General features: G+C 49.1%; 1 protein-coding gene across 2 annotated transcripts; it reads left to right on the top strand.

The window, feature by feature from the left end:
- The first annotated feature begins 12284 nt into the window (after positions 1-12284).
- dnpep (aspartyl aminopeptidase) lies at positions 12285-68502 on the top strand. Of its 2 annotated transcripts, XM_078404355.1 has the most exons (16): positions 24133-24155; positions 26071-26170; positions 27575-27665; positions 32605-32693; positions 34400-34513; positions 34639-34764; positions 35969-36093; positions 40666-40750; positions 47272-47379; positions 48899-48976; positions 50072-50155; positions 52688-52848; positions 53703-53742; positions 54836-54937; positions 61092-61259; positions 67334-68501. In XM_078404355.1, exons 3-16 carry the CDS (start codon positions 27605-27607, stop codon positions 67382-67384), a joined length of 1392 nt encoding a protein of 463 aa, XP_078260481.1. In that variant the 5' UTR covers positions 24133-24155; positions 26071-26170; positions 27575-27604; the 3' UTR covers positions 67385-68501. The 2 variants fall into 2 exon arrangements, with proteins under 2 accessions (XP_078260479.1, XP_078260481.1); XM_078404353.1 differs by lacking the exons at positions 24133-24155; positions 26071-26170 and adding an exon at positions 12285-12415 and having other exon boundaries at positions 67334-68502.
- The last annotated feature ends 3587 nt before the right edge of the window (positions 68503-72089 follow it).

The raw sequence follows: 72089 nt of genomic DNA, 5'->3' as shown, positions 1-72089 counted from the left end.
GGCCTGTTTCTATGCCGTGTCCGGAACAATACTCCAAATGTGGCCTCACCAGCGTCTTGTACATCCTCAACATTCCGTTGCTCCAAACAGCACGGAAACAGGCCCTTCGGCCCACCGGGCCCGCGCCGACCAGCGATCCCCGCACACTAACACTGTCCTATACCCACTAGGGACAATTTACAGTTACACCGAGCCAATTAACCTACAAACCTGCACGTCTTTGGAGTGCGGGAGGAAACCGGAGATCTCGGAGAAAACCCACGCAGGTCACGGGCAGAACGTGCAAACTCCGTACTGACAGCGCCCGTAGTTGGGATCGAACCCGGGTCTCCCGCGCTGTAGTCATAGTCATAAGCACTTTATTTGTCCCAGAAGGGCAATTCAACTCTACTGCTGCGCCACCGTGATTTGTTGCAAATGTGACAATAAATATCCGTTGAACCATTGGAGCCAGTGAGAGGTGTTGGAGCCAGTCTTCAACAAGATAGAAACATAGAAAATAGGTGCAGGAGGAGGCCATTCAGCCCTTCGAGCCAGCACCACCATTCATTGTGATCATGGCTGATCATCCACAATCAGTGACCCGTGCCTGCCTTCTCCCCATATCCCTTGATTCCAGAGAGAGGGATATGGGCAGACAGGGTTTAAGGGTGGAAGTCTGGTGCTGAGGGCTTGGACAGTTGGAGAGGGGAGGCTATAAATAGGGCAGGGTCATACATCCCCCCTCTCCTGTGACTTCCACATAGAGGACAACTCCACAGCATGCCGGAGATAGCTGGATACATGCCAGGGTAGATCTGCTGTTGTTAATGACCCCACGCTCATGTTCCACGCCCCGTTCTCTCCATAAATTATAAGTGGCATTTTGTGTAGGAAGAAAAACTGCAGATGCTGGTTTAAACACAAGGTAGACACAAAGTGCTGGAGTAACCCAGCGGGTCAGGCAGCATCTGTGGAGAACATGGATAGGTGACGTTTCACAGAGTGCTGGAGTAACCCAGCGGGTCGGGCAGCATCTGTGGAGAGAAGGAATGGGTGGCGTTTTGGATCATAGAAACATAGAAAATAGGTGCAGGAGGAGGCCATTTGGCCCTTCGAGCCAGCACCGCCATTCATTGTGATCACGTGCCTGCCTTCTCCCCATATCCCTTGATTCCACTAGCCCCTAGAGCTCTATCTAACTCTCTTTTAAATTCATCCTGTGAATTGGTCTCCACTGCCTTCTGTGGCAGAGAATTCCACAAATTCACAACTCTCTGGGTGAAAAAGTTCCTTCTCACCTCAGTTTTAAATGGCCTCCCCTTTATTATTAGACTGTGTGGCCCCTGGTTCTGGACTCGCCCAACATTGGGAACATTTTTCCTGCATCTAGCTTGTCCAGTCTTTTTATAATTTTATATGTTTCTATAAGAACCCCTCTCATCCTTCTAAACTCCAGTGAATACAAGCCTAGTCTTTTCAATCTTTCCTCATATGACATTCCCGCCATCCCAGGGATCAATCTCGTGAACCTACGCTGCACTGCCTCAATTACAAGGATGTCCTTCCTCAAATTAGGAGACCAAAACTGTACACAATACTCCAGATGTGGTCTTACAAGGGCCCTATACAGCTGCAGTAGAACTTCTTTACTCCTATACTGAAAACTTCTCGTTACGAAGGCCAACATGCCATTAGCTTTCGATGGCGAGATGCATAGATGCTGAGCTTCTGATGGACTTTCCATTTTAGGAATGGCTTTTCATCTTTACCCTCATCTTCCCATCTTGGCACGGTGCAGTTGTTTTGATAAGACTTCCAAACTTCTGATGCAAGCTTCTGGCACCTACACCGATGTCACCCTGTTCCGCGAAAGGGGGGGGGGGGGGGGGGAGGGAGATGATCTATCCAGTGTTTAGTTTGGCTTCATTTTGAGATAACAATCCAACTTTGTCCAACTTTTCTAAACGATGAATACTCTCCACACCAAGCCTAATTCTGCTTGTAGAATTCATGAACATCAACTCCCCTCCCCAACAGCTCCTCCATTTATGTCTCATCACTTTATAAATTTGCCTGCACCTTATCCACATCTTGGGTTGCCAACTATCTCATTCCCAAATACGGGACAAGGTGACGTCACCGCCCCGCGTGACCTCACCCAGCCACCGGCCACGTGCTCCCGCTCCACCAGTGGTGGCCGCCCGGGCCGGGAGGCGGGTTGCTATGCAACCTCCATTAGGCGGCGCCCGGGCTTCCGGGCCTACACTATCTGGGCCAACAGCAGCCCCCAGGCCTACACTGTCCGGGCCTACAGCGTCCGAGCCTACAGCGTCCAGGCCTACAGCTTCCGGGCCTACAGCGTCCGGGCCCACAGCGTCCGGGCCTACAGCGTCCAGGCCTACAGCGTCCGGGCCCACAGCGTCCGGGCCTACAGCACTCCCCTCGGCCTAATACGGGACAAGGGTGGTCCCGTACGGGACAAACCAATTTAGCCCAAAGTACGGGGTGTCCCGGCTAATACGGGACAGTTGGCAACCCGACCCACATCCCTCTTTACTGCTAGTTTTACGAGATACAGAGTGGACACGATCTAAATCAGTTTTAGTTTAGTTTAGAGGTACAGTGTGGAAACAGGCCCTTCAGCCCACTAGCAATCACCCCATATACTAACACTATCCTACACACACTGGGGACAATTTACAATCTTTGCCGAAACCAATTAACTTACAAACCTGCACGTCTTTGGAGTGCGGGAGGAAACCGGAGCTCCCGGAGAAAACCCACGAGGCCCACAGGGAGAACGTACAAACTCCGTACAGACAGCACCCGTGGTCAGGGTCGAACCCGGGTCTCTGGTGCTGTAAGGCAGCAACTCGACCCTAAATTCTGAATGCCCCTGGCTTTCATAACTTGATGGAATACAATCAGTTGGTGCTCGGAGCTGGAAATACATTTTTATTTCAGGTTCCTTGCACCTGTCCAGTTTAGCTTTCGGTGGCTTTCTCTGTGTGACTATTAGGATGTAGGGCGTCTGATATGGAGCAGCTGTACAGAAGGGTGTGGTGGGTATTTAGAGAGACTCAGTGAGTTGCGGATCGCATTACAAGCAGCTGATCGCACTGGTCTCTCCCTAACCGACAGCCATCTGCAGCATGCATCCCAGCTTTTAGTTGAGTTTAGTTTAGAGACACAGCGCGGAAACAGGCCATTCGGCCTGCGATCCCCGCACAATAACACCATCCCACACACACTAGGGACAATTTTTACATTTACACCAAGCCAATTAACCTACAAACCTGTACGTCTTTGAAGCGTGGGAGGAAACCGAAGATCTCGGAGAAAGCCCACGCAGGTCACGGGGAGAACGTGCAAACTCCGTACAGACGGCGCCCGTAGTCGGGATCGATCCTGGGTCTCCGGCGCTGCAAGCGCTGTAAGGCGGCAACTCTACCGCTGCGCCACCGCGATTGCCGTAATTATGGCTGGTAATGAGTCTTTATAAGGTCATAAGGGATAGGAGTAAAATTCGGTCATTCGGCCCATCAAGTCCACTCCGCCATTCAATCATTGGCTGATCTATCTCTCCCTCCTAACCCCATTCTCCTGCCTTCTCCCCATAACCCCTGACACCCGCGATAATCAAGAATCTATCTATCTCTGCCTTAAAAATGTCCACTGACTTGGCCTCCACTGCCGTCTGTGGTATTGAATTCCACAGATTTACAACCATCTGACTAAAGAAATCGCTCCTCATCTCCTTCCTAAAAGAACGTCCTTTAATTCTGAGGCTGTGACCTCTAGTCCTAGACTCTCCCACCTGTGGAAACATCCTCTCCACAATTCACTCTATCGAAGTCTTGCACTATTTTGTTTCAATGAGGATCCCCCCCCCCCACCTCATTTTTGTGTCTACCTTTGATTTAAACCAGCATCTGCAGTTCTTTCTGACCCATATTGTTTTTGTACCAGGTATTGGGGGTGACTGAGCTTGGATTAAAACACAAGGAAGTGTGTAGGAAGGAACTGCAGGAGCTGGTTTAAACCAAAGACGGGCACAAAATGCTGGAGTAACTCAGCGGGACAGGCAGCATCTCTGGAGAGAAGGAATGGGAGGCGTTTTGGGTCGAGACCCTTCTTCCGGGAGACCGTGTGTCAACGCCCTCTCGCCTGCCCTTCCCCTCACTGCATCCTTGTGACTGGAGAGACACGAATTTACTCATCTGATATTCATGCTCCATATAGTTCAGACGTCTCCAAAGCAAAGCATGGAAACAGAGCAGCTTCACCCCCTGGTGGACAAGCCGGGGGTTGCAAAGCCCAGCCCCAAAATGAAACTCAACCTCCACCTAGTCAAAGATGGAGACAAAGTGCTCGAGTAACTTTGGGCGGCACGGTGGCACAGCGGGTGTGTTTCTGCCTCACAGCGCCGGAGACCCGACTTTGATCCTGACCACGGGTGCTGTCTGTACGGAGTTTGTATGTTCTCCCCGTGACCTGCGTGGGTTTTCTCCGGGTGCTCCGGTTTCCTCCCGCACTCCAAAGACGAGGGGGTTTGTAGGTTAATTGGCTTCGGTATAAATGTAAATTGTCCCTAGTGTGTGTGGGATAGTGTTAGTGTGCGGGGATCGCTGGTCGGCAAGGACCCGGTGGGCCGAAGGGGCCGTATCCGCGCTGTATCTCTAAACTAAACATGTTTAAACTGTAATGTTGCATTCTTAATGTTTTAATGTTTTATGCTTCATTCTTAATTGTTTACTGCATGTTCGTGTTGTTACTTGCGAGTGGAGCACCAAGGCACATTCTTTGTATGTGGACATACTTTGCCAATAAACTTATTCATTAATCATTCATTAAACCAAACCATTTGGGCATGTACATGGATAGTGGAACTGGAAGACCAGACCGGACCAGTGGCTGTTGCCAGGACTAGAGGGTGTGAGCTACAGGGAGAGGTTGAGCAGGCTGGGTCTCTATTCCATGGAGCGCAGGAGGATGAGGGGAGATCTTATAGAGGTGTACAAAATCATGAGAGGAATAGATCGGGTAGATGCACAGAGTCTCTTGCCCAGAGTAGGGGAATCGAGGACCAGAGGACATAGGTTCAAGGTGAAGGGGAAAAGATTTAATAGGAATCGGAGGGGTAACTTTTCCACACAGAGGGTGATGGGTGTGTGGAACGAGCTGCCAGAGGAGGTAGTTGAGGCTGGGACTATCCCATCGTTTAAGAAACAGTTGGACAGGTACATGGATAGGACATGTTTTGGAGGGATATGGGCCAAACGCGGGCAGGTGGGACTAGTGTAGCCGGGACATTGTTGGGCGGTGTGGGCGAGTTGGGCCGAAGGGCCTGTTTCCACACTGTATCACTCTGTGACTCTTTGACCAGACAAGACGCAGACGTGACCAAGACCCAGACCCAGACCAGGTTCTGATGTGGAACTGCAACTCTGACCCACCCCCAGCCCATGTCCCACCCCCAAGCTAGATAGAGCTCTTAAGGATAGCGGAGTCAGGGGGTATGGGGAGAAAGCAGGAACGGGGTACTGATTGAGAATGATCAGCCATGATCACATTGGATGGCGGTGCTGGCTCGAAGGGCCGAATGGCCTCCTCCTGCACCTATTGTCTATTGTCTAAATGGATGATGGACAATGAGCCCAGGCTTCTTGCTGACTGACCGTCCCCACCCCTCTCCCAGTCACTAGCCCCTCACCATGGGTCTGCCCACCCCCTCCCCAGCTCCTTCCAGTCTGTCGCTGTGAATATTATTGTGATGTTTATTCACAAAATGCTGGAGTAACTCAGCAGGTCGGGCAGCATCTCGGGAGAGAAGGAATGGGTGACGTTTCGGGTCGAGACCCTTCTTCAGACTGATGTCAGGGGGGCGGTACAAAGGAAGGATATAGGTGGAGACAGGAAGACAGAGGGAGAACTGAGAAGGGGGAGGGGAAGAGAGGGACAGAGGAACTATCTAAAATTGGAGAAGTCGATGTTCATACCGCTGGGCTGCAAACTGCCCAAGCGAAATATGAGGTGCTGTTCCTCCAATTTCCGGTGGGCCTCACTATGGCACTGGAGGAGGCCCATGACAGAAAGGTCAGACTGGGAGTGGGAGGGGGAGTTGAAGTGCTCGGCCATCGGGTGATCAGGTTGGTTAAGGCGGACTGAGCGATGGTGTTGAGCGAAACGATCGTCGAGCCTGCGTTTGGTTTCGCCGATGTAAAGAAGTTGACATCCAGAGCAGCGGATACAATAGATGAGGTTGGAGGAGGTGCAGGTGAACCTCTGTCTCACCTGGAAAGACTGTTTGGGTCCTTGGATGGAGTTGAGGGGGGAGGTAAAGGGACAGGTGTTGCATCTCCTGTGGTTGCAGGGGAAAGTGCCCGGGGATGGGGTGGTTTGGGTAGGAAGGGACGAGTGGACCAGGGAGTTACGGAGGGAACGGTCTCTGCGGAACGCAGAAAGGGGAGGGGATGGGAAGATATGGCCAGTGGTGGGGTCCCGTTGTAGGTGACGGAAATGTTGGTGGATGATTTGTTGGATACGCTGGCTGGTGGGGTGGAAGGTGAGAACGAGGAGGATTCTGTCCTTGTAACGAGTGGGGGGAGGGGGAGCAAGAGCGGAGCTGCAGGATGTAGAAGAGACCCTAGTGAGAGCCTCATCTATAATGGAAGAGGGGAAGCCCCGTTTCCTGAAGAATGAGGACATCTCTGATGCCCTAGTGTGAAACACCTCATCCCGGGCGCAGATGCGGCGTAGACGGAGGAATTGGGAGTAGGGGATAGACTTTTTGCAGGGGACCGGGTGGGAAGAAGTGTAGTCCAGATAGCTGTGCGAGTCAGTGGGTTTATAGTAAATGTCCGTCACTAGTCTGTCTCCTGTGATGGAGATGGTGAGGTCCAGAAACGGGAGGGAGATGTCGGAGATAGTCCAGGTATATTTAAGGGCAGGATGGAAATTGGAAGTGAAGTGTATGAAGTCAGTGAGTGTAGATCAATCGAAGGTATTTATTCACAAAATGCTGGAGTAACTCAGCGGGCCAGGCAGCATCTCGGGAGAGAAGGAATGGGTGACGTTTCGGGTCGAGACCCTTCTTCAGACCCTAGGCGGATTGATCCATGCCTGACTTTCGTATTGCTGGCCTGATCTATGCTCCATGCCTGGTTTTGGTAGTGTTACCAGTATTATGCTGCTGATTAAAAAAATCGTTTCATTTTGTAACAATGAGGTGTGAACATGCAGAGGTTTTCTCACTTGCTCTCTGCATTGTATTTGTAATAAAAAAGCTTATATAGAAGTTAAACGATTTGTGGAAATCTACACTTCTTACATTGAGTTCTGCAATGGGTACAAGTGTACCCCCTGACATCAGTCTGAAGAAAGGTCTTGACCCGAAACGTCACCCATTCCTACTCTCCTGAGATGCTGCCTGACCTATCATATCATATCATATCATATATATACAGCCGGAAACAGGCCTTTTCGGCCCTCCAAGTCCGTGCCGCCCAGTGATCCCCGTACATTAACACTATCCTACACCCACTAGGGACAATTTTTTACATCTACCCAGCCAATTAACATACATACCTGTACGTCTTTGGAGTGTGGGAGGAAACCGAAGATCTCGGAGAAAACCCACGCAGGTCACGGGGAGAACGTACAAACTCCTTACAGTGCAGCACCCGTAGTCAGGATCGAACCTGAGTCTCCGGCGCTGCATTCGCTGTAAAGCAGCAACTCTACCGCTGCGCTACCGTGCTACCTGCTGAGTTACTCCAGCATTTTGTGAATAAATACCTTCGATTTGTACCAGCATCTGCAGTTATTTTCTTACACTTTATTGTCATTGTACAGGGGTACAACGAGATTGGGAATGCGCCTCCCATACGATCCAATAATTTAATTAGCTGATCATTCTCAATCAGTACCCCGTTCCTGCCTTCTCCCCATACCCCCCTGACTCCGCTATCCTTAAGAGCTCTATCTAGCTCTCTCTTGAATGCATTCAGAGAATCGGCCTCCACTGCCTTCTGAGAAGGCAGAGAATTCCACCCGTTCCTTCTCTCCCCCCGAGACGATGCTGCCTGACCTGACCGCTGCTGAGTTGCCCCAGCATTATGTGAATAAACACCTTCGAGTTGTACCGGGGCATCTGCAATTATTTTCTTGCACTTTATTGTGATGTTTGGTGTGCTGCGGTGAGGTGGGAGGACTGGTTGATCCTCCAGTGCAGCAGGTGGCCCTGCGCAGGACAAATGGAGATGTCTTTGTGCACAGTTATCTTGGCTGTACACAGTGTGTGTGTGTGTGTGTGTGTGGTGGCAGCCATTTTAGTCCCCCTTGCCGCCAGCATTGCCATACTGCAGTAAAGACGTCTGTTGTACCTTGGAGACTCTCAAAGTTTCATACAGGCGGAGAACAAGAAGACGCAAGTGGTGTCGGGAACGGGACTGTGTCCAAAAGACCCAGATAAGAGCCTATTTTTCGATATATATATATATATATATATATATTTTTTTAAAACATGTCTCTGCAATTCGATCGTTTCGATCCCGAGAGGGAAAGGTGGGCATCGTATTTAATGCGTGCCGAGTTTTATTTCCAAAGCATGGGGATCAGGACCGACCCGAGGAAGAAGGCTGTCTTGTGTTCATCGATGTCTCCGGAAACCTTTGCGCTGCTCCAAAATCTACTTACACGGGAAGTGACTGAGGTATCGTACGCTGAAATCACCACTGCTTTGCAGGTGCACTACGAGGAAAGTCGGAATTTCCTCTCGGCTCGCCTGGACTTCTACCGGACGGTTCAACGGGAAGGGCAATCTGTCACCGACTTTCTTGCCGAGCTGCGCACCAAAGCGCAGGCGTGTGATTTTAAAGCTCAATGCTGCGAGAAGTGCCAAGACAACGCGTTGCGGGATAGACTGGTGGCGGGCTGCAGGCAGGCATCCGTCCAGCAGGCCGTTCTCAAGGAATCGGACGCCTCTTTGAAGAACGTGCTGCAGTGCGCTAAGATGGCCGAGCTGCTAGGTAAAGAGCTGCACGAAACGGCCGGCGGTACAGCGTCGGAGCCCGCTCAAGAGGTGCGTACAGTTAGTCAGACTCATCCGCAACGCGTGCTTAGGGTTCGTCAGGCTCGTCCGCAACGCGTGCTGGAGAAGAAGGGGCAGCGGCGGAGAGGCCGACCCCCTGGGACGCGAGGGCCGAGACCCTGCTACTGGTGCGACTCGATCGCTCATCATTACCGTGAGTGCCCGCATACCGAGTCCGTTCGCTACGCTTGTAACCGAAAAGGTCATGTCCAGGCAGCGTGCCAATCCGTAGGGAAGCGGAGAAAGGGCAAGAAAGCGCAAAACACGGTCGACCAAATCGCGGAGACCATTTCCATTGAAGTGTCCACGATCACCGACAAGCCGACGATTTCGCTGCGGGTCTCGGACGTCGATGTACAGTTCCAGGTGGACACTGGCGCGGCTGTGTCGCTGGTGGGTCAGGACATCTGGGAGAGGATCGGATCGCCGAAACTGAAACCGGCCAACATCCGCCTTTTCGGATCCGGACGACAGGCCATTCCCACGAAAGGCAAATGCACTGTCGCCGTTTCCTGCAACGGTGTGACACAGATGTTGCCGCTGGTCGTCGTTGGCAAGGAAGGCACATCCCTGTGTGCCATCGACTGGATCCGAGCTTTCAGGCTTGACATGAACGCCTTGATATACGATGGATCAACCGTGTCATTGTCGTCCACCGCAGACCGCAACTTGGCCGGCATGTGCGAGACCAACATGCAGAAGGTTCTGGACCAGTTTCCGGCCGTTTTCGCACCTGAACTCAGGCATTGCACAAAGACGAAGGCGCGGCTCAAACTCAAAGACCCTACGTTCTTCAAACCAAGACCAGTTCCGTTCAGTCGGATGGACGCCGCCGACAAGGAACTCTGCCGTCAGTCTGCAAAGGAGCACTCGGGTTATACGGCCGCCGAAACAACGGCAGCAACACCAGCAAGCAGGCAGCGACCACCTCTGGGAGCGGGTATGGCTTCAGGAGGTCTATACGAGGTGAAGAAGATTGTCGACAAAAGGAAAAATAGAAAGGGGAAGTTGGAGTACCTTATACGATGGAAAGGCTATGGAAGTAATGAAGACACTTGGGAGCCAGAGCATCACCTTCTTCACTGTGAAGAATTTATTGATGAGTTCAATGGACTCAACACTTCCAAAGAAAAGCAAACTAATAATACTGTTCAGAAGCAAAAGTGGGGTTCAATGGCTAGAGATGGAAAGCATGCTCTGGGGGATAACAAGAAAATCGTAGTTATGAAAACAGTGCATTACAAGACCAAGCAGTCGGACACTTTAGTGGTGAATCTTGTGGACACTGGAGTGCCTGATTTTCCTCTCCCCTGTCTTGACGAAGTTCCATCAGATGAACTCTCCACCGATCTGCCTGTGGTCCGTCGATCGACACGTTGCAGTCGTGATATTCCCCCAAGGCGATTCATTCAGGAATAGAGACGTTCAAACTGGAAAGGGGGAGTGTGATGTTTGTTGTACTGTATGGGGTGGGAGGACCCATTGCTCCTCCTGTGCAGCAGGTGGCGCTGCGAAGGACAAAGGGAGATGTTTTGTACATAGTTATCTTGGCTGTACACAGTATGGAGGTTGCAGTCAAATTGTGTTGTTGCAGCCATTTTAGTTGTCTTGCTGCCAGCATTGAGTTACTGTAATAAAGACTTCTGTTGTACCTTGAAGACTCGCAAAGTTTCATACAGGCATAGAACAAGAACACAAAAATTATCTTCACAAATCTGTTATTGCTGCTGCAAATAAGAATTTGTTCTCTGATCACAAGAAAACATGATTGACTCACGATTCTTGCACTGCAATCTTGCACTTTTCCCACTGCTTTAGACCTCATTGTTTAGTTTAGAGATGCAGCGCGGATACGCCGGGTCCGCGCTGACCGGCGATCCCCGCACATTAACACTATCCTACACCCTTGACGGACAATTTTTACATTCACCAAGCTAATTAACCTACAAACCTGTACGTCTCTGGAGTGTGGGAGGAAACCGAAGATCTCGGAGAAAACCCACGCAGGTCACTGAATGTACAAACTCCGTACAGACAGCACCCGTAGTTGGGATGGAACCCGGGTCTCCGGCGCCGCATTCACTGTAAGGCAGCAACTCTACCGCTGCGCCACCGTGCCGCCCAACATTGTGGAGTGGCACGGTGGCACAGCGGTAGATAACTTTGTGATGTTATATTTATCATTACTCTAAGGTATACTGCTTACTTTGTGAGCTTCATGTTGGGGGGGGGGGGGGGGGGGGGAGTCCAGAACCAGGGGTCACAGTTTAAGAATAAGAGGTAGTAGGACATTTAGGACTGAGATGATGAAAAACCTTTTCACCAAAGAGTTGTGAATTTGTGGAATTCTCTGCCACAGAAGGCAGTGGAGGCCAATCCATTGGATGTTTTCAAGAGAGAGTTAGATTTAGCTCTTAGGGCTAAAGGAATCAAGGGATATGGGGGAAAAGCAGGAACGGGGTACTGATTTTAGATGATCAGCCATGACTCACAATGGCACACAAACCATAACAGCACATGCATAAACACAAGAACCTGCAAAGCAGTCTTTAGAGTATGGGAGGAAAGCGAAGATCTCGGATTGGAAACCCACACGGAGGTTGTAAGTCCATATATATCAAGCTCAGCTCAGCTCAGCTCAGCTCAGCTCCAGCTCCAGCTCCAGCTCAGCTCAGCTCAGCTCAGCTCAGCTCCAGCTCAGCTCCAGCTCCAGCTCCAGCTCAGCTCAGCTCAGCTCAGCTCAGCTCAGCTCCAGCTCCAGCTCCAGCTCAGCTCCAGCTCAGCTCAGCTCCAGCTCAGCTCCAGCTCAGCTCAGCTCAGCTCCAGCTCAGCTCCAGCTCCAGCTCCAGCTCAGCTCCAGCTCAGCTCAGCTCAGCTCAGCTCATTCCTTCTCTCCCGAGATGCTGCCTGGCCTGCTGAGTTACTCCAGCATTTCGTGAATAAATCAGCTCAGCTCAGCGCCCGCGGTCGGGATCGAACCCGCGTCTCTATGGCCAAGAGGCTGCGAGGCGGCGCATTTACCCGCTGCGCCACCGTTGACGGACGGGGGGAGGGGCGGAGCGCGGGACGGGGGGAGGGGCGGAGCGCGGGACGGGGGGGAGTTGTCCCCGACAGCCGAGACTCGCCCCTCCCCCTCTCTCTCTCTCTCTCTCTCTCTTCAACCAATGTCCCGCCTACCGATGGCTGATTGGTCGATAGACAGATGACTGACCGTCCCCTGGGCCAATAGGGCGCTGCCTGCCCACGTGCGGGCAGCACGCGGGGAGACTGACCCCGCCGCCGGTCAACGGTCAACAGCACCCGCCGCCCGCCATCGCGCCCGCCCGTCAGCCCGTCATGCAGGTGGGTGTTGTCGCGCCTCATGTCCCCCCCCCCCGTTACCGGGCGACGGGAGACCGAGGGGGCTAGCAGGGAAGGCGCTAGGCCGGGTGGTTCCTCTCCCCCCCCCCCCCCCAGGGTTGCACCCTCAGAGGGCTAGCAGGGAGACGCTGGGCCGATTGGCCACTAGGTTCCTCTCCCCCCCCCCCCCCCCACCCCCTCCGGGAGGCACCACTTCAGGGCTAGCAGGGAAGGCGCTGGGCCGAGTGCTTCCTCTGCCCCCCCCCCCCCAACCAGGGTTGCACCCTCAGGGCTGAGGGCTAGCAGGGAGACGCTGGGCCGATTGGCCACTGGGTTCCTCTCCCCCCCCCCCCCCCCACCCCCTCCGGGAGGCACCACTTCAGGGCTAGCAGGGAAGGCGCTGGGCCGAGTGCTTCCTCTGCCCCCCCCCAACCAGGGTTGCACCCTCAGGGCTGAGGGCTAGCAGGGAAGGTGCTGGGCCGAGTGGTTCCTCTGACTCCCCCCCAGGGTTGCACCCTCAGGGCTAGCAGGGAGACGCTGGGCCGAGTGGTTCCTCTGCTCCCCCCCAGGGTTGCACTCTCAGGGCTGAGGGCTAGCAGTGAGACGCTGGGCCGATTGGCCACTGGGTTCCTTTCCCCCTCCCCCCCCCCCTCCGGGATGCTCCACTTCAGGGTTAGCAGGGAAGGCGCTGGGCCGAGTGGCCCACGAGGTTCCTCTCTCTCCCCCCCAGCCTGGCCCAGGGTTGCACCCTCAGGGCTGAGAGGGCTAGCAGGGACGTTGGGCCGAGTGGCCACAGGGATCCTCTCTTCCCACCCCACCCCCGGATGCTCCATTTCAGGGCTAGCAGGGAAGGCGCTGGGCTAAGTGGTTCCTCTGTTCACCCCGCCAGGGTTGCACCCGCAGAGGGCTAGCAGGGAGACGCTGGGTCGATTGGCCACGGGGATCCCCCCCCTGGGTTGCTCCACTTCAGTGCTAGCAGGGAAGGCGCTGGGCCGATTGGCCACGGGGATCCTCTACCTCCCCCCGGGATGCTCCACTTCAGGGCTAACAGGGAAGGCGCTGGGCCGAGTGGCCACAGGGATCCACTTCCCCCCTGCTCCACCAGGGTTAGCAGAGAGAGAGAGGTGCTTTTAAATAGCATTTAAAAGACATTTGTACAAGTACTTGTATAGCCAGGACCGGTTTAGAGGGATAGACACAAAGTGTGCTGGAGTAACTCAGCAGGTCAGGCAGCATCTCTGGAGAACATGGATAGGTGATGTTTGGGGACAGGACCCTTCTTCAGACTGAACGATAGTGAGGGGGTCACCGTGGGCAAATTGGGGTGAAGGAAGGGCCTGTTTCCACGCTGTATGGCTATCACGGAACGGAGGGATATGGATCAAGGGCAGGCAGATTAGTTTATCTCTGTTTAGATTGTATCTGAAGAAGCGACCTGACCCGAAACATCACCTATCCATGTTCTCCAGAGAAACTGCCTGAGTTATTCCAGCACTTTGTGTCATTTTATCGAAACGTATAAGATTATTCGATCTTATCGAGGGGTAGAGATGCTGCCTCACAGCGCCAGAGACCCGGGTTCGATTCTGACTCGGGTGCTTGTCTGTATGATCTCATCGAAATGTAAGATCTTATCGAAACGTATAAGATTATTAAGGGGTTGGACATGTTAGAGGCAGGAAACATGTTCCCAATGTTGGGGGAGTCCAGAACAAGGGGCCACAGTTTAAGAATAAGGGGTAGGCCATTTAGAACTGAGATGAGGAATAACATTTTCAGTCAGAGTTGTGAATCTGTGGAATTCTCTGCCTCAGAAGGCAGTGGAGGCCAATTCTCTGAATGCATTAAAGAGAGAGCTAGATAGAGCTCTTAAGGATAGCGGAGTCAGGGGGTATGGAGAGAAGGCAGGAACAGGGTACTGATTGAGAATGATCAGCCATGATCACATTGAATAGCGGTGCTGGCTCGAAGGGCCGAATGGCCTCCTGCACCTATTGTCTATTTTATTTTATCTTGGCATCATGTACGGCATAGACATTCATTGTGGGCTGAAGGGCGTCTTCCTACTCTGTGATGTTCTATATTAAACTAGGGTGTAGCCTGGATCTACAGGTGAGGGGGGTGGGTTTATAGCCAGACGGTTGGACACAGGCCAGAGATGAAAAAAGACAAAAGGTCTTTTGATAAGGATTGAAGAGTCCCTTAACACCAGAGAGAGCCCACATGCAAACTGCCCAGAGGTGCAAGGACTAAAGGTGTGAGTTAAAAGGATTCATGAGTTGTGAATTGTGAAGTCAGAGGAAGGAATGTAGATGGAAGGAGTGGGACAGGGGAAAAATAAGTGTGAGTCTGTAAAAGTGGAGAATTCAATAACATATAACATATAACATATAACAACTACAGCATGGAAACAGGCCTGTCCGGCCCTACCAGTCCACGCCGACCATTCTCCCTGACCTAGTCTCATCTACCTGCACTCAGACCATAACCCTCCAATCCCCTCCTATCCATATACCTATCCAATTTACTCTTAAATAATAAAATCGAGCCAGCCTCCACCACTTCCACCGGAAGCCCATTCCATACAGCCACAACCCTCTGAGTAAAGAAGTTCCCCCTCATGTTACCCCTAAACCTTTGTCCCTCAATTCTGAAGCTATGTCCCCTTGTTGGAATCTTCCCCACTCTCAAAGGGAAAAGCCTACCCACGTCAACTCTGTCCGTCCCTCTCAAAATTTAAAAAACCTCTATCAAGTCCCCCCTCAACCTTCTACGCTCCAAAGAATAAAGACCCAACCTGTTCAACCTCTCTCTGTAGCCTAAGTGCTGAAACCCAGGCAACATTCTAGTAAATCTCCTCTGTACCCTCTCCATTTTGTCGACATCCTTCCTATAATTTGGCGACCAGAACTGCACACCATACTCCAGATTCGGCCTCACCAATGCCCTGTACAATTTCAACATTACATCCCAACTTCTATACTCGATGCTCTGATTTATAAAGGCAAGCATACCAAACGCCTTCTTCACCACCCTATCCACATGAGATTCCACCTTCAGGGAACAATGCACAGTTATTCCCAGATCCCTCTGTTCCACTGCATTCCTCAATTCCCTACCATTTACCCTGTACGTCCTATTTTGATTTGTCCTACCAAAATGCAGCACCTCACACTTATCAGCATTAAACTCCATCTGCCATCTTTCAGCCCACCCTTCTGGTTCTGGTTGATTACTGCGCAAACACCTCATAAGTGGTTATCTCGCACAGGTCGGAGTGAGTAGAGTAGTGATTAAATTTTGAAGTTGACCTTTTTGACCAAGTTGAGGAGATCTAGTTGCTCAATCGCCTTTTTAAATGATTTAACATCGGGAGCAGCACGTGTGTTGGGTGGTAACATATTCCATTGCCATATCGGTAAAGGGAATATTGGTAGCAAAGTTTATTGAAATTTAGCGAGTTGATGATGTAGGGACCGGTATTTTGTCTTGTTTCATGGCAGTTGGTGCTCTGAGATGACGGAGGATTTGATGGCATGATGTTGTGAATCTCCTTGTAAATTGCAATAAGTCTTAGCCTAATTCTGGCGGAGCTCTTGGGTATCCCATCCGAGAGAGGTCAACATATTATTCACGTTTGATTTGCGCTTGTAGTCATTACATACAAAGCAGGCTGTTCAGCGTTGTACTTTTTCCAGGGTGATCTTGTTGCTGTTGTTGAAAGGATCCCATACAGCTCCACTATACTCCAATTTGGGCCTGACCAAGGACTTGTCGGCCTTCTCTTTGACGGATGTACTACATGCGTGAAAATTTCTTTTAAGAAGGCTGAGATAGGCAACTGCAGTTCCTTCCTACACTCGATGTTCGTACCGTCTCATTTTCACCCAACAAACAGCTTACAATGGCCTGTTTCCTTTATCATCGTTACTTTGTGGCATATCTTTCATTCATTGTTCTTTATCTCTCCATATCAAAGTCTATATCTCTTGTTTCCCTTATCCCTAACCAGTCTGAAGAAGGGTCTCGACCCGAAAGTCACCCATTCCTTCTCTCCAGAGGTGCTACCTGTCCCGCTGAGTTATTCCAGCTTTTTGTATCTGTCTTCCGTTGAGTTGTAAGCTACCCAAGCGAAATACGAGGTGCTGTTCATCCTGTTTGCCCATGGCCTCACTCTGGCAATGGTGGAGTCTTCAATCTTTATCTCAATGGTTGAGAGATTGGGACTATGCCCTAGATTAGGACAGGTCTGTTCAAGAGTCCAAACAGCAGGGAATAAGATTTTGCATTATCAACTAAAGAAAATACTAAATTTGCTGATGCTGAAAATCTGAAGCAAAAACAAATTGCTGGAACACTCAGCAGGTCAATGGTTCAATGGTTCTTTATTACCATGTGCACCAAGGTACAATTACATTTAATTTTTGCATATAGATCAGTAAAATTATTGCCATACATACGTACAATTAACCTACAAACTTGTACGTCGTCGGAGTGTGGGAGGAAACCGGAGCATCCGGAGAAAATCCACGCGATCATAGGGGGAATGTACAAACTCAGTACAGACAGCACCCAAGGTCAGTGTAAGAAAATAACTGCAGATGCTGGTACAAATCGAAGGTATTTATTCACAAAATGCTGGAGTAACTCAACAGGTCAGGCAGGCAGCATCTCAGGAGAGAAGGAATGGGTGACGTTTCGGGTCGAGACCCTTCTTCAGACGTCACCCATTCCTTCTCTCCTGAGATGCTGCCTAACCTGCTGAGTTACTCCAGCATTTTGTGAATAAGTACCCAAGGTCAGGATCGAACTCGGTTCTCTGGTGCTGTAATGCAGCAACTCAATCGCTGGGCCACCGCGCTGCCACTCTTCATTCTCTCTCTCTCTCTTGTTTCTCTCTCTTGTCCTATGTCCTGATGCCGAAAAATGAAATTCTCACTTGCAGCAGCATAACAGGCTTACTGCTAAAGCAAGACAGGAATACAACACGTGCTGGTTGTTGCATTACCGCTCAGCTGGGTGTTCTATCCCTCTCCTCAAGTCAAGTAAAGTTTATTTGTCACATACATATACAAGATGTGCAGTGAAATGAAAGGTCACCCACAGTCCAGCAATAGAGCAATAAAAATAATCAATTTCACACACAAACACAAACAAACAAAAAAGAAACATCCATCACAGTGAGTCTCCTCCAGTCACCTCACTGTGATGGAAGGCCAGAATGTCTTTTCTCTTTCCCTGCTGTCTTCTCCCGCGGTCAGGCTGTTGAAGTTGCAGCGTTCCAGGCCGCGCCGGATGGTGAAAGGTCCGCAGCGGGCCGACCCAGCCCCGCAATTCGGGGTGGACGAAGACGCTCCCACTGCACGTCGGGGCGGTGGGGGCTCCCGACATTGAAGCCCCCGCCGGGCGGAGAAAATCTCGTGGCCTATTACAGGATGCGCCGGACAGTGAAAGGTCCGCGGCGGGCTGACCCAAGCCCCGCGACGCATCACTAACCATGATTTGGCCAACAACAACATCTGTTGTTTAGTTTAGTTTATTGTCACGTGTGCCGAGGTACAGTGAAAAGCTTTTGTTGCGTGCTATCCAGTCAGCAGAAAGACAATACATGATTACAATCGAGCCATCTATACTATACTATAGATACATGATAAGGGAATAATGTTCAGTACAAGATAATCCAAGGGTCTCTAATGAGGTAGATAGTTTGTCAGTACCGCTCTCTAGTTGTGGTAGGATGGTCCAGTTGCCTGATAACTGCTGGGAAGAAACTCCCTGAATCTGGAGGTGTGCGTTTTCACACTTCTGTACCTTTTGCCCGATGGGAGAGGGGAGAAGAGGGTACGACACATCCTTGATTATAATGGTGGCCTTGCCAAGGCAGCGTCAATGGAAGAGAGGTTGGCTTGTGTGATGGTCTCTCTATCTCTTGATTCTACCTATGGCCATATGTTCTGAAGTGGAACAATGTGCTGGCCAAAGCACAGCAGACTTGTAGCAGGCAAAAGCTGCAAAAGCAAGGCATGAGTGCAAACCACGCACTGGTTGTTGCATTACCTCTCAGCCAGTTGTCCTATCCCTCTCCTGCACGCTGATTTATCACCACCCGTCATTTGGCCAACAACAACATCTATGGAGTAATGCCAAGGCAGTTGGCCAACTATCTCGGCTCCAGATTCAGGTTGGCCAACTATCTCAGCTTCAGATTCAGGTTGGCCAGCTATCTCGGCTTCAGATCAAGTCAAGTCAAGTCAAATTTATTTGTCACATACACATACACGATGTGCAGTGAAATGAAAGTGGCAATGCCTGCGGGTTGTGCACAAAAAGAATTACAGTTACAGCATATAAATAAAGTTAATAAGTTACTATTAGTGTCGACAAAAATTTAGTCTCTGGGGTTATAAAAGTTGACAGTCCTGATGGCCTGTGGGAAGAAGCTCCGTCTCATCCTCTCCGTTTTCACAGCGTGACAGCGGAGGCGTTTGCCTGATCGTAGCATCTGGAACAGTCCGTTACTGGGGTGGCAGGGGTCCCTCATGATCTTGCTTGCTCTGGATCTGCACCTCCTGATGTATAGGTCCTGCAGGGGGACGAGTGTAGTTCCCATGGTGCGTTCTGCCGAACGCACTACTCTCTGCAGGGCCATCCTGTCCTGGGCAGAGCTGTTCCCAAACCAGACTGTAATGTTGTCGGACAGGATGCTCTCTACAGCCCCAGAGTAGAAGCAATGAAGGATCCTCAGAGACACTCTGTATTTCCTCAGTTGTCTAAGGTGGTAAAGGCGCTGCTTAGCCTTACCCACCAGTGCGGCAATGTGCGTTGCCCACGTCAGATCCTCTGCGATGCAGACTCCCAAGTATTTAAAACTGCTCACCCTATCCACAATAGACCCATTTATCTCCAGTGGCGTGTACGTCCTTGGATGTTTAGCCCTTCTGAAGTCCACAATCAGCTCCTTTGTTTTAGTGACATTCAAGAGGAGGCTATTGTCCTGACACCAGAGTGCCAGATCAGCCACCTCCTCCCGGTAGGCCTTCTCATCGTTGTTGGAGATCCGGCCCACCACCACAGTGTCATCAGCAAACTTGATGATGGAGTTTGAGCTGAACCTGGCCCCACAGTCATGTGTGTACAGGGAGTACAGTAGGGGGCTAAGGACGCAGCCCTGGGGGGATCCTATAACCATATAACCATATAACAACTACAGCACGGAAACAGGCCCGTTCGGCCCTACCAGTCCACGCCGAACACTCTCCCTGACCTAGTCTCATCTACCTGCACTCAGACCATAACCCCCTAATCCTCTCTTATCCATATACCTATCCAATTTACTCTTAAATAATAAAATCGAGCCTGCCTCCACCACTTCCACCGGAAGCCCATTCCATACAGCCACCACCCTCTGAGTAAAGAAGTTACCCCTCATGTTACCCCTAAACTTTTGTCCTTCAATTCTGAAGCTATGTCCCCTTGTTGGAATCTTCCCCACTCTCAAAGGGAAAAGCCTACCCACGTCAACTCTGTCCGTCCCTCTCAAAATTTAAAAAACCTCGATAGTCCCCCCTCAACCTTCTATGCTCCAAAGAATAAAGACCCAACCTGCTCAACCTCTCTCTGTAGCTTAAGTGCTGAAACACAGGCAACATTCTAGTAAATCTCCTCTGTATCCTCTCCATTTTGTCGACATCCTTCCTATAATTTGGCAACCAGAACTGCACACCATACTCCAGATTCGGCCTCACCAATGCCCTATACAATTTTAACATTACATCCCAACTTCTATACTCGATTTACTAATCCAATTTGCCACACCATCATCCAGATCATTAATGTAAATGATAAACAACAGTGGACCCAACACAGATCCTTGGGGTACTCCACTAGACACTGGCCTCCAACCTGACATACAATTGTCAACCATTACCCTCTGGTATCTCCCATTCAGCCATTGTTGAATCCATCTTGCAACCTCACTATTAATACCCAACGATTTAACCTTCTTAATCAACCTTCCATGTGGAACCTTGTCAAATTCCTTACTGAAGTCCATATAGACAACATCCACAGCCTTGCCCTTATCAATTTCCCTGGTAACCTCTTCAAAAAATTCAAGAAGATTAGTCAAACATGACCTTCCAGGCACAAATCCATGTTGACTGTTTCTAATCAGGCCTTGTTTATCCAATTAATTATATATATTGTCCCTAAGTATCTTTTCCATTAATTTTCCCACCACAGACGTCAAACTAACAGGTCTATAATTGCTAGGTTCAGGGTGAGCGAGCTAGATGTGTGTTCCCCATCCTGACCACTTGGGGCCTGGCAGTGAGAAAGTCCAGGACCCAGGCACACAGAGGGGTGCTAAGCCCCAGTTCCAGCAGCTTCTCAACCAGTCTGCTGGGGACTATTGTGTTGAATGCTGAACTAAAGTCAATGAACAGCATCCTCACATAGCCCCCCTGGCTGTCCAGATGAGAGAGAGCGGTGTGTAGAACCTGGGAGATCGCATCATCCGTGGACCTGTTCGGACGGTATGCGAACTAGTGGGTCCATGTTGCGAGGAAGGAGGGCGCAGATGTGCTTCTTGACTAGCCTCTCAAAGCATTTCATGACAACCGAGGTGAGGGCCACCGGTCGGTAGTCATTTAAACACGCTGGAGAGGCATTCTTTGGCACCGGTACAATGATGGATCTTTTGAAGCATGCAGGGACCACGGACTTTGCCAAGGAGAGGTTGAATATTGTGGTGAGCACTGGAGCAAGCTGAGTAGCACAAGACTTTAGTACTCGCCCAGATATACCATCTGGGCCTCCAGCTTTCCTTGTGTTCACACGCGTCAGAGCCCACCTCACCTCATGCTCGGACACCGAGAATGTGTGCACATCCCCGGCGGTGGATCCCCCTCCAGCCTCGCTAGCCAGCGCCCCCTCGGTGCTATTTTTAGACGGCGAGCTGGTGGTGTTACCCGTCTCAAACCGTGCATAAAAAGAGTTCAGGTCATCAGCTAAGGAGGAGCCATTGGCCAACTATTCAGGTTGGCCAACTATCTCAGCTTCAGATTCAGGTTGGTCAACTATCTCAGCTTCAGATTCAGGTTGGCCAACTATCTTGGTTTCAGATTCAGGTTGGTAGTCACCAAAAGCCAATGAAATTCCTTATTCACGGTAAGTCCCGAGTAAGTGTGGGACGGTGGCACAGCGGTAGAGTTGCTGCCTCACGACGCCAGAGGCCCGGGTTCGATTCTGACTGCGGTTGCTGTCTGTACAGAGTTCGTACGTTCTCCCCGTGACCTGCATGGGTTTTCCCCAGGTGCTCCGGTTTCTTCCCAAAATCCAAAGATGTAGAAGTTTGTGGATTAATTGGCTTGATATAACTGTAAATTGTAATTGTAAGTGTGGGATAGTGTTAGCATAAGGGGATTGCTGGTCGGCGCAAACTCCGCGCTGTATCTCTAAACTAAGCCAAGCAGTATATATGCAGTAATGAAAGATACAAAAATAAGTACAGCAACGGGTCCAAAGCAGCAGAACAGTTCTCAGCATGGTAGTGCATCAGTTTCAGAGACAATGTCCACAATGGGGTAGAGGTGAATCGGACAGTATCCCAGCTTTTTCCTTGTTTACATGAAGCATAAACATGTTTATACTGCAAAATTCATGTGAACTAGGACTCATAAGTTCATGGAACAGAATTAGGCAATTCGGCCCATCAAGGGCAAGATGAGCAAGTTTGCTGATAATACAAAAGTGGGTGGTTTTGCAGATAGTGAATATGGTTGTGAAAGATTGCAGCAGGGTCTTGATCAATTGGCCAGGTGGGCTAAGGAATGGTTGATGGAATTTAATGCAGAGAAGTGTGAGGTGTTGCATTTTTGGACCTACACAGTGAATGGTATGCCTCCGGGGAGTGCTGTGGAGCAGAGGGATCAAGGAGTGCAAGTGCATGGTTCCTTGAAGATCGAGTCGCAGGTAGATAAGGTGGTGAAAAAGACTTGGAGGGATATGGACCAGGCGCAGGCAGGTGGGACTAGTATAGCTGGGAATGTTGGCCGGTGTGGGCAAGTTGGGCCGAAGGGCCTATTTCCACATTGTATCACTCTATGACTCTGTCTACTCTGCCATTCAATCATGGCTGATCTATCTTTCCCTCTCAACCCCATCCTCCTGCCTTCTCCCCATAACCTCTAACATCCGTAGTACTAATCAAGAACCTATCATTCTTTGGCTTAAAAATATCCATTGACGGCCTCCACAGCATTCTGTGGTAAAGAATTCCATAGGCTCTCATTACAATTTGCTGTGCGTGACAATAAACGAATCAGAAACTAAACTGAATCTGAAAGTGAGAGTTGGGCCACTGCCCTCCCATTGTTGAATAGATGTTGTTGTTGGCCAGACCATGGGTAGTGATGTCAGTGTACAGGAGAGCGATAGAACGCCTGGCTGAATGGTCACCTAGCACCCACCTTCCTCTCAACACCAACAAAACCAAGCAGCTAATCGATGACTTCAGAAAGTCAACTGTTCAGAAACCCGATAAAAGAGGGGAAGAAAACTGTTCCTGAGTCTGTTGGCGCGAGCTTTCAAAGCTTCTGTACATAGTCAAAGAGTGTTTAATTGTCAAGAGAGGAGACTACGGGGACTCAGAACACATCCTTGCAGGACATCCAGAAGCCTTGGATGAACGCAGAAGATCCACAAGGCGGAACGGTTGCGAGCAGAAGATTTGCATCCTCACAGCGCCAGAGACCTAGGTTCGATCCTGACGATGGGAGTTTGTATGTTCTCCCTGTGACTGCATGGCATTTCTCCTGGTGCTCCGGTTTGTACGTTATGTAGGAAAGAAACTGCAGATGCTGGTTTAAATCGAAGGTGGACACAAAATGCTGCAGTAACTCAGCGGGTCAGGCAGCATCTCAGGAGAGAAGGAATGGGTAACGTTTCGAGTCGAAACCCTTCTTCAGACTGATGTCAGGGGAGGGGGCGGGACAAAGATAGGATGTAGACGGAGATAGGAAGACTAGTAAGAGAACCGGGAAGGGGGAGGGGATAGAGAGGGGAAGCAGGGACTACCTGAAGTGCGAGAAGTCAATGTTCAAACCGCTGGGGTGTAAACTGCCTAAGCCAAATATGAGGTGCTCTTCCTCCAATTTGCGCTGGGCTCACTCTGACAATGGAGGAGGCCCAGGGCAGAAAGGTCAGAATGGGAATGGAAGGGGGAGTTGAAGTGCTGAGCCACTGAGAGATCAGGTTGGTTGAGACGGACTGAGCGGAGGTGTTCAGCGAAACGATCGCTGAGCCTGCCCTTGGTCTCGCCGATGTAGAGAAGTTGACATCTGGAGCAGCGGATACAATAGATGAGGTTGGAGGACGTGCAGGTGAACCTTTGCCGCACCTGGAAAGACTGTTTGTGTCTACCTTAGATTTAAACCAGCATCTACAGGTTTTTTTCCTCCATATTCTGCGGCACTTTCTTCCCAGCTGTTATCAGGCAACTGAACCATCCTTCCACCAACTAGGGAGCGGTCCAGACAAACTATCTGCCTCATTGGAGACCTTCGATGTAACTTTAATCGGACTTTACTGGGCATTATTTTGCACTAAATGTTATTCCCTTTATCCTGTATTTGTACACTTTAGATGGCTTGATTATAACTATAATCATATACAGTCTTTACGCTGACTGGATAGCACACAACAAAAAAGCTTTTCACTGGACCTTGGTACACATGACAAAAAGGTAAATTAAACCCTAGCTGCTTGTTCACATGAAGCTTGCAGTGTAAACACTGCAGGAGAATGGGGTTGAGAAGGAAAGATAGATCAGCCATGATTAAATGGCGGCGTGAACATGATGGGCCGAATGGCCTAATTCTGCAATTGAATTGAATACTATTGTCACGTGACAAGTCACAGTGAAATTCTTTGCCTGCATGCCCAACGTATGAAAATAGTCGTCTATAAAGGGCCCTTACAAAGTAACAAATTTCCCCCCTGCACCAGTTCCCCCCTTATTCTTCCTCCCCACCCTCCCTCATGGTGTCCCCCACACTCCAGGTCCCCATGTTCTTCCCCCCACCCTTCCTTGCTGCCTCCCCCCTCCACGCCGGGCCCCCATTGTTCTTCCCCTCCCTCACGGTGGTTCCCCCACGCTAGAGAGAGGGGTTGAGAGGAAAGATAGGTCAGCAATGATTAATTGGACTAGATTGGCCAAATGGCCTAAATCTGCTCCAGCAACTTTTGAACTGTTTACTCTGTGAATTTCACGAGAACAAGGACACTCATTACAATTTGCCGTGCGTGACAATAAACTGATCTGAAACTAAACTGAATCTGAAAGTGAGAGTTGGGTGCTGCTCCCATTGTTGAATAGATGTTGTTGTTGGCCAGACCATGGGTAGATAGTGTTGTCAGGAGAGGGATAGAACACCTGGCTGAATGGTAACGTAGCACCCACCTTCCTCTCAACACCAACAAATCCAAGTAGCTAATCGATGACTTCAGAAAGTCAACTGTTCAGAAACCCGATAAAAGAGGGGAAGAAAGCTGTTCCTGAGTCTGTTGTTGCGCGCTTTCAAAGATTCTGTCAATAGTCAAAGAGTGTTTAATTGCCAAGAGAGGAGACTGCGGGGACTCGGATCACATCCTTGCAGGACATCCAGAAGCCTTGGATGAACGCAGAAGATCCACAAGGCGGAACGGTTGCGCAGCAGAAGATTTGCATCCTCACAGCTCCAGCGACCCGGGTTCGATCCTGACGATGGGAGTTTGTACGTTCTCCCTGTGACTGCATGGGATTTCTCCTGGTGCTCCGGTTTCCTCCCACATTCCAAATACATTTGTAGGTTATGTAGGAAAGAAACTGCAGATGCTGGTTTAAATCGAAGGTGGACACAAAATGCTGCAGTAACTCAGCGGGTCAGGCAGCATCTCAGGAGAGAAGGAATGGGTAACGTTTCGAGTCGAAACCCTTCTTCAGACTGATGTCAGGGGAGGGGGCGGGACAAAGATAGGATGTAGACGGAGATAGGAAGACTAGTAAGAGAACCGGGAAGGGGGAGGGGATAGAGAGGGGAAGCAGGGACTACCTGAAGTGCGAGAAGTCAATGTTCAAACCGCTGGGGTGTAAACTGCCTAAGCCAAATATGAGGTGCTCTTCCTCCAATTTGCGCTGGGCTCTCTCTGACAATGGAGGAGGCCCAGGGCAGAAAGGTCAGAATGGGAATGGAAGGGGGAGTTGAAGTGCTGAGCCACTGGGAGATCAGGTTGGTCGAGACGGACTGAGCGGAGGTGCTCAGCGAAACGATCGCTGAGCCTGCGCTTGGTCTCGCCGATGTAGAGAAGTTGGCATCTGGAGCAGCGGATACAATAGATGAGGTTGGAGGACGTGCAGGTGAACTGTTGCCGCACCTGGAAAGACTGTTTGTGTCTACCTTAGATTTAAACCAGCATCTACAGTTTTTTTTCCTCCACATTCTGGGGCACTTTCTTCCCAGCTGTTATCAGGCAACTGAACCATCCTTCCACCAACTAGGGAGCGGTCCAGACAAACTATCTGCCTCATTGGAGACCTTCGATGTAACTTTAATCGGACTTTACTGGGCATTATTTTGCACTAAATGTTATTCCCTGTATCCTGTATTTGTACACTGTAGATGGCTTGATTATAACTATAATCATATACAGTCTTTACGCTGACTGGATAGCACACAACAAAAAAGCTTTTCACTGGACCTTGGTACACATGACAAAAAGGTAAATTAAACCCTAGCTGCTTGTTCACATGAAGCTTGCAGTGTAAACACTGCAGGAGAATGGGGTTGAGAAGGAAAGATAGATCAGCCATAATTAAATGGCGGCCCGAACATGATGGGCCGAATGGCCTAATTCTGCAATTGAATTGAATACTTTATTGTCAATAGACAATAGGTGCAGGAGGAGGCCATTCGGCCCTTCGAGCCAGCACCACCATTCAATGTGATCATGGCTGATCATTCTCAATCAGTACCCCGTTCCTGCCTTCTCCCCATACAGGTCACAGTGAAATTCTTTGCCTGCATGCCCAACGTATGAAAATAGTCATTCATAAAGGACCCCTACAAAGTAACAAATTTCCCCATGCACCAGTTCCCCCCTTGTTCTTCCTCCCCACCCTCTCTCATGGCGGTCCCCCCACGCTAGGTCCCCATTGTTCTTCCCCCTCCCTCACGGTGGACCCCCCACGCCAGGTCCCCGTGACAATAAAGTATTCAATTCAATTGCAGAATGAAATGTTCTTCCCCCCCACCCTTCCTTGCGGCGTCCCCTCCCCTCCCCCCCCCCCCCACACTGGGCCCCCATTGTTCTTCCCCTCCCTCACGGTGGTCCCCCCAAACTAGAGAGAGGGGTTGAGAGGAAAGATAGGTCAGCAATAATTAAATGGTGGATTGGACTAGATTGGCCAAATGGCCTAAATCTGCTCCAGCAACTTTTGAACTGTTTACTCTGTGAATTTCACGAGAACAAGGACACTCGTTACAATTTGCCGTGCGTGACAATAAAAGATCTGAAACTAAACTGAATCTGAAAGTGAGAGTTGGGTGCTGCTCCCATTGTTGAATAGATGTTGTTGTTGGCCAGACCATGGGTAGTGATGTCAGGAGAGGGATAGAACACCTGGCTGAATGGTAACGTAGCACCCACCCCCACCCTCTCAACACCAACAAAACCAAGGAGCTGATCGGTGACTTCAGAGTGGCGCAGCAGTAGAGTTGCTGCCTCACAGCGCCAGAGACTCGAGTTCGATCCTGACTGCGGGTGCTGGCTGTACGGAGTTTGTACGTTCTCCCTGTGACCGCGTGGGCATTTTCCGGGAGCTCCGGTTTCCTCCCGCATCCCAAAAACGTTGAGGTTAGTAGAGCAATCGGCTTCTGCAAATTGTCCGTAGTGTGTAGGATAGTACTAGCGTACGTGTGTTGGTGGTCAGTGTGGAATGAGTGGGCCGAAGGGCCTGTTTCCACGCTATATGTCTAAACTAAACGTGTACTGAGGACCAGATCTGCAGTGTTCAAGTTGGGCATCTAGACCATTAGAGGGAGGGGTGAGTGTTGGAGGCTTATTCCTGCTCTCCCATTCATTCATTCATTCATTCATTGTGTTCTTTTGCTCTTCATCCCTTAGTCCGCAGCTAAGAAAAGTTTGAAAGAGGCGATGCAGAACGCTGCAAAGGAGTTCCTGGCCTTTGTGGACGAAGGAGTATCCCCCTATCATGGTAAGTTGAGGCTGTTGTATTTTTTTACCTGGGACATATTCTCGAGTATAGAAGTTGGGAGGTCATTTCGCAGTTGTATAAGACATGAAATGTGAGGCTGCATTTAGAGTGTTGTGTTCAGTTCGAGGCACCATGTTATAGGAAAGATGTTGTCAAGCTGGAAAGGGTACAGAGAAGATTTACGAGGATGGTTCTAGGACTAGAGGGTTTGAGCTATAAGGAGAGGTTGAGTAGACTGGGACTCTATTCCTTGGAATGCAGGAGGATGAGGGGTGATCTTATAGAGGTATATAAAATCATGAGAGGAATAGATTGGGTAGATGCACAGAGTCTTTCCCAGAATAGGTGAATCGAGGATTTGTTTAATGTGAAATAGAAAAGATTTAATAGGAATTTTGGGGGTAACTTTTTCACACAAAGGGTGGTGGGGGTATGGAACGAGCTGCCAGAGGAGGTAGTTGAGGCAGGGACTATCCCAACGTTTCAGAAACAGACAGGTACATGGATAGGACAGGTTTGGAGGGATATGGGTCAAACGCGGGCAGGTGGGACTAATGTCATGTGCACCATGTTGGCCGGTGCGGGCAAGTTGAGCTGAAGGGCCTGTTTCCACACTGTATCACTCTATGACTGTGACTCTATGTGTGCTGTCTCTCCTGCCTGACCCCTGGAATTTGGAATACTTACCCAGTGTGAGTGCACTCCTGCAAGCTAGTACGAGTACTTTCTTACAGGCCATTTAAACCGAAAATACAGATCTGGTCACTGTTCTAGAGAGAGAGACACCATTTAAATTTTGGTGACCTTTCATCAGAATATGAGCTCAACTTCACATTTGTCGTTAATGAATGGACCGCAGAGAATAACAGGATCAACAAAATTTAGATTTACACAAGGTGGCTCAGCGGTAGAGTTCCTGCTTCAAAGCGACAGACCGCGCGCGGTTCGTTCTTGACCACGAGTGCTGTGTACGAAGTTTACACATCTTCCCTCTGACCCTGTGACACCATCTCTAGAGAAAATGGATACGTTACGTTTCGGGTCGGGAGCCTTCTTCAATCTGAATTCCTCAGAGTCTGAAGTCCACACCAACCAATGATCGCCCATACACTACTTTAGTTTCGTTTAGAGATGCAGCTTAGAAACAGGCGCTTTGGCCCACCGAGTCCGCGCCGACCAGCGATTCTTGCACACCAGCGCTATCCCACACACCAGGAACAATTTACAATTTTTACCCGCCAATTACCCTACAAATCTGCACGTTTTCGCAGTGTGGGAGAAAACTGAACATCTCGGAGAAAACTCACGCAGGTCACAGGGAGAACGTACAAACTCCGTACAGACAGCATCCGTAGTCAGGATCGAACCCGGGTCTCTGGCGCTGTAAGGCAGCAACTCTACCACTGTGCCACCCCAACTTCTATCTTACACACCAAGGACATAAAGCCAATTAACCTACAAACCTGAAAGTTTTTGGAGCCCATTAATCTACAAAGTTATTACTCAGCTTTAGTGGGAGTGAGGAGGGGAGGGTGGTTGAGTCTGAAGAGGGGGGAGTTAAGGGGGGTTGTGGAGGGGGAGAGAGGGGGAGGGGAATTGCAGTCAAGCCTGTGAACGACTGTTGCATAAAGCCGACTGCAAATAACAGAGGCTCAACAACAATCTGCATCACCCAGTTATTATTCGGGGGGGGGGGGGGGGGGGGGTTGATGCGGGTGAGTTTGAGGAGGTGGGGGGGTTTGAGGAGGGGGGGAGGGGAATTGCAGTCAAGCCTGTGACCACTTACATAAAGCTGACTGCAAATAACAGAGGCTCAACAACAATCTGCGTTCCCAAGGGTCAAGGCTTCCGGAAGCAAAGTGGCCATAAAAAGGAGCTTAATTAATTGCTTTGGAATAGCTACTTGGTATCAGTGGGGTCCAAAGTCCGTTGAACAGACTGGCAATTTGCAGCATATCCCATCACCAATCACAGAAATGATAAGACTAAAGTCACGCTGAGCTGAAACTTGTGATAGGAAGATCAAAAAGAGGATAGCAATGAACAAATAAAGCTTTTGCGCAGTCTGATGCACAAACCAGACTCCCCACTGACTCCATCTATACTTAGTTTAGTTTACATAGAAACATAGCACCGCCATTCAATATGATCATGGCTGATCATCCAGCTCAGTATCCTGTACCTGCCTTCTCTCCATACCCTCTGATCCCTTTAGCCACAAGGGCCCCATCTAACTCCCTCTTAAATATAGCCAATGAACTGGCCTCAACTACATTCTGTGGCAGAGAATTCCACAGATTCACCACTCTCTGTGTGAAAAAAACCTCTCATCTTGCATGCAATACAGTACTTCGGTACACATGACACTAATACATCTAAACCTAAACAAGGAATGTGTAGGAAGGAACTGCAGATGCTGGTTTACACTGAAACATAGAAAATAGGTGCAGGAGGAGGCCATTCGGCTCTTCGAGCCAGCACCGCCATTCATTGTGATCATGGTTGATCGTCCACAATCAATAACCCGTGCCTGCCTTCACCCCATATTCCTTGATTCCACTAGCCCCTAGAGCTCTATCTAACTCTCTCTTAAATCCATCCAGTGATTTGGCTTCCACTGCCCTCTGTGGCAGAGAATTCCACAAATTCACAACTCTCTGGGTGAAAAAGTTCCTTCTCACCTCAGTTTTAAATGGCCTCCCCCTTATTCTAAGACTGGGGCCCCTGGTTCTGGACTCGCCCAACATTGGGAACATTTTTCCTGCATCTAGCTTGTCCAGTCCTTTAATAATTTTATATGTTTCGAAAAGATCCCCTATCATCCTTCTAAACTCTAGTGAAGATAGACACAAAATGCTGGAGTAACTCAGGCAGGCAGCATTTCTGGAGAGAAGGAATGGGTGACGTTTCAGGTAGAGACCCTTCTTCAGACTGAGAGTCAGGGGAGAGGGACACTGAGATAAGGAAGTGTAAGGTGTGAAAACGAGACATCAAAGGGGACAAAGGTCAAGGAAAATGTAGAATAGATCATTGTTAGCTTAGAGAAGGTGACAAAGAAGTATATAGAGATAAAATGTAATGAGGGGACAGTCAGACTAGTCGGAGAACTAGGATGGGGGAGGGATGGAGAGAGAGAGAAAGCAAGGGTTACTTGAAGTTAGAGAAGTCAATACACCGCTGGGGTGTAAACTGCCCAAGCAAAATATGAGATGCTGTTCCTCCAATTTGCGCTGGGCCTCATCACTCTAACAGTGGAGGAGGTCCCAGATAGAAAGGTCAACATGGGAATGAGAGAGGGAGTTAAAGTATTTAGTAACCGGGAGATCAGGTAGGTTTGGGCGAACTGAACGGAGGTGTTCAGCGAAACGATCACCAAGCCTGCGCTTGCTCTTGCCGATATACAAGGAACAAATAAATCTCTATATCCAAATATTTATTATTCTCAATCTTCCTCTTTCTCCACTGGGAAAGTGGAAAGATTACTGTGGGGAGGTTACATGGACACATGTTGTTCCCCACAAAGACTGTTTCAGTCCAAGGCAGCTTTTATTCCTCTGTTGCCAATTTCCAAAGTGATTTTTCAGTGGTTCTCAAGTTCCCGATCAAAATCACTTTATTTTTTATTATTTTATTTCATATTTCAGATACAGCGCAGAAACAGGCCTTTTCGACCCACCAAGTCCGCGCCGCCCAGCGATCCCCGCACATTAACACTATCCTACACACACTAGGGACAATTTTTACATTTACCCAGTCAATTAACCTACATACCTGTACGTCTTTGGAGTTTGGGAGGAAACCGAAGACTTCGGAGAAAACCCACGCAGGTCACGGGGAGAACGTACAAACTCCTTACAGTACAGCACCCGTAGTCAGGATCGAACCTGAGTCTCCGGCGCTGCATTCGCTGTAAAGCAGCAACTCTACCGTTGCGCCACCGTTATAAACAGTGTGGCCAGCATAACTCAAATAATATTCCCCAATTCATCACTCGTATAATGTCGTCATCATGGAAACACATGCAATAGCAGAAGACACAAAATGTTACCTGTCCATTTTCTCCAGAGATGGTGTCTGACCCGCTGAGTTACTCCAGTGTTTTGTGTCTATACCTTGTGTGTATGAACCAGCATCTGCAGTTCCTTGTTATTATTGAATGGTAGGTATTCCTGCATAAGGTGACTGACTCCTTCCTGTACACTCCAAAGACGTACAGGTTTGTAGGTTAATTGACTGGGTAGATGTAACAAAAAAAAATTGTCCCTAGTGGGTGTAGGATGGTGTTAATGTGCGGGGATCGCTGGACGGCGCGGACTCGGTGGGCCAAAGGGCCTGTTTCCGCGCTGCATCTCTAAATCTAAATTTTAAAATCCTCACTTCTGTACAAAGGAGAAACTGGCGTGGGGGAAACGTCGTGAGGGGGGAGAAAATAAAGGAGGACCAGGCGTAGGGGAACCGCTGTGGGGGGGAGAATAAAGGACAACCTGGTGTAACTTTGTCGGCACCCTTTCTTTGCCATACCTTGAGTGTGTAAAACAAAGATTATCACTGTGACTTGTCTGTACGGAGTTTGTACGTTCTCCCCGTGACCTGTGAGGGTTTTCTCCGAGATCTTCGGTTTCCTCCCGCTCTCCAAAGACGTAAAGGTATGTAGGTTAATTGGCTTGGTAAATATAAAAATTGGCCCTCGTGGATATAGGATAGTGTTAATGTGTGGAGATCGATGGTCGGCGCGGACCCGGTGGGCCGAAATGGCCTGTTTCCGCGCTGTATCTCTAAACTAAACTAAACGTGACAATAAAGTATCATTCAGCTCTGTTGCCTGCAGTTATTAAGGTTATTGCAGTTATTGCAGTTATTGAAGTATCATTCACCTGTGTTCTTGCAGTTATTGAAGTTATTGCAGTTATTGAAGTATCATTCACCTCTGTTCTTGCAGTTGTTGAAGCCTGCAAGCAGCGCCTGCGATCCGCTGGCTTCCAGGAGCTGAAGGAAACCGATCACTGGAATGTGGAACTTGCCAGCAAGGTGAGGGGTGGCGTGGTGACGGGGCAAACACACAAACGGCAGTTACTTCTGCTGGGAGATTCCATCAAAAGCCGTCCCGAGAGACAGGAGTTCAAATCCCACCACGGCCATTGTCAAACTCAGTTAAAGAGGTTTAGGTTTATTATTGCCATGTGTACCGAGGTGAAAAGCTTTATTTAGTTTACATAGGAAAATAACTGCAGATGCTAGTACAAATCGAAGGTATCAGAAAATGCTGGAGTAACTCAGCAGGTCACGCAGTATCTAGGAGAGAGGGAATGGGTGACATTTCGGGTCAAGACCCTTCTTCAGACTGTCTGAAGAAGCCTCCACAGCCTTCTGCAGCAATTAATTCAACAGATTCGCCACCCTCTGAGTAAAGAAATTCCTTCTCATCTTTCTAAAGGAACGTCCTTTAATTCTGAGGCTCTGGCCTTTGGTCCTGGACTCCCCCACTAATTGAAACATCCTCTCCGCATTCACTCTATCCAGACCTATCACTATTACATAGAAACATAGAAAATAGGTGTAGGAGTAGACCATTCGGCCCTTTGAGCCAGCACCGCCATTCAATATGATTATGGCTGTTCATCCAGAATCGGTACCCTGTTCCCGCTTTCTCCCCATATCTCTTGATTCCATTAGCCCTAAGAGCTAGATCGTACTCTCTTGAATACATCCAGTGAATTGGCCTCCACTGCCCTCTATGGCAGAGAATTCCACAGATTTGCAACTCTGGGTGAAAATGTTTTTCCTCATATCAGTCCTAAATGGCCTCCCCCTTATTTTTAAACTATTCTTGACTCCCCCAACATCGGGAATATTTTCCTGCATCTAGCCTGTCCAATCCCTTTATGATTTTATATGTTTCTATAAGATCCCCTCTCAACCTATTATTGTCCCTCTCCTTGTCTGCCCGCCATGCTGTATGGCTCTATGACTCTTTCACCCAATCCCCTGGTCCTGAATTTTAAGGACTTGGTACTTATCATTTGCTGTTAGAAAGTCTGTATCAAAGGCACAATTCTCTCATTGTATGGACAAAGGAGTTCTGAAGCCCTCATACCAAAAATTGCATGTCATGTTGGGAGCAATTTGGAGACCGCATTTGGAGTATTGTGTTTAGTTCTGGGCACCATGTTATAGGAAAGACGTTGTCAAGCTTGAAAGGGTTCAGTGAAGATTTATAAGGGTGTCGCCAGGACTAGAGGGTGTGAGCTTTCGGGAGAGGTTGAGAAGGCTGGGTCTCTATTCCATGGAGCGCAGGAGGATGGGGGGTGATCTTATAGAGGTGCACAAAATCGTGACAGGAATAGATCAGGTAGATGCACAGAATCCCTTGCCCCAGAGTAGGGTAATCGAGGACCAGAGGACATAGGTTCAAGGTGAAGGGGAAAAGATTAAATAGGAATCTGAGGGGTAACTTTTTCACACTAAGGGTGGTGGGTGTATGGAACAAGCTGCTAGAGGAGGTCGTTGAGGCTGGGACTATCCCAAAGTCTAAGAAACAGTTGGACATGTACATGGATAGGACAGGTTTGGAGGGATATGGACCAAGCACAGGCAGGTGGGACTAGTGTAGCTGGGACATGTTGGCCGGTGTGGGCAAGTTGGACCGAAGGGCCCGTTTCCACACTGTATCATTCTGTGACTGTAAATCTTCTTGCCGACTGAACCATGTGTTACTCTTGTTTGTTTTCAAACAGTATTATATGACCAGGAACTACTCAACTTTAATCGCCTTTGCTGTGGGAGGCAAGTACAAGGCAGGCAATGGGTTCAGCATGGTCGGCGCACACACGGACAGCCCCTGTTTACGGGTGAGTTTAGAACAGTGGCCGGTGTAACTCTCGATGATACACAGAGGGAGTGGAGGTGCAGGAGGGAATTTTGTACTTGACCCTTTAACTGTTTGTCAATGTTATGAATTTGGTTCCGTTACCAGGTGAAGGTCAGGTCCAAGAAGACGCATGCGGGTTACCTCCAGGTGGGGGTGGAATGTTACGGTGGTGGCATCTGGAACACCTGGTTTGACCGGGACCTCACCGTGGCCGGCAGGGTTTTGGTGAAGGTGAGCTGGCTTTGTACGTTCCTGGTGAAGTGATGCCCGGAGCATGTCCGTCCATGTTTTCGAACCTCCACCCAGTCAGGTTGAAGTGAGCATAGGTTTATTATTGTCATGTGTACCAAGGTACAGCGAAAACCTCTCAGATTCCTATTGTCAGGGTCAAGCTTGGATCTCTGGCGCTGAAAGGCAAAAACTCTACAGCTGCAATAGACAATAGGTGCAGGAGGAGGCCATTCGGCCCTTCGAGCCAGCACCACCATTCAATGTGATCATGGCTGATCATTCTCAATCAGTACCCAGTTCCTGCCTTCTCCCCATACCCCCTGACTCCGCTATCCTTAAGAGCTCTATCTAGCTCTCTCTTGAATGCATTCAGAGAATTGGCCTCCACTGAGGCAGAGAATTCCACAGATTTACAACTCTCTGACTGAAAAAGATTTTCCTCATCTCAGTTCTAAATGGCCTACCCCTTATTCTTAAACTGTGGCCCCTTGTTCTGGACTCCCCCAACATTGGGAGCATGTTTCCTGTCTCTAACGTGTCCTGCTGCGCTCTTGTGCCGTCTTTAATGGAGGTATGTGGGGCAGGTTTTGCAAGACAGAGGGTGGTGGGTGGCAGGAGCATGCTGCCAGGGGTGGTGGTGGAGGCAGATTCGACAGTGGTGTTTCAGAGGCTTTTGGTTAGACACATGGAAATGCAGGGAATAGAGGGATCACTCCCAGGCAGACGAGATCAGTTTAACTTGTCAGTCCTGAACAACTATCTACCTCATTGGTGACCCTCGGACTATCTATGATTGGTTTACTGGCTTTACCTTGCACTAAACGTTATTCGCTTACCATGTATCTGTACACTGAAAATGGGTTGATTGTAATCATGTTTTGTCTTTGCGCTGACTGGTCAACACGCAACAAACGACTTTCACCGTACCTCAGCAATGAATTCCACTGATTAATGGAACCCTCTGACTAATAAAATTCCTCCTCATCTCCTTCCTAAAGGAACATCCTTTAATTGTGAGGCTAGGACCTCTAGTCCTATCGTCTCCCACTAGTGGAAACGTCCTCTCCGCATCCGCTCTATCCAAGCGTAGATAGCACGCAACAAAAGCTTTTCACTGTACCTCGGGACACGTGACAATAAACTAAACTGATAGACTGGATTTTCACGGCGGACCTGATTTACTGTGTTTCTCTTCTCTTGCCAGACCGACTCTGGTGTGGAGCAACGCCTGATCCACCTGCGTGACCCCATCCTTCGCATCCCCCACCTGGCCATCCACCTGCAGCGAGACATGAACGAAAGCTTCGGACCCAACAAGGAGACTCACCTGTACGTACGTGATCCTTAAAACACACCAAGACCACCTCTCTCTGCCCCCTTGCCTCACCTGTCTAGGCCTTCAAGTCCCACCATGAAGATGTATAGTCATACAGCACAGGAGTGGTCTCTAGGACCCTGCTATCCAGTCCTCCAGCAGCCGGCGCTAGGACCCAGCGGATCCCTGCTCCTAGAGTCACAGTGATACAAAGTGGAAACAGGCCCTTTGGCCCAACTTGCCCACGCCGACCAACATGTCCCATCTGCATAGTCCCACCTGCCTGCATTTGGCCCCTTTCCCTCTAAACCTGTCCTGTTCACGTACCTGCCTAAATATATTTTAAATGTTATGTTAGTCCCTGCCTCAACTACCTCCTCCGGCAGATCGTTCCACGCACCCACCACCCTCTGTGTCAAAAAGTTACGTCTCAGGTTCCTATTAAATCTTTCCCCCCTCACCTCAAACCTCTGTCCTCTGGTGTGTAGGGAGGATGCTGGTTTAAATCAAAGATAGATACAAAATGCTGAAGTAACTCAGCGGGACAGGCAGCATCTTTGGAGAGAAGGAATGGGTGATGTTTCGGGTCAAGACCCTTCTTCAGACAGATTATGTTCTCTGGTTCTTGATTTCCCCTACTCGGCAAGAGGCTACTTGATCTATTCCTTGCATGGTCTTATACACCACTACAAGATCACCCCTCATTCCTCTTGCGCTCCAAGGAATAAAGTCCTAGCTTGCTCAAATTGAGTGCACAAACTAGTCTAGGAAGAAAAACTGCAGATGCTGGTTAAAATTGAAGGTAAACACAAAATGCTGGAGTAACTCAGCGGGACAGGCAGCATCTCTGGAGAGAATGAATGGGTGACGATTTGGGTTACATAGAAAATAGGTGCAGGTGTAGACCATTCGGCCCTTCGAGCCTGCACCGCCATTCAATATGATCATGGCTGATCATCCAACTCAGTATCCTGTACCTGCCTTCTCTCCATACCCCCTGATCCCTTTAGCCACAAGGGCCACATCTAACTCCCTCTTAAATATAGCCAATGAACTGGCCTCAACTACCTTCTGTGGCAGAGAATTCCACAGATTCACCACTCTCTGTGTGAAAAAAAACTTTCTCATCTCGGTCCTAAAAGACTTCCCCCCCTTATCCTTAAACTGTGACCCCTTGTTCTGGACTTCCCCAACATCGGTAACAATCTTTCTGCATCTAGCCTGTCCAACCCCTTAAGAATTTTGTAAGTTTCTATAAGATCCCCCCTCAATCTTCTAAATTCCAGCGAGTACAAGCCGAGTCTATCCAGTCTTTCTTCATATGAAAGTCCTGCCATCCCAGGAATCAATCTGGTGAACCGTCTCTGTACTCCCTCTATGGCAAGAATGTCTTTCCTCAGATTAGGAGACCAAAACTGTACGCAATACTCCAGGTGTGGTCTCACCAATGCCCTGTACAACTGCAGCAGAACCTCCCTGCTCCTATACTCAAATCCCCTCGCTATGAATGCCAACATACCATTCGCTTTCTTCACTGCCTGCTGCACCTGCATGCCTACTTTCAATGACTGGTGCACCACGACACCCAGGTCTCGTTGCATCTCCCCTTTTCCTAATTGGCCACCATTCAGATAATAGACTGCTTTCCTGTTCTTGCCACCAAAGTGGATAACCTCACATTTATCCACATTATACTGCATCTGCCATGCAATTGCCCACTCACCTAACCTATCCAAGTCACGTTGCAGCCTCCTAGCATCCTCCTCACAGCTAACACTGCCCCCCAGCTTCGTGTCATCTGCAAACTTGGAGATGTTGCATTCAATTCCCTCGTCCAAATCATGAATATATATTGTAAATAGCTGGGGTCCCAGCACTGAGCCTTGCGGTTACCCACTAGTCACTGCCTGCCATTCTGAAAAGGACCCGTTTATTCCTACTCTTTGCTTCCTGTCTGCCAGCCAGTTCTCTATCCACATCAATACTGAACCCACAATACCATGTGCTTTAAGTTTGCATATTAATCTCTTATGTGGGACCTTGTTGAAAGCCTTCTGGAAGTCCAGATATAACACATCCATTGGTTCTCCCTTATCCACTCTACTAGTTACATCCTCAAATAATTCTATAAGATTCGTCAGACATGATTTACCTTTCATAAATCCATGCTGGCTTTGTCCAATGATTTCACCACTTTCCAAATGTGCTGCTACCCCATCTTTAATAACTGACTCTAGCACTTTCCCCACTGCCGATGTTAGACTAACTGGTCTGTAATTCCCCGTTTTCTCTCCCTCCCTTTTTGAAAAGTGGGGTTACATTAGCTACCCTCCAATCCTCAGGAACTACTCCAGAATCTAAAGAGTTTTGAAAAATTATCACTAATGCATCCACTATTTCTGGGGCTACCTCCTTAAGCACTCTGGGATGCAGCCTATCTGGCCCTGGGGATTTATCGGCCTTTAATCCATTCAATTTACCTAACATTACTTCCCGACTAACCTGGATTTCACTCAGTTCCTCCATCTCATTTGACCCCCGGTCCCCTGCTATTTCCGGCAGATTATTTATAACAGTATAACAGAGCTTTATTTGTCGTTCGGTACCGAAGTACCGAACGAAACTACATAGCAGTCATAGAAAAAAAAAAAGAACACAAGACACATAACCCCAACACAAACGTCCATCACAGTGACTCCAAACACCCCCTCACTGTGATGGAGGCAACAAAACTTCCACTCTCTTCCCCACGCCCACGGACAGACAGCTCGTCCCCGACCGACCCGCACAGTCCCCGCACCGGGCGCTGAAACGTCTCGCGGCCGAACCGGGCGATGAAAGGCCCGCGACCAAGCCTTGCGCAGCTAGGTCCCGTGGTCGAGCCGCACCGGGCGATGTCAAGTCCCGCAGCCGAGCCGCACCAGCGATGAAAAGCCCCGCAGCCGAGCTGCACCGGGCGATGTTAAGCCCCGCAGCCGAGCCGCACCAGCGGTGAAAAGTCCCGCAGCCGAGCTGCACCGGGCGATGTTAAGCCCCGCAGCCGAGCTGCACTGGGCGATGTTAAGCCCCGCAGCCGAGCTGCACCGGGCGATGTTAAGCCCCGCAGCCGAGCTGCACCGGGCGATGTTAAGCCCCGCAGCCGAGCTGCACCGGGCGATGTTAAGCCCCGCAGCCGAGCTGCACCGGGCACTGTTAAGTCCAGCGGCCAAGCCGCACCGGGATGTAAAGTCCAGCGGCCGAGCCACAGCGGGCGATGTTAGGCCCCGCAGCCGAGCCGCACCCCGCGCCGTGAGGAAGAGAAAAGTTCCCCCCCCACCCACACCACCACCCCCTCCCACACATACACAACCAAAAAAAATATATAAAAACCATCCCAACACCGACACACAACAAAAAAAAGACGGACAGACTGCTAGTCAGCCGCTGCCGTTTGGTTCCTTAGTGAAGACAGAACCAAAGTAGTTATTCAATTGGTCTGCCATGTCCTTGTTCCCCATAATCAATTCACCTGTTTCTGACTGCAAGGGACTTACATTTGTTTTAACTAATCTTTTAGAAGGGTTGAGACCCTTCTTCAGATTGATGTCAGAGGAGGGGGCGGGACAAAGGTAGAATGTAGTCAGAGACAGGAAGACTAGTGGGAGAACTGGGAAGGGGGAGGGGATAGAGAGGGAAAGCAGGGATTATCTGAAGTTAGAGAAGTCAATATTCATACCACTGGGGTGTAAACTGCCCAAGCGAAATATGAGGTGCTGTTCCTCCAATTTGCACTGGGCCTCACTCTGACAATGGAGGAGGCCCAGGCCAGAAAGGCCAGATTGTGAATGGGAGGGGGAGTTGAAGTGCTGAGTCTTTCTTAATCAGGTAGGTTAAGAAATCTAGTTTGTTGCTTCTCTTGTTGTTTACGTAGTTTGGTGTTTACTTATTCTGTTGTGCTGCTGCAAGTAAGAATTTCCTTGTTCTGGCTGGGCCCCCCCCCCCCATCCTTCCAAACTCCAGCGCGTAATCGTCCATTGCTGACAAACGCTCATCATATGTTAACCCACTCATTCCTGGGATCATTCTTGTAAACCTCTTTTGGACCCTGTCTAGAGCCAGCACATCCTCAGATATGGTGCCGAAAATTGCTCACAATTTTTAAATTTAACTTAAGGGATTGGACAGGCTAAATGCTGTAAAAATCTTCCCGATGATGTTGGGGGAGCCCAGAACTTGGGGTCACAGTTTAAGAATCAGGGGTAGGCCATTTAGGACTGAGATGAGGAAAAACTTTTTCACCCAGAGAGTTGTGAATCTGTGGAATTCTCTGCCACAGATCACAGTGGAGGCCAATTCACTGGATGTATTCCAGAGAGAGTTAGACATAGCTCTTAGGGCTAATGGATGTAGGGAGAAAGCAGGAACATGATACTGGTTCTGGATGATCTGCCATGATCATATTGAATGGTGGTGCTGGCTCGAAGGGCCGAATGGCATCCACCTGCACCTATTTTCTATGTTTCTAAATACTCCAAATACGGCCTTACCAGCGCCTTATAAAGCCTCAGCTTTCTGGTTTTCTAACACTAACGTTTTTGTCTTTCAAGGGTGCCGATCCTTGCCACAGCTGTGCAGGAACAGCTGGAGACGGGAGGGAAGTCAACCGGTAACGCCTGTGACGCCAACCTAATGGTAAAGCACCCTGTCCGCAATACACCAATTCAACAATAGACTCGGCCTCTGTAGACTAATGTGGCTGGTGACATTGAGAGAATTTCAGATGCTGCTCGACTTACGATGGGGATACGTTCCGATAAACACGTCGTAAATCGGAAATATCGCAAGTCGAAAATATATTTAATACACCTAACCTAAAGAACATCATAGCCACCTAACCTACTGAACATCATAGCCACCTAATTTCCCCAACATCATAACTACCTAACCTACCCAACATCATAGCCACCTAACCTACCGAACATCATAGCCACTTAACCTACTGAACATCATAGCCACCTAACCTACTGAACATCATAGCCACCTAACCTACCAAACATCCTAGCCGGTAGGCTGACTGGGAGCTGTGGCTCGCTGCCGTTGCCCAGCATCACGAGAGAGTATCGTACCGCATATCGCTAGCCTGGGAAAATATCAAAATTCAAAATTTGAAGTGCGGTTTCTACTGAATGTATCGCTTTTGCACCATCATAAAGTCAAAATATCGTAAGTCGAAGCATCGTAAGTCGAGGAGCATCTGTATAATGGGATAAGGGAGTTAGATTTAGCTCTAAGGGCTAACAGAATGGAGGGATATGGGGAGAAAACACAAACGGTACTGATTTTGGATGATCAACCATGATCATATTGAATGGCGGTGCTGGCTCAAAGGGCCAAATGACCTACTCCTGCATCTATTTTCTATATTTCTATGTTTCTATAACAATACAGCACCTGTGTATGTTCAAATCCCACACCAATACTTGGTCATGCACATGGATTGAAAACGTTTGAGGGATATGGTCCACTTTAGTTTAGAGATACAGGGCCTATTGGCCTACCGGGCCCGCGCCAACCAGCAATCCCCACACATTAACACTATCCTACACCCACTAGGAACAATTTTTACATTTACCAAGCCAATAAACCTACAAACCTGTACGTCTTTGGAGTGTGGGAGGAAACCGAAGATCTTGGATAAAACCCACGCAGGTCAAGGGGAGAACGTACAAACTCCGTACAGACAGCACCCGTAGTCGGGATGGAACCCAGGTCTCTGGCGCTGCATTCGCTGTAAGGCGGCAACTCTACCGCTGCGCCACCGTGACCGCCCTTGCGGCCAGGTTTGACTAGCTACGATGGGGCATCGAGTTTGGCATGGATAACTTGGGCCAAATGGCTTTTAGACCTTTGTGATACAACGTGAAAACAGGCCCTTTAGCCCGCCTATTCCGTGTTGACCAGCGATCAGCCCGTACACTAGCCCTATCCGACACTCTAGGGACAATTTACAATTTCTTTTTACCGAAGCTAATTAACCTACAAACCTGTACCTCTTTGGACTGTGGGAGGAAACCGCAGTACCCGGAGAAAACACGCACAATCACGGGGAGAACGTGCAAACTCCGTACAGAAAACACCCGTAGTCAGGATTGGACTCGGGTCTCTGGTGCTGTAAGGCAATAACTGTGCCGTTGTACCACTGTGTTGCCCTATAACGTGTTCATGCTGTGTGGAACAGAGACACATAAGAGAGGGTAGGCAAAACCTTTTATCGCAGGGTGGAAAAATCAAAGACAAGAGGGAAAAGCTTTAAGGTCAGAGGGGCAAAGTTTAAAGGAGATGTGTGGGGCAAGTTTTTAGTTTTACACAAGAGCGTGTTGGATGCCAGGGACGCGTTGCCAGGGGTGGTCGTGGAGACAGATGTGATAGTGGCATTTAAGAGGGTTTTAGATGTGGATTAGGGTCATTGTCCTACAACACGGAAACTAGCCCTTTGGCCCAACTCATCCATACTGAAGGGCCATAGTAAAAGGCCTGGACAGAGTGGATGTGGAGAGGATGTTTCCACTAGTGGGAGAGTCTAGGACCAGAGGGCACAGCCTCAGAATTAAAGGACGTTCCTTTAGGAAGGAGATGAGGAATTTCTTTAGTCAGAGGGTGGTGAATCTGTGGGATTAATTGCCGCAGAAGGCCGTGGAGGCTGTCAATGGATATTTTTACAGCAGAGATGGATAGATTCTAGATTAGTACGGGTGTCAGGGGTTATGGGCGTGTTTCCACGCTGTATCTATAAACTAAACTAAACTGAACTGGTTTACTGTTGTCCGGGGAAAGTAATTTGCCTTATTATGGATTACGGTGCTTATGTAAATCAAGAGCCACATATGGCAACTAGTTCTTATCTGGCCAGACATGTCCCATTAAGCTGCTCAGTTAACGAAGCGCAGTACGTACTGACCTTGTCAACTAAGCTTGCTTCCCCAGAGGGATAAGAGAAGTGATCTAATGATACTCATCTCGATTATAAATTGCGAGATCATTTGGTAGTGGGTCAAAGAGGATAGAGAAAATCCAATGTATATTGAGAAACAGTGTTTAGTTTAGAGATACAGCGCGGAAACAAGCTCATTGAGTCCACACCAACCAGCGATCCCCACACATTAACATTACCCTACACATACTCAGGACAATTTTACAAAGAGTGGGGATAAATGGGTCCCTTTCGGAATGGCAGGCAGTGACCAGTGGGGTACCGCAAGGTTCGGTGCTGGGACCCCAGCTATTTACGATATACATTAATGACTTAGATGAAGGGATTAAAAGTACCATTAGCAAATTTGCAGATGATACTAAGCTGGGGAGTAGTGTGAATTGTGAGGAAGATGCAATAAGGCTGCAGGGTGACTTGGACAGGTTGTGTGAGTGGGCGGATACATGGCAGATGCAGTTTAATGTAGATAAGTGTGAGGTTATTCACTTTGGAAGTAAGAATAGAAAGGCAGATTATTATCTGAATGGTGTCAAGTTAGGAAGAGGGGATGTTCAACGAGATCTGGGTGTCCTAGTGCATCAGTCACTGAAAGGAAGCACGCAGGTACAGCAGGCAGTGAAGAAAGCCAATGGAATGTTGGCCTTCATAACAAGAGGAGTTGAGTATAGGAGCAAAGAGGTCCTTCTACAGTTGTACCGGGCCCTGGTGAGACCGCACCTGGAGTACTGTGTGCAGTTTTGGTCTCCAACTTTGAGGAAGGATATTCTTGCTATTGAGGGCGTGCAGCGTAGGTTCACTAGGTTAATTCCCGGAATGGCGGGACTGTCGTATGTTGAAAGGCTGGAGCAATTAGGCTTGTATACACTGGAATTTAGAAGGATGAGGGGGGATCTTAGGGGATTGGACACATTAGAGGCAGGAAACATGTTCCCAATGTTGGGGGAGTCCAGAACAAGGGGCCACAGTTTAAGAATAAGGGGTAGGCCATTTAGAACGGAGATGAGGAAGAACTTTTTCAGTCAGAGAGTGGTGAAGGTGTGGAATCCTCTGCCTCAGAAGGCAGTGGAGGCCAGTTCGTTGGATGCTTTCAAGAGAGAGCTGGATAGAGCTCTTAAGGATAGCGGAGTCAGGGGGTATGGGGAGAAGGCAGGAACGGGGTACTGATTGAGAGTGATCAGCCATGATCGCATTGAATGGCGGTGCTGGCTCGAAGGGCTGAATGGCCTACTCCTGCGCCTATTGTCTATTGTCTATTTTACACCTAGCCAATTAACCTACAAACCTGTACGTCTTTGGAGTGTGGAAGGAAACCGAAGATCTCGGAGAAATCCCATGCAAGTCACAGGGAGAACGTACAAACTCCGTACAGACGCGAGGCAGCAACTCTACCGCTGCACCACACCATGCCGCCCCCCCCCCCCCCCCAGTGGTCAGAATCGTGGTTACATTAAGGCGGGGATATTATAGAAACATACAAAATTCTTATGGGATTAGACAGGCTAGATGCAGGAAACATGTTCCCGATGTTGGGGGAGTCCAGAACCAAGGGTCACAGTTTAAGAATAAGGGATAGGCCATTTAGGAATGAGATGAGGAAAAACCTTTTCACCCAGAGAGTTGTGAATCTGTGGAATTCTCTGCCACAGAAGGCAGTGGAGGCCAATTCACTGGACGTTTTCAAGAGAGAGTTAGATATAGCTCTTAGGGCTAATGGAATCAAGGGATATGGGGAGAAAGCAGGAATGGGGTACTGATTTTGGATGATCAGCCATGATCATATTAAATGGCGGTGCTGGCTCGAAGGGCGGAATGGCCTGCTCCTGCACCTATTTTCTATGTTTCTATTAAGAGACTGCTATCAGATGCACAGATACTATTATGAGAGGCAGGGAATAGGATAGACAGTTAAGGGCGGCACGGTGACACAGCAGTTGCTGCCTCGCATCTCCAGAGACCCGAGTTCGATCCTGACCAGGGGTGCTGTGTGCACGGAGTTTGTACATTCTCCCTGTGACCGTGTGGGGTTTCTCCGGTTTCCTTCCACACTCCAAAGACGTGCAGGTTGATAGGTTAATTGGCATCTGTAAAATGTAAATCATCCTTGTGTGTAGGATGGTGCTGGCGTTGGTCGGCACGGACTCAGTGGGCCGAAGGGCCTGCTTCCACGCTGTATCTCTAATAGTAAAAAAGTAAAGAGACTACAATCAGACACGCAGAGACAATTATGAGAGGCACGGATAGGGTAGACATTCAGAGCCTTTGATCTTGGGGTGGTAATGGCAAATGCTAGATGGCATAGCTTTAAGGACAGAGAGGCAGAGTTTCAAGGAGATGTTCGGGGCAAGTATTGTTTTACACAGAGGGTGGGGGATGCCTGGAAGGTACTGTCAGGGTTTAGTTTAATTTTGTTTAGTTTAATTTTGTTTAGTTTATTGTCACGTGTACCGAGGTACAGTGAAAAGTTTTTGTCAGCAGAAAGACAATTGGATTACAATCGAGCATCCACAGTGTACAGACATGTGATAAAGGGAATAAGGTTTAGTGCAAGATAATGTCCAGAATCTGAAACATCACCTATCCCTTTCCTCCAGAGATGCTGCCTGACCCGCCGAGTTACTCCAGCATTTTGTGTCTATCTTCAGAGAAGGAAATTTGGCTTATGTGTTTGTTTCTTAAATACACTGTCATTAACTTAACTATGTCACTAAGCTCGCACTTTAATCCTATATCCTCTGGTTCTTGATTCCACTACTCTGGGTAAAAGACTGTGCATTTAACCTACGTGCAACGCTATAGAGTGAGTTATACAGCGCGGAAACAGGCCCTTCGGCCCAACTTGCCCACACTGACCAACATGTCCCATCTACACTATTGCCCCTGCCTGCGTTTGGTCCATATCCCTCTAAACCTGTCCTATCCATGTACCTGTTTAATGTTTCTTAAACGTTGCGATAGTCCCAACCTCAACTACCTCCTCCGGCAGCTCGTTCCATACACCCACCACCCTGTGTGTGAAAATGTTACCCCTCAGATTTTTATTAAATCTTTCCCTCCCCCCCTCACCTTAAACCTATGTCCTCCGGTCCTGGATTCCCCCTCTATTCCCCAATTTTCTTCAGAATTGCTTATCAGTAGCTGGCAACCACATGCAATTGGCTAAGCACTTTAGATGTAATGTACTTTGCAAGTCATATCCTGGGAAGAGACTCCAGCGGTATAAACATTGACTTCTCTAACTTCAGATAGTCCCTGCTTTCCCTCTCTATCCCCTCCCCCTTTCCAGTTCTCCCACTAGTCTTCCTGTCTCCTACTACATCCTATCTTTGTCCCGCCACCTCCCCTGACATCAGTCTGAAGAAGGGTCTCGACCCGAAACGTCGCCCATTCCTTCTCTCCAGAGATACTGCCTGACCCGCTGAGTTACTCCAGCATTTTGCGTCCACCTTCGATTTAAACCAGCATCTGCAGTTTTTTTTCCTACACTGGGAAGAGACTCCATGCATCTACTCGATCTATTCCTCTCGTGATTTTGTGCACCTCTTTAAGGTCATCCCTTATCCTCAATCGTTGATAAATGATGCAAAAAAAAAAGCAATCTCAAAAGAAAATGACGACCTTCACTTGTTTTGTAATGAATGTTAAAGAGAGCACAGGGTCACGTCCACCACGGCAGGGAGAGGTTTTTAGATTTAGATTTAGAGATACAGCGCGGAAACAGGCCCATCGGCCCACCGGGTCCGCGCCGCCCAGCGATCCCCGCACATTAATACTATCCTACACACACTAGGGACAATTTTTACATTTACCCAGCCAATTAACCTACATACCTGTACGTCTTTGGAGTGTGGGAGGAAACCGAAGATCTCGGAGAAAACCCACGCAGGTCACGGGGAGAACGTACAAACTCCGTACAGACGGCGCCCGTAGTCAGGATCGAACCTGAGTCTCCGGCGCTGCATTCGCTGTAAGGCAGCAACTCCACCGCCGCGCCACCGTGTGTGTGTCGCCACACCCCTGCTGGCCTCTCTGATCCTATTTAGGGATTATAACATAGTTGTATAATAGTTTCATTTGGTATATTTGTTTGTATTGTATTCTGGTGGTGGGTTCGGTTTTGTTTTATTGCATTGTAAATATTGTTTTTAAATAATTGAATACATTTTTAGATTAAAAAAAAAAAATGCTGTCCTCTGAGTTCTTGCATTGTGGTTTTCACCTGCAGTGTGAGAAGCACCACTCTGTCCTGCTGAATCTGATCTCCACGGAGCTGGGGGTCGGGGTGGAGAACATCATAGACTTTGAGCTGTGCCTGGCTGATACACAGCCCTCGGTGAGTCCCCACCCCCAAGGTGGGTCACTTTTAGTGTATTATTGTCACCTGTACCGAGATAACGTGAAAAGCTTTGTTTGCATGGTATCAAAGCAGGTCAGGTATACTGTACATCTACATATATATATGTGTGTGTGCGCGTCTGTGTGTGTGCGTTTGTATATGTATGTATATGTGTGTGTGTATATATGTGTATGTGTGCGTGTGTACATATGTGTTTGTGTATGTGTGTGTGTATATATATATATATGTGTGTGTGTATGCATATATATATATATATATATGTATATACAGTGCCCTCCATAATGTTTGGGACAAAGACCTATCATTTATTTATTTGCCTCTGTACTCCACAGTTTGAGATTTGTGATAGAAAAAATCACATATGGTTAAAGTGCACATTGTCAGATTTTATTAAAGGCCATTTTTAAACATTTTGGTTTCACCATGTAGAAATGACAGTGGTGTTTATACAGAGTCCCCCTCATTTCAGGGCAAATTGTGGAGTACAGAGGCAAATAAATAAATGATGGGTCTTTGTGCCAAACATCATGGAGGGTACTGTGTGTGTATTTATATATATGCACAAATACATACACATATGTAGACATACACACGTACATGCACACATATATATGCACACACACACAGATATAGATACAATCAGTTCAAACTCAAGTACAATAGGTAAAATGGAAGATACAGGGTGTAGAATATAGTTCTCAGCAGTGTAGCACATCAGTTCCAGAGACAAAGTCTGCAATGGGGTAAAGGTGAATCGGACAGTAGCTTATGGAAGGACCGTTCAGAAGCAAGGGGGAGTGGGAGTGTGCTTTATGGTTAACTCTTCGTGGGCCATGGATGTCTGCGTTTTAACTATACACTGCTCCCCAGTTCTGGAGCTGTTGACCATTAAAGCTGGACCTTTCTACCTCCCCAGAGAGTTCAGTTCAGTCCTCCTTACTGCTGCTTACATCCCCCCCACAGGCTGATAAATCTCTAGCCCTGGACGAACTGTATGGGATTGTAAATGAGCTGGAGAACTCCCATCCTGAGGCTGCGTTCATTGTTCGGGGAAACTTCAACAGAGCCAAAATGAATATGGTTCTCCCAAAATATTTCCAACACATCACTTTTCCCACTAGGGGAGAGCAGGCCCTGGACCATTGTTACACCCCATTCAGAGACTGTTATAAGCCCCTCCCTCGCCCTGCTTTTGGTAAGGCAGATCACTGTTCCATTCTACTGCTGCCTGCATACAGACAGAAACTAAAACAGGAAAAAACGGTTTAAATACATTTCATTGTACAAATACATTTCATTGTACCTTTGAACCTGTGCCAACCTACTTATGACAAATAAAATTTATTATTATAAATGAGAAGCCCGATAACAGGGATACGGGCGAAACGCGGGCCGGTGGGACTAGTGTAGATGGGGCATGTTGGCTGGTGTGGGCAAGTTGGGCTGAAGGGCCTGTTTCCACGCCGTATGACTCTGTGGCTCTTCTCCTTTCCAGGCCCTGGGTGGTGCTTTCAAGGAGTTCATATTTGGTCCACGTCTGGACAACCTTCACAGTTGCTACGGAGCCCTGCAGGTAACGCAATGGAAGCTGGGACTCTGCTCACAGAAAGAGGCTGGAGAGACGCAAATCTGTCGCCAAAAAACAAAAATGAAATCAGGGGTTCAAGCAGCAAAGGAATGGTTCTGGTCCCGGAAACAGACTGCTGGGGAGGAAGTCAGGGTGTCAAGCGGCATCTGTGAAGGCAAAGGGTAGTTAAGTGAGAGAGAGAGAAGGGTGGGTGGGGGGGGGGGGGGGGGGGGGAGGGAGAGAGACAGATGGAGAGAGAAAGGACACAGCATTAAAGGGTGCTCTTTTAGAAAGGAGGTGAGGAGGAACTTCTTTAGTCAGAGGGTAGTTAATCTGTGGAACATTGCCACAGAGGGCTGTGGAGGCCAAGTCAGTGGATATTTTTGAGGCACAGATAGACAAGTTCTTGATTAGAACGGGTGTCAAGGGTTATGGGGAGAAAGCAGGAAAATGGGATTAGGAGGCAGAGATCAGCTCCCTGTCTATCCCTCTCCCTCCCCGTCTCTCTCTTTCTCTCTCTCCCTCTCTCTCTCTCTCCCTCTCTCTCTCTCTCCCTGTCTCTCTCTCTCCCTGTCTCTCTCTCCCTGTCTCTCTCTCCCTGTCTCTCTCTCTCCCTGTCTCTCTCTCTCCCTGTCTCTCTCTCTCCCTGTCTCTCTCTCCCTGTCTCTCTCTCCCTGTCTCTCTCTCCCTGTCTCTCTCTCCCTCTGTCTCTCTCCCTCTGTCTCTCTCCCTCTGTCTCTCTCCCTCTGTCTCTCTCCCTCTGTCTCTCTCCCTCTGTCTCTCTCCCTCTGTCTCTCTCCCTCTGTCTCTCTCCCTCCGTCTCCCTCCCTCTCTCTCTCTCTCTCTCTCTCTCTCTCTCTCTCTCTCTCTCTCTCTCTCTCTCTCTCTCTCTCTCTCTCTCTCTCTCTCTCTCTCTCTCTCTCTCCCTCCCTCTCTCTCTCCCTCTCTCTCCCCCCGTCTCTCTCTCTTGCCTCGGGTTACCGGTGCCCCTGACCTCCATCCCTTGACCTGCACTGCTGTGACAGAGCGGTTGGTGCCAGTCTCCAGGGTGTGTGTGCTGTGCTGCCCCAGCTATCACACCTCACTCTGCTTCCTCCACAGGGCCTGATTGAATCATGTAAGGACAACGGCACACTGACAGAAGACACCAACATCCGAATGATTACTCTCTTCGACAATGAGGAGGTGAGGGTGGACGTGGAGAGCGAAGTCACAACGTGTCTTTTTGTTTAACTAACCATCTGATGTTTTACTGTTGTTCTGTGATAAAGATGAGAGTCTGTGATATAGAAACAAAGAATTGTAGATGTTGGTTAATACATTCATCCTGTCCCATGGCAATGATTTCCACATGCCTCGACTCCATCCTATTCCCCCCCTGGTCCAATCTCTCCCGACCTGTGTCCAAGATACCTCACATGCCCTTCGTCTCTGCAATGACTTCCGCTTTCCGAGCCCACACTCTCATCTTTACTGTGGACGTTCTGTCAATCTACACCTCCATCCCCCACCAGGAAGGCCTTAAAGCCCTCCGTTTCTTCCTTGACCGCAGAGCCATCCAATTTCCCTCTACTAACACTCTCCTCCACCTAGCGGAGCTGGTCCCCACCCTCAACAACTTCTCCTTCGACTCCTGCCACTTCCTCCAAGTCCAAAGCATAGCTACGGGCACCGCATGGCCCAGCTATGCCTGCCTCTTTGTAGGGTGCGTTGAACAATCCCTGTCCCAGGCGTACACTGGCCCTATCCCCGAACTCTACCTCTGCTACATCGATGACTGCATTGGTGCTACCTCCTGCACCCATGCAGAACTCATGGACTTCATCAACATCACCACCAATTTCCATCCTGCACTCAAATTCACTTGGACCATCTCTGACACCTCCCTCCCCTTTCATGATCTCACAGTCGCTATCACAGGAAATAGACTATTGACTGGCGTCTATTACAAACCCCCTGACTCCCACAACTATCTCCACTACACTTCTTCCCACCCTGCTTCCTGCAAAGACTCTATCCCCTGACTCCCAATTCCTCCGTCTGCGCCCAAGATGAGGTGTTCCATACCAGGACATCCAAGAGGTCCTCATTCTTTAGGGTTCCCCTCTCCCATCATAGATGAGACCCTCACTCGTGTCTCCTCGGTACTCCGCAGCGCCGCCCTTGCTCCCCCTCCCCTAGTCGTAACAGGGGCAAGAATCCCCCTAGTCCTTACCTTCCACCCACATACAACACATAATCCTCTGACATTTCCACCACCTCCAATGGGATCCCACCACTAGCCACATTTCCCCATCTCCACCCCTTTCCGCCTTTCGCAGAGACCGTTCCCTCCGCAACTCCCTGGTTAACTCATCCCTTCCCACCCAAACCACCCCCTCTCCAGGTACCTTCCCCTGCAACCGCAGAAGATGCAACACCTGTCGCTACACCTCCTCCCTCGACTCTGTCCAGGGACCCCAACAGTCCTTTCAGCTCAGGCACAGGTTCACTTGCACCTCCTCCAACCTCATCTACTGTATCCATTGTTTAAGAAGTGGGCTCTTACTGTAACAAGCCGAGACCAAATGCAGACTGGGCGATTGTTTCACGGAACACCTTTGCTCAGCCTACGTGAACCAACCTAATCTGGACACTTTAAATCTCCTTCCCATTCCCACACAGACCTTTCTGTCCTCGGTCTCCTCCATTGTCAGAGTGAGGCTAAACGCAAATTGGAGGAACAGCATCTCGTATTTTACTTGGGCAGCTTACAGCCCAGTGGTGTGAATATTGATTTCTCTCACTTCAGGTAGCCCTGGCATTCCCTCTCTCTCTATCCCTCCCCCACCCAAGTCGCACCAGCTTCTTACTTTCACCCTACAAACAGCCAACAATGGGTCTGTTTCCTGTATCATTGTTACTTTTTTGCATATCTTTCGTTCTCTCCACATCACCATCTATATCTCTCATTTCCCTTATCTCTAACCAGTCTGAAGAAGGGTCTCGACCCGAAACATCACCCATTCCTTCTCTCCAGAGATGCTGCCTGTCCCACTGAGTTACTCCAGCTTTTTGCGTCTATCCTTCAGTTTAAACCAGCATCTGCAGTTCCTTCTTACACATAGGACACAAAGTGTTTAGTTTACTTTAGTTTAGTTTTAATTTTAGAGATACAGAGCGAAAACAGCCCACCGAGTCCACGCCAACCAGCGATCACCGCACACTAACACTATCCCACACACACTAGGCATTATTGTTACACTATACCAAGCTAATTGACTTACAAACCTGTACGTCTGTGGAGTGTGAGAAGAAACCGGAGCACCCGGAGAAAACCCACATGGTTACAGGGAGAACGTACAAACTCCGTACAGACATACACCCGTAAATATACCCATACACCCATAACGGTCCTTCCATAAACTACTGTTCAATTCACCTTTACACCCTTAGTCAGGATCAAACCCGGGTCTCTGGCGCGGTGAGGCAGCAACTCTACCGCTGGGCCACCGTGCCGCCTCTGGAGTAACTCAGCGGGTTACGAAGCATCTCTGGGGTACATGACAGCTGACGTTTCTGGTCGAGTGTGAAGAAGGGTCCCAACCCAAAACGTCACCTATCCATGTTCTCCAGAGATGCTGCCCGACCCGCTTAGTTACCCCAGCGCTGTGTGTCTGCGTGCCTGGAAGCCGCGTTCTAATCTTGTGCTTCCATCTTCTCCCCTGCTGCGTGGAGGTCGGCAGCGGCAGCGCGCAAGGTGCAGCCTCCTCCCTGACGGAGTTAATCCTTCGCCGCCTCTCAGCCTGCGAGAAGAACCTCACCGCTTACGAGGAAGCCATAGCCAAGTCCTTCATGGTCAGCTCCGATATGGCCCACGCCTTGCACCCCAACTACCAGTAAGTGAAGTGTCGATGCTACCTCCCCTTCGCTCTACCTCTTGGGGCAGCCTTGATTGCATTTATGTACAGCCATAGTGTCCGTCATTCGCAGCATCGCAAGGTCGGCGCCACAGGGGAGTCCACCGAGGACCCAGCAGCGATAGTGGGGAGGTCGTTGCGGCGGCTGATGATGGCGCCGACCGACGGATGAGGACGGACACATGGAAGTGAGGACGCTGCTACCAGGGGAAGGATCGAAGGGGGAGCCGGCGTGGGGGTACATTGTGGGCGACTATTTACATACCTTGAGGTATGCAAGCAAAGGATTTCACCGTGATTTGTCACATGTGGCAATAAAGCATTCATTCATTGTAGAGTCGATCGTGGAATCATAGGGTTGAACGTAGAGTCAATGGTAGAGTCGTAGATTCAACGGTACATTCATTTGTAGAGTGATAGAGCCAATTGGAGATTCACACAGCGTAGAAACAGGCCCATCGGCCCAACTTGCCCATGCCAACCAAGATGTCCCATCCGCACTAGTCCTAGCTGCCCACATTTGGCCCAAATCCCTCTCGGCCTTTTCCCATCCACGTATCCATACCCGTTCAAACGTCTTTTAAAAAAGGTATTTTATAGTATATGTCTTTTATAGTATGGGGGAAAAAATGCAGATGCTGGTTTGAATCGAAGGTAGACACAAAATGCTGGAGTAACTCAGCGGGTCAGGCAGCATCTCGGGAGAACATGGATAGAGGTGACGTTTCGGGTAGGGACCCTGCTACCAAGGTCACAGCAAGGAGCGTGGACTTCAGACAGGACACCACAAGCCAGAACCAAATGTAACTTGCCTTTATTTTCAATCTTTCCAGAGACAAACATGAGGAGAATCTCAGGCCGGCTCTGCATAAGGTAAGATTTTTACATCACCATTAAATTCCACAGAGACGCAGGAGACTGCAAAGGCTGAAATCTTGAACACAAAAACAAAGTGCTGGTGGAACTGGGCGGTACAGTGGCGCAGCGGGTAGAGCTGCTGCCTCTCAGCGCCAGAGACCAGGGTTCGACCCTGACCACGGGTGCTGTCTGTACGGAGTTTGTACGTTCTCCGGGTGCTGCTGTTTCCTCCCTTATTCCAAAGACGTGCGGTTTGCAGGTTAATTGGCTTCTGTAAATTGAAAATTTGTTCCTAGTGTGTGGGATAGTGCTAGTGTAGGTAGGAGGTGATTGCTGGTCAGCATGAACTTGGTGGGCTGAAGGGCCTGTTTCTGTGCTGTTTCTCTAAAGTCTAAAGCTCAAAGAGGTCCCATTAACACAATAGCACACAAGTAAATAGACAATAGGTGCAGGAGAGGAGGCCATTCGGCCCTTCGAGCCAGCACCACCATTCAATGTGATCATGGCTGATCATTCTCAATCTGTACCCCGTTCCTGCCTTCTCCCCATACTCCCTGATAATATACAACAATCAATTATCGTTGTATTTATTGCTCTAAAATTCCAGAGGATTCACTGTGAATCCCTGAACCAACAGACATCTGGAGGGGAAATGTGAACTTATTCGTTCAGGAAAATGCATTAAAATGATTTTTTTAAGATGTGTCGTATTGGTGAACATGGATGTGCAGTGGGATCTGAGTAAAAGGGAGAACGTGCAAACTCCACACAGACAGCACCCGAGGTCAGGAATGAACCCGGGTCTGTGAGGCAGCAACATGTTTAGTTTAGTTTAGAGATACAGCGCGGAAACAGGCCCTTTCGGCCCACCGGGTCCGCGCCGACCAGCGATCCCCGTACGTACGCACAGACAGCACCCGTGGTCGGGATGGAACCCGGGTCTCCGGCGCTGCGTTCACTGTAAGGCACCAACTCTGCCGCTGCGCCACCGTGACCGCTCTAATTTCTCGCAGTATTCCAGACCACAGAACTAATTGTGGGCTTTATTTTCCGAAGTCCTGCCACCGTGTGATTTTTCTAACAAAGCCCTTTCTCTGTTTTGGTCCAGGGGCCAGTGCTTAAGTTTAACAGCAACCAGCGATATGCCTCGACCTCTGTGACGGCTGCTGTCATGCGAGAGATAGCTGAGCGTGTGGGCGTCCCTCTCCAGGTAAGCTTGTACCCTCCCCTTCCATCAGCGTGTTGGGGAGGGTGGATGGAAGGGGGCGGGAAACTATCCAACCATCTGAAGAAGGGTCTCGACCCGAAACGCCACCCAGTCCTTCTCTCCTCAGGTGCTGCCTGTCCCGCTGAGTTACTCTTGAATCTTCACTCTTGACAAAGTGTTTTAACATAGAAACTTAGAAAATAGGTGCAGGAGGAGGCCATTTGGCTCTTCGAGCCAGCACCGCCATTCATTGTGATCATGGCTGATCATCCACAATCAGTAACCCATGCCTGCCTTTTCCCCATATCCCTTGATTCCGCTAGCCCCTAGAGCTCTATCTAACTCTCTTTTAAACCCGGGTTCCATCCCGACTGCGGGTGCTGTCTGTACGGAGTTTGTACGTTCTCCCCGTGACCCGCGTGGGTTTTCTCCGAGATCTTCGGTTTCCTCCCACACTCCAAAGACGTACAGGTTTGTAGGATAATTGGCTTGGTAAATGTAAAAGTTGTCCCTAGTGGGTATAGGATAGTGTTAATGTGCGGGGATCGCTGGTCGGTGTGGGCTGAAAGGGCCTGTTTCCGTGCTGTATCTCTAAATTCCCACACTGGCCTTTCTGTCATGGGCCTCCTCCACTGTCAAAGTGAGACTAAACGCAAACTAGAGGAACAGCACCTCGTATATCGCTTGGGATGCTTACAACCCAGTGGAGATAAGAAACAAAATGCTGGAGTAACTCAGCGGGACAAGCAGCATCTCTGGAGAGAAGGGATGGGTGACGTTTCAGGCTGAGACCTATCTTCACACTTGCAACCCAGTGGTATGAATATTGATTTCTCTAACTTCAAGTAACCCTTGCATCTCCGCTCTCTCCATCCTCCCATCCAAGTCGTACTAGCTTCAAAGTCGCCTCATTGTAACTGGTTTCCACCTAGCTCACAGTCGCCTCATTGTAACTGGTTTCCACCTAGCTCACAGTCGCCTCATTGTAACTGGTTTCCACCTAGCTCACAGTCGCCTCATTGTAACTGGTTTCCACCTAGCTCACAGTCGCCTCATTGTAACTGGTTTCCACCTAGCTCACAGTCGCCTCATTGTAACTGGTTTCCACCTAGCTCACAGTCGCCTCATTGTAACTGGTTTCCACCTAGCTCACAGTCGCCTCATTGTAACTGGTTTCCACCTAGCTCACAGTCGCCTCACTGTAACCTGTTTCCACCTAGCTCACAGTCGCCTCATTGTAACTGGTTTCCACCTAGCTCACAGTCGCCTCATTGTAACTGGTTTCCACCTAGCTCACAGTCGCCTCATTGTAACTGGTTTCCACCTAGCTCACAGTCGCCTCATTGTAACTGGTTTCCACCTAGCTCACAGTCGCCTCATTGTAACTGGTTTCCACCTAGCTCACAGTCGCCTCATTGTAACTGGTTTCCACCTAGCTCACAGTCGCCTCATTGTAACTGGTTTCCACCTAGCTCACAGTCGCCTCATTGTAACTGGTTTCCACCTAGCTCACAGTCGCCTCATTGTAACTGGTTTCCACCTAGCTCACAGTCGCCTCATTGTAACTGGTTTCCACCTAGCTCACAGTCGCCTCATTGTAACTGGTTTCCACCTAGCTCACAGTCGCCTCATTGTAACTGGTTTCCACCTAGCTCACAGTCGCCTCATTGTAACTGGTTTCCACCTAGCTCACAGTCGCCTCATTGTAACTGGTTTCCACCTAGCTCACAGTCGCCTCATTGTAACTGGTTTCCACCTAGCTCACAGTCGCCTCATTGTAACTGGTTTCCACCTAGCTCACAGTCGCCTCACTGTAACTGGTTTCCACCTAGCTCACAGTCGCCTCACTGTAACTGGTTTCCACCTAGCTCACAGTCGCCTCATTGTAACTGGTTTCCACCTAGCTCACAGTCGCCTCATTGTAACTGGTTTCCACCTAGCTCACAGTCGCCTCATTGTAACTGGTTTCCACCTAGCTCACAGTCGCCTCATTGTAACTGGTTTCCACCTAGCTCACAGTCGCCTCATTGTAACTGGTTTCCACCTAGCTCACAGTCGCCTCATTGTAACTGGTTTCCACCTAGCTCACAGTCGCCTCATTGTAACTGGTTTCCACCTAGCTCACAGTCGCCTCATTGTAACTGGTTTCCACCTAGCTCACAGTCGCCTCATTGTAACTGGTTTCCACCTAGCTCACAGTCGCCTCATTGTAACTGGTTTCCACCTAGCTCACAGTCGCCTCACTGTAACTGGTTTCCACCTAGCTCACAGTCGCCTCACTGTAACTGGTTTCCACCTAGCTCACAGTCGCCTCATTGTAACTGGTTTCCACCTAGCTCACAGTCGCCTCATTGTAACTGGTTTCCACCTAGCTCACAGTCGCCTCATTGTAACTGGTTTCCACCTAGCTCACAGTCGCCTCATTGTAACTGGTTTCCACCTAGCTCACAGTCGCCTCACTGTAACTGGTTTCCACCTAGCTCACAGTCGCCTCACTGTAACTGGTTTCCACCTAGCTCACAGTCGCCTCATTGTAACTGGTTTCCACCTAGCTCACAGTCGCCTCACTGTAACTGGTTTCCACCTAGCTCACAGTCGCCTCATTGTAACTGGTTTCCACCTAGCTCACAGTCGCCTCATTGTAACTGGTTTCCACCTAGCTCACAGTCGCCTCACTGTAACTGGTTTCCACCTAGCTCACAGTCGCCTCATTGTAACTGGTTTCCACCTAGCTCACAGTCGCCTCACTGTAACTGGTTTCCACCTAGCTCACAGTCGCCTCACTGTAACTGGTTTCCACCTAGCTCACAGTCGCCTCATTGTAACTGGTTTCCACCTAGCTCACAGTCGCCTCATTGTAACTGGTTTCCACCTAGCTCACAGTCGCCTCATTGTAACTGGTTTCCACCTAGCTCACAGTCGCCTCATTGTAACTGGTTTCCACCTAGCTCACAGTCGCCTCATTGTAACTGGTTTCCACCTAGCTCACAGTCGCCTCACTGTAACTGGTTTCCACCTAGCTCACAGTCGCCTCACTGTAACGTTTCCACCTAGCTCACAGTCGCCTCATTGTAACTGGTTTCCACCTAGCTCACAGTCGCCTCATTGTAACTGGTTTCCACCTAGCTCACAGTCGCCTCATTGTAACTGGTTTCCACCTAGCTCACAGTCGCCTCATTGTAACTGGTTTCCACCTAGCTCACAGTCGCCTCACTGTAACTGGTTTCCACCTAGCTCACAGTCGCCTCACTGTAACTGGTTTCCACCTAGCTCACAGTCGCCTCATTGTAACTGGTTTCCACCTAGCTCACAGTCGCCTCACTGTAACTGGTTTCCACCTAGCTCACAGTCGCCTCATTGTAACTGGTTTCCACCTAGCTCACAGTCGCCTCACTGTAACTGGTTTCCACCTAGCTCACAGTCGCCTCATTGTAACTGGTTTCCACCTAGCTCACAGTCGCCTCACTGTAACTGGTTTCCACCTAGCTCACAGTCGCCTCATTGTAACTGGTTTCCACCTAGCTCACAGTCGCCTCATTGTAACTGGTTTCCACCTAGCTCACATTCGCCTCATTGTAACTGGTTTCCACCTAGCTCACAGTCGCCTCATTGTAACTGGTTTCCACCTAGCTCACAGTCGCCTCATTGTAACTGGTTTCCACCTAGCTCACAGTCGCCTCACTGTAACTGGTTTCCACCTAGCTCACAGTCGCCTCACTGTAACTGGTTTCCACCTAGCTCACAGTCGCCTCATTGTAACTGGTTTCCACCTAGCTCACAGTCGCCTCATTGTAACTGGTTTCCACCTAGCTCACAGTCGCCTCATTGTAACTGGTTTCCACCTAGCTCACAGTCGCCTCATTGTAACTGGTTTCCACCTAGCTCACAGTCGCCTCATTGTAACTGGTTTCCACCTAGCTCACAGTCGCCTCATTGTAACTGGTTTCCACCTAGCTCACAGTCGCCTCATTGTAACTGGTTTCCACCTAGCTCACAGTCGCCTCATTGTAACTGGTTTCCACCTAGCTCACAGTCGCCTCATTGTAACTGGTTTCCACCTAGCTCACAGTCGCCTCATTGTAACTGGTTTCCACCTAGCTCACAGTCGCCTCATTGTAACTGGTTTCCACCTAGCTCACAGTCGCCTCACTGTAACTGGTTTCCACCTAGCTCACAGTCGCCTCACTGTAACTGGTTTCCACCTAGCTCACAGCTAACAATGGCCGGTTTCCTTTATCATCCTTATCTTTTTGCATATCTTTCATTCATTTGTTCCGTATCTCTCCTTATCACCATCTATATCTCTCGTTTCTCCTTCCCCTGACTTCGACCCGAAACGTCAACTATTCCTTCTCTCCAACGATGCTGTCTGACCCGTTGAGTTACTCCAGCTTTTTGTGTCTATTTTCGATCAATTGGGAACTGGGAATTAGTTCAGGCCAGCACCACAGGGTGGCGTAGTTGAGCCGCTGTCTCACTCTGCAGAGACCTGGGTTCGATCCTGACCTCGGGTGCTGTGTGCGAGGAGTGTGCACGATCTCCCTGGGTTTCTCCAGGTGCTCCGGTTTCCTTCCACGCCCCAAAGACATGCAGGTTCAGTGGGGCAAGTTACAGAGGTCAATTAACCCCATCAAACCTGCACGTCACGTGCATAGCTTAGTGGTTGAGCTGGAAATCGATGAGAGTGTGGGGAGAAGAAAATAGAATCGGTGTGGTTGTTATTCGGCCCAGACTCGATGGGCCGAAGGGCCTGTTCCTGCATTCTAGTCAAGTGTGAATGGGTAGTTGATGGTTGGCATGGACTTAATGGGCCAAAGGGCCTCTCCTGTACTCTGCAGCAGTACGCAATGTGAATGGGTGGTTGATGGTCGGCAGGGACTCGAGGGGCCAAAGGGCCTGTTCCTTTACACTGGGCTGTAGCCTGGATGAACCACTGATGGGCTGTGAGGAAGGGTCCCAACCCGTAACATCACCAGTCCACGTTCCCCAGTGGTCCACATTCTCTGAGCCTCGGAGTGACTCCAGCTATGTGTGTGTGTGTGTCTGCGGAGTAACTCAGCGGGTCAGACAGCATCTCTGGAGAGAAGGAATAGTTGACGTTTCGGGTCGAAGTCAAGGAGGAAGAGAAACAAGAGATATAGATGGTGATATGGAGACAATAGACAATAGACAATAGGTGCAGGAGTAGGCCATTCAGCCCTTTGAGCCAGCACCGCCATTCAATGCGATCATGGCTAATCACTCTCAATGAGTACCCCGTTCCTGCCTTCTCCCCATACCCCCTCACTCCGCTATCCTTAAGAGCTCTATCCAGCTCTCTCTTGAAAGCATCCAACGAACTGGCCTCCACTGCCTTCTGAGGCAGAGAATTCCACACCTTCACCACTCTCTGACTGAAAAAGTTCTTCCTCATCTCCGTTCTAAATGGCCTACCCCTTATTCTTAAACTGTGGCCCCTTGTTCTGGACTCCCCCAACATTGGGAACATGTTTCCTGCCTCTAATGTGTCCAATCCCCTAATTATCTTCTATGTTTCAATAAGATCCCCCCTCATCCTTCTAAATTCCAGTGTATACAAGCCTAATTGCTCCAGCCTTTCAACATACGACAGTCCCGCCATTCCGGGAATTAACCTAGTGAACCTACGCTGCACGCCCTCAATAGCAAGAATATCCTTCCTCAAATTTGGAGACCAAAACTGCACACAGTACTCCAGGTGCGGTCTCACCAGGGCCCGGTACAACTGTAGAAGGACCTCTTTGCTCCTATACTCAACTCCTCTTGTTATGAAGGCCAACATTCCATTGGCTTTCTTCACTGCCTGCTGTACCTGCATGCTTCCTTTCAGTGACTGATGCACTAGGACACCCAGATCTCGTTGAACATCTCCTCTTCCTAACTTGACACCATTCAGATAATAATCTGTCTTTCTATTCTTACTTCCAAAGTGAATAACCTCACACTAATCTACATTAAACTGCATCTGCCATGTATCCGCCCACTCACACAACCTGTCCAAGTCACCCTGCAGCCTTATTGCATCTTCCTCACAATTCACACTACCCCCCAGCTTAGTATCATCTGCAAATTTGCTAATGATACGGAACAAATGAATGAAAGATATGCAAAAACATGTGTGTGTGTCTGTGTGTTCCAGGACGTGATGGTGAGGAACGACAGCCCGTGTGGCACTACGATCGGGCCGCTTCTGGCCTCGGCCCTGGGGATGAGAGTGGTGGACTTAGGCAGCCCACAGCTGGCAATGCACTCCATCCGTGAGATGTGCTGCACCTCCAGTGTCCTCCACAGCATCACGCTGCTCAAGGTAAGACAGTTTAGTTCAGTTTTGAGATACAGCACAGAAACAGGCCCTTCGGCCCACCGGGTCCACGCCGACAACCGACCAGCGAACACTACCCTACTCGCACTAGGGACAATTTTACATTTACAACAAGCCAATTAACTTATAAACCTGCACGTCTTTGGGAGGAAACCGAAGATCTCAGAGAAAACCCACGTAGGTCACTGGGAGATCATATAGACAAGCACCTGAGTCACAATCGAACCCGGGTCTCTGGCGCTGTGAGGCAGCATCTCTACCCCTCATCTGCAGTCTTGGCCACTGGGGGGGGGGGGGGGGGGGGGGGGGTGCGCTGGGCAGCTTACGACCCTTCTTTAGTCAGAGGGTGGTGAATCTGTGGAATTCTTTGCCACAGAAGGCTGTGGAGGCCACGTCAATTGATATTTTTAAGGCAGAGAGCAGTTTTGGGACCCTTATCTGAGGAAGGATGTGCTAGCGTTGGAGAGGGTCCAGAGGAAGTTTACAAGAATGATCCCAGGAATGAGTGGGTTAACCTATGATGAGCGTTTGATGGCACTGGGCCTGTACTTGCTGGAGTTTAGAAGGATGATAGAGGCCTGGATAGAGTGGATGTGAAGAGGATGTTTCCACTAGTGGGAGAGTCTAGGACCAGAGGTGATAGCCTCAGAATAAAAGGACGTTCCTGTAGAAAGGAGATGAGGAGGAATTTCTTTGGTCAGAGGGTGGTGAATCTGTGGGATTCATTGCCACAGAAGGCTGTGGAGGCCACGTCAATGGATATTTTAAAGGCAGAGATAGATAGATTCTTGATTAGCACGGGTGTCAGGGGTTATGGGGAGAAGGCAGGAGAATGGGGTTGAGAGGGAAAGATAGGTCAGCCAAGATTGAATGGCAGAGGAGACTTTATGGGCCAAATGGCCTAATTCTGCTCCTATGACTTATGAACATCCGTGACCCTCCCCAGCTCCTGGTCCACCAATATCCTGGACCTTGGCCAGCATGGGCAGGTAGACCCTTCAGCCCAATCTACACTAGTCCCACCTACCTGTCATTGTCCCATCTCCCTCTATGCCTGTCCAATGCATGTACATGTCTATGTGTTTCTTAGATGTTGTGATGGCTCCTGTCTCAAATATCTCCTCTGGCAGCTCATTCCATACACCTACCTCCCGTTGTATAAAATAGTTACCCCTCAAATTCCTATTCAACCTTTCCCTCCCTCACCTTAAACCTATGTCCTCTGGTTCTCGATTCTCCTACTCTGGGCAAGAAACTCTGTGCATCTACCTGATCTATTCCTCTCATGATCTTGTACACCTCTATAAGATCACCCCCTCATCCTCCTATGCTCCAAGGAATAGTTATAGCCTGCTCAACCTATCCCTTGAAACATAGACAATAGGTGCAGGAGGAGGCCATTTGGCCCTTCGAGCCAGCACCGCCATTCATTGTGATCATGGCTGATCATCCATAATCAGTAACCCGTGCCTGCCTTCTCCCCAAATCCCTTGATTCCACTAGCCCCTAGAGCTCTATCTAACTCTCTCTTAAATCCATCCAGTGATTTGGCTTCCACTGCCCTCAGTGGCAGAGAATTCCACAAATTCACAACTCTCTGGGTGAAAAAGTTTTTTTCTCACCTCAGTTTTAAATGGCCTCCCCTTTATTCTAAGACTGTGGCCCCCTGGTTCTGGACACGCCCAACATTGGAAACATTTTTCCTGTATTTGATCCTTTTATAATTTTATATGTTTCTTTAAGATCCCCTCTCATCCTTCTAAACTCCAGTGAATATAAGCCTAGACTTTTCAATCTTTCCTCATATGTCAGTCCCGCCATCCCAGGGATCAATCTCGTGAATCTACGCTGCCTCAATTACAAGGATGTCCTTCCTCAAATTAGGAGACCAAAACTGTACACAATACTCCAGATGTGGTCTTACCAGGGCCCTATACAACTGTAGAAGAACCTCTTTGCTCCTATACTGAAATCCTCTTGTTATGAAGGCCAACATGCCATTAGCTTTCTTCACTGCCTGCTGTACCTGCACGCCAACTTTCAGTGACTGGTGTACAAGGACACCCAGGCCTCGCTGCACCTCCCCCTTACCTGACCTAATTCCATTGAGATAATAAGTCCTGGAAATATCCTTGCATCTTTCCTACAGATAGACACAAAATGCTGGAGTATCTCAACGGGACAGGCAGCATCGCTGGATAGTTGGAATGGGTGGCGTTTATGATCGAAACCCCTCGCTGAGTTACTCCAGCACTTTGTGTCTATCTTAGGTGTAAACGAGCATTGTTCCTATGACAGGTGTTTCTGAAAAAGGTGACAATTGAAGGGATATTGGAGGTTATGCCTAAAGAAGGCAGCCAATATTAAAGATCTAAAAGGACACAAAGTGCTGGAGTAACAGCGGGTCAGGCAGCATCCCTGGAGAAAAAGGATCGGTAACGTTTCAGATCTTGATTTGTAACGTCACCTATAATAATAATAATAATAATGCATTACATTTGTATAGCGCTTTTCTAAAAACTCAAAGACGCTTTACAGGGTTTACTAAAACATAGAAATAAATAAATAAATAAGTAAACGAACAGAAAAGGAAAAATAAGGTGAGGTGACGGTCAGTGGTTGAAGGCAGTGTTGAACAGGTGAGACTTCAGTGATGTTCTTCATGAACTTCCATGTTCTCCACAGATGCTGCCTGACCTGCTGAGTTACTCCAGCACTCTGTGAAACGACACCTATCCGTGTTCTCCACAGATGCTGCCTGACCTGCTGAGTTACTCCAGCACTCTGTGAAACGTCACCTATCCGTGTTCTCCATAGATGCTGCCTGACCCACTGAGTTACTCCAGCACTCTGTGTCCTGTTTTGATGTTGTGTTGCCCTGTCATCTACCTGACCGCCAGCTGGTGGCAGTGTGGGCTGGTGTTGGAGGCAGGGCTTGCTCCCAGAGTGCTGACGTCTACAATGACGTTCTCTCCACCTCCGGCTGGTGATGTCCAGGCAATCCGCCCACTCGCACCCTGGGAGCTGCTGCTGATGACAGCGCTCCACCAGGTCATCAGTGATCAGAGCAGAATGAGGCCATTCCGCCCATCGTCTACTCCGCCATTCAATCATGGCTGATCTATCTCTCCCACCCAACCCCATTCTCCTGCCTTCTAACCGTAACCCCGTACGAGTCAAGAATCTATCTCTGCCTTAAAAATATCCATTGACTTGGCCTCCACAGCCTTCTGTGGCAAAGAATTCCACAGACTCACCACCCTCTGACTAAAGAATTCTGACTAAACTCCAGGGACCTTGTCTCTGGCTGTGTCCCCGTCTCTGAACCTTTAGTTTAGTTTAGAGATACAGCGCGGAAACAGGCCCACCGGGTCCGTGCCGACCAGCGATCCCCGCGCATTAACACTATCCTACACCCGCTAGGTACAATATTTACATTTACCCAATCAATTAACCTACAAACCTGTACGTCTTTGGAGTGTGGGAGGAAACCGAAGATCTCAGAGAAAACCCAAACAGATCACTGGGAGAACGTACAAACTCCGTACAGACGGGTCCCGTAGTCGGGATGGAACCCGGGTCTCTGGCGCTGCAAGCGCTGTAACACCGCTGCGCCACCGTGACCGCCCCTGCCTCTGCTGTGTCCCCCTCTCTGTCCCTGCCTCTGCTGTGTCCCCCTCTCTGCACCTCCCCCCTCTGCTGTGTCCCCCTCTCTGCACCTCCCCCCTCTGCTGTGTCCCCCTCTCTGCACCTCCCCCCTCTGCTGTGTCCCCTGCACCTCTCCCTTGGAATGAAACAGTGCCAGCATGCCACAGAACAGCACGGGAACAGGTGCTTCAGCCAGTATTGTGTGCAGTCATTCGGAGCCACGGGGGATTCCTGCAGTCCTTATGTTTGGCACAGAGGCCCAGTTGGTGGTGTTTCTGCCTCACAGTGCCAGAGATCCGGGTTTGATCCTGACTGCGGGTGCTGTCTGTACGGAGTTCGCAGCACCCGTACTCAGATCCCACTGCACACCTGTGTTTACTGACACCAAACATCTCAAAATATACTTGAAAACATCTTGAATGAATGAGCTCATATTTTGCCTCTCTATTTCTGTTGCTTTGGGAATCCACTGACTTTGTACGTTCTCCCGGTGACCGTGTGGGTTTTCTCTGGGTGCACCGGTTTCCTCCCGCATTCCAAAGACGTGCGGGTTTGTAGGTTAATTGGCTTCTGTAAATTGTATATTTCCCTCGTGTGTAGGATAGAGCTAGTATACGGGGTGATCGCCGGTCGGCACGGTCTCGATGGGCCGAAGGGCCTGTTTCCGCGCTGTGTATCTCTAAAAGTCAATAAAATAAAGTCTAATATCCTGCCTGCCCTCCCTGATGGTCACACATGTATGTGTCTTTGGGACATACCTTTAGAAAAGAGATGAGGGGGAATTTCTTTCGTCAGAGGGCGGTGAATCTTTGGAATTCTTTGTCACAGACGGCTGTGGAGGCCAAGTCTGGATATTTTTCAGGCAGAGATAGATAGATTCTTGATTAGTGCAGGTGTCAGAGGTTATGGGGAGAAGGCAGGTGAATGGGGTTAGGAGGGAGTGATTGATCAGCCATGATCAGTCTGAAATCATCATCATTGGTCCAAAAACGCTCACCAAATCCACCCAAAACTTCATCCTCAACATTGATGGTCTCCCAGTATCCACCTCACCTCACATCCGGAATCTTGGAATCATCCTTGATCAAACCCTCTCCTTCGACAAACACATCAAACACATCACAAAGACAGCCTTCTTCCACCTCAAAAACATTGCCCGTCTCCGTCCATCCCTCTCCTCCACAGCTGCAGAAACCCTCATCCACGCCTTCATCACCTCCCGTCTGGACTACTGCAACAGCCTCCTCTATGGCGCACCCTCAAAAATCATCAATAAACTTCAATACATTCAAAACTCCGCTGCCCGTCTACTCACACACACCTCGATCCGTGACCATATCACCCCCGTCCTTTATAAACTCCACTGGCTCCCCATCCCCCAGAGAATCCAGTACAAAATCCTCCTCATAACCAACAAAGCCCTCCATAACCTGGCCCCATCCTACCTGACCGACCTCCTCCACAGGCACACTCCCACCTGCACCCTCCGCTCTGCCGCTGCCAATCTCCTATCCCCCCACATCCGGACCAAACTCAGATCCTGGGGGGACAGGGCTTTCTCCATCGCTGCTCCCACCCTATGGAACTCACTACCCCAAACCGTTAGAGACTCCTCCACACTCACCACATTCAAAACATCGCTGAAGTCTCACCTGTTCAGTACTGCCTTCAACCACTGAAGGTCACCTCACCTTCTGTCTCCTTTCTCTGTTCATTTATTTATTTACTTATTTATCTATTTATTCATTTCCCTATGTTCTCAAAATCTCTGTAAAGCGTCTTTGAGTATATGAAAAGCGCTATATAAATAAAATGCATTATTATTATTATTATTATGATTGAATGGCGGAGTAGTATAAGAAAATAACTGCAGATGCTGGTACAAATCGAAGGTATTTATTCACAAAATGCTGGAGTAACTCAGCGGGTCAGGCAGCATCTCGGGAGAGAAGGAATGGGTGACGTTTCGGGTCGAGACCCTTCTTCAGACTGATGTCAGGGGTGCGGGAGAAAGGAAGGATATAGGTGGAGACAGGAAGATAGAGGCAGATCTGGGAAGGAGGGACAGAGGAACTATCTAAAGTAAATACCTTCGAATGGCGGAGTAGACTTGATGGGCCGAATGGCCTAATTCTACTCCTATCACTTATGAACTTCAGAAAGGAGCCGTGGAGGAATTTTTAATTAGGGGGTAGTGAATCTGTGGATTTTATTGTAGAGGCCAAATCAGTGGGTATTTTTATAGTGGAGATTGGTGATTAGTACGGGTGTCAGGGGTTGTGGGGAAATGGCAGGAGAATGGGGTTGAGTGGGAAAGATAGATCAGCCACGATTGAATGGCGGAGTAGACTCGCCTAATTTTGCTCCTGGGACTTCTGAGTGATCCGTCTAACCTCCTATCTTTCCTCCAGGGCTTCTTTGACCACTTCCCGTCTGTGAACAGCAGCCTGATCGTTGACTGAGCCGTGCTGAGACTCGGACACTGAAGGAGTGTCCAGCACCGACCGGTCAACATCTCCAGACAAGACCACCCGATCTAATCAAGAATCTGATTCTCCTGCCTTCTCCCCATAACCTCTGACACCCGTACTAATCAAGAATCTATCGATCTCTGCCTTTAAAATACCCATTGACAGTCTCCACAGCCTTCTGTGGCAATGAATTCCACAGAATTACCACCCAATGACTAAAGAAATTCCTCCTCATCTCCTTCTTGAAGGAACATCTTTTAATTTTGAGGCTGTGGCCTCTGGTCCTAGACTCTCCCACTAGTGGAAACATCCTCCCACATCCACTCTATATTTCGCTATTCGGTACGTTTCAATGAAGTCCCCCCCTCCCCTCATTCTTCTGAACTCCAGCGAGTACAGGCCCAGAGCCGACAAACGCTCATCGTATGATAACCCACTCATTCCTGGGATCATTCTGGCAAACTTCCTCTGGACCCTCTCCAGGGCCAGCACATCCTTCCTCAGATATGGGGCCCCAAATTGCTCACAGTATTCCAAATAATATTCTCCTCACAACCTTCAACACGTCTTTCTTTTTTGACCAGCACACATTCCCTCTCGTTGGATCAGGCTGTTGTATGGATTCTCCGCAGATTTTGTGCGTAGAACAAAGTCCACGTTTCAGGGTAACGTGGCCGTTCCTCACTTGCTATCTACACTTCCGTCAACTTGGTTAATCCCCAAAAGTGACGGGGTTGAAATATATTTACACGCCCAGTTTATAAACGAACAAAAAGATCACTGTCCTCATAATAATGTTTCTTAAAATGCGTTGCTTCTCTTTAAAACAATCAATAAATCATGAAATTCAAAGATGATGGAGAAACTTCTTATTTCTAATTCGTTTAGAGATACAGTGAGGAAACAGGTCCTTCGGCCTACCAACTCCGCACCGACCAGCGATCCCCACACACTAACGTAGAATATAGGTGCAGGAGTAGGCCATTCAGCACCGCCATTCAATATGAATGATTCAATATGATGTGAGAGAATAATGCTATCCTACACACACTCGGGACAAGTTACATTGGAGTATTGTGAAACATTTTGCAATTCAGGCACTCTGTAAATTAAAGTGGTTGCAAAGAGTTGGTATTAGGATTGATTAATTATTGCCATGTGTACCAAGGTAGTTTATTGTCACGTATATTAAGGTACAGTGACAAGCTTTTGTTGCGTGCTAACCAGTCAGCGGAAAAACTGTACATGATTACAATCGAGCCGTCCATAGTACAGATACATGATAAAGGGAATAACATTTAGTGCAAGATAAAGTCCGATTAAAGGTAGTCCGAAGGTCACCAATGAGGTGGATGGGAGGTCAGGACCGCTCTCTAGTTGGTGAGAGGACGGTTCAGTTGCCTGATAACAGCTGGGAAGAAACTGTCCCTGAATCTGGAGGTGTGCGTTTTCACACTTCTGTACCTCTTGCCTGATGGGCGAGGGGAGAAGAGGGAGTGGCCGGGGTGAGACTGGTCCTTGATTATGCTGATGGCCTTGCCGAGGCAGCGTGAGGTGTAGATGGATTCAATGGAAGAGAGGTTGGGTTGTGTGATGGTCTGGGCTGCATCCACAACCATCTACAAATTTTTGCGGTCTTGGGAGTGTTACAGCTAGAGAGGAAGTGCAAGTAAGGAAAAAGTGCGAGTGCCAAAATCGGGTAGGTTGGAAGATTGGAACTACACCCCAGCTTATGGGAGGATCGTTCAGTAGAACGGTTACAGCGGGGAGAAGCTGTTCCTGAATCATCTGGTACAGGCTTTCAAGCTTTTGTATCTTCCACCCAACATGGGAGAGATAGAGAATGCCCGGGTTGTGAGTGGTCCTGGATTATGTTGGCTGCTTTCCTGAGGCAGTGAAGTGGAGATGGAGTCAGTGGTGGGAAGTCTGGGTCTGTGTGACAGACTGGGCTACATCCACAACTCTCTACAAACTCTTACAGTCTTGGATGGAGCAGCTGTTCCCAAAACAAGATGTGATGCAACCTGATGTAGACACATAAGAAATTAAGTGCAGGAGGAGGCCACTTGGCCCTTTGAGCCAGCACCGCCATTCATTGTGATCATGGCTGATCATCCACAATCAGCAACCCGTGCCTGCCTTCTCCCCATACCCCTTGATTCCACTAGCCCCCAGAGCTCCATCCAACTCTGGAATACACTGGAATTTAGAAGGATGAGAGGAGATCTCATCGAAACGTATAAGATTATTAAGGGGTTGGACACGTTAGAGGCAGGAAACATGAATGTATTCAAGAGAGAGCTAGATAGAGCTCTTAAGGATAGCGGAGTCAGGGGGTATGGGGAGAAGGCAGGAACAGGGTACTGATTGAGAATGATCAGCCATAATCACATTAATGGCAGTGCTGGCTCGAAGGTCCGAATGGCCTCCTCCTGCACCTATTGTCTATTGTCTTTTAAATTCATCCAGTGAATTGGCCTCCACTGCCCTCTGTGACAGAGAATTCCACAGATTCACAACTCTGCGTGACAACGTTTTTTCTCACCTCAGTTTTAAATGGCCTCCCCTTTATTCTTAGACTGTGGCCCCTGTTTATGGACTCACTCATTGGGAACATTTTTTCTGCATCTAGCTTGTCCAGTCCTTCTATAAGATTCCCTCTCTTCCTTCTAAATTCCAGTGAATACAAGCCCAGTCTTTCCAATCTTTCCTCATATGACAGTCCCAATAGCAAGGATGTCCTTCCTCAAATTAGGAGATCAAAACTGCACACAATACTCCAGATGTGGTCTCACCAGGGCCCTGTACAACTGCAGAAGGACCTCTTTACTCCGATACTCAAATCCTCTCATTATGAAGGCCAACATGCCATTATCATGTAGGCACAAGGGACTGCAGATGCTGGTTTACAATAAGATATGCAACAAAAAAAAAGACAGAAAGTAAGTCAGAGGGTCAGGCAGCATTTCTGGAGAATGTGGATAGGTTATAGTTCAGGCCGGGACCACCTTCAGACTGATTGTTGAGGGGAGGGGAAGTAACAAAGTACAGGCCATTCGGCCCACCAAGTCCGCGCTGACCGTCGATCGCCCATTCACACTAGTTCTATGTTATCCCACTTTCTCAACCACTCCCTGCACACCAGTGGACAATTTACAGAGGGACAATTAACCTATAAACCCGCACGTCTTTGGGATGTTGGAGGAAACCGGAGCACCCGGAGAAAACCCACGTGGTCCCAGAGAAGGGGTGCAAGACAGCACCATGGTCAGGTTTGAAACCGGGTCTCTAGCGCTGTGAGGCAGCAGCTCTACCAGCTGCGGCACCGTGCTGCCCGCTCTATCATTGATTTTAGTTTAGAGATACAGTGTGGAACCAGGCCCCTCAGCCTACCGAGTCCGCCCCAACCACCGATCACTGGTATACTAGTTCTATCCTACACACTAGGGACATTTTACAGAGGGCCGATTAAGCTACAAGCCTGCACGTCTTTGGAGTGTGGGAGGAAACCCACACGGTCGCAAGGAGGTGCAAACTCCGCACACCGACACAGCACCTGAGATCAGGAGAAGGATGGCCACCGTGGCACAGCGGTAGAGTTGCTGCCTTACAGCAAATTGCAGCGCCGGAGACCCAGGTTCGATCCCGACTACGGGCGCTGTCTGTACGGAATTTGTACGTTCTCCCCGTGACCTGCGTGGGTTTTCTCCGAGATCTCCGGTTTCCTCCCGCGCTCCAAAGACGTACAGGTCTGTCGGCTGATTGGCTTGGTAAATGTAAAAACTGTCCCCAGTGGGTGTAGGGTAGTATTAGTGTGCGGGGATCGCTGGGCGGCGCGGACTCGGTGGGCCGAAGGGCCTGTTTCCGCGCTGTATCTCTAAATCTAAATATGCGGGGATCGCAGGCTGGGCCGAAGGGCCTGTCTCTGGGCTGTATCTCCAGAACCAGGGGCCACAGTTTAAGAATAAGGGGTAGGCCATTTAGAACTGAGATGAGGAAAAACTTTTTCAGTCAGAGAGTTGTGAATCTGTGGAATTCTCTGCCTCAGAAGGCAGTGGAGGCCAATTCTCTGAATGCATTCAAGAGAGAGCTAGATAGAGCTCTTAAGGATAGCGGAGTCAGGGGGTATGGGGAGAAGGCAGGAACGAGGTACTGATTGAGAATGATCAGCCGTGATCACATTGAATGGTGGTCGGTGCTGGCTCGAAGGGCCGAATGGCCTCCTCCTGCACCTATTGTCTATTGTCTAAAATCAGGATGGGACCTGGTTGTCTGGCACTGTGAGGCATCAGCTCGACCAGCTGCGACACTGCCGGCCACTGAGTAATTGATTTTGTTTCTCCCAGTGGATGACTGGAGGTGATGATTCATTCACACCACGCCTCCATCCAACGCACAGCTCTGACGTACATCCAGGACTCTGCATTCAGTGTGCATTTGACGTACACTTCCACTAGACTCCTGAAAATAATGCCAATCCCCTCTGCATTAGATGACTTGTAATCAGCTAATTGAATTTTGTCTTTCTCCAATTATATATAATATGCTGTTTATTAAATAGCGCGTGCAGAATTTGAATAATTATATCAATACACGTTTTAAACGAGAAGCATTAGCATAGTTTAGTGTTTAATTTAGTTTAGAGATACAGCGCGGAAACAGGCCCTTCGAGTCCGCGCCGACCAGCGATCCCCGC

Source organism: Rhinoraja longicauda, chromosome 8, assembly GCF_053455715.1.
Source record: "Rhinoraja longicauda isolate Sanriku21f chromosome 8, sRhiLon1.1, whole genome shotgun sequence".
In the NCBI taxonomy this organism is placed as follows: domain Eukaryota; kingdom Metazoa; phylum Chordata; class Chondrichthyes; order Rajiformes; family Arhynchobatidae; genus Rhinoraja; species Rhinoraja longicauda.
The sequence above is the reverse complement of the archived record's forward strand: the minus strand, read 5'-3'. Positions and strand labels throughout refer to the sequence as shown.

Excerpts from the sequence above, each read along its gene's own strand:
- dnpep (XM_078404353.1), top strand. Across the intron at positions 27,666-32,604 it reads AGGAGTATCCCCCTATCATG|TTGTTGAAGCCTGCAAGCAG; the intron begins GTAAGTTGAGGC and ends CTGTTCTTGCAG. Across the intron at positions 50,156-52,687 it reads CTCTCTTCGACAATGAGGAG|GTCGGCAGCGGCAGCGCGCA; the intron begins GTGAGGGTGGAC and ends TGCTGCGTGGAG.